The sequence below is a fragment of the Nelumbo lutea genome, chromosome 4, assembly GCF_056320005.1.
Source record: "Nelumbo lutea isolate HS-2025 chromosome 4, American lotus-T2T, whole genome shotgun sequence".
Taxonomy (NCBI): domain Eukaryota; kingdom Viridiplantae; phylum Streptophyta; class Magnoliopsida; order Proteales; family Nelumbonaceae; genus Nelumbo; species Nelumbo lutea.
In genome coordinates, this window is record NC_142687.1 from 85,959,068 (window position 1) to 86,031,156 (window position 72,089).

At 39.6% G+C, this 72,089-nt stretch overlaps 3 protein-coding genes and 1 non-coding gene across 12 annotated transcripts in view; 2 read left to right on the forward strand and 2 right to left on the reverse strand.

Moving 5' to 3' along the window:
- LOC148861500 (Transducin/WD40 repeat-like superfamily protein) overlaps positions 1 to 2,651 on the forward strand; it is a 13,858-nt gene extending 11,207 nt beyond the window's left edge. For all 4 annotated transcript variants that reach the window (XM_088983714.1, XM_088983715.1, XM_088983716.1 and 1 more), the window contains 3 exons: positions 1 to 22; positions 1,163 to 1,247; positions 1,996 to 2,651. The exon at positions 1 to 22 is cut by the window's left edge. In XM_088983714.1, the coding sequence (XP_088839840.1) occupies positions 1 to 22; positions 1,163 to 1,247; positions 1,996 to 2,358 (470 nt within the window). In that variant the 3' untranslated portion in view covers positions 2,359 to 2,651. The remainder of the gene's footprint in view (positions 23 to 1,162; positions 1,248 to 1,995) is intronic.
- Positions 2,652 to 8,721: 6,070 nt separating this feature from the next.
- On the reverse strand, positions 8,722 to 16,334 carry EMB1644 (Small nuclear ribonucleoprotein family protein). 3 transcript variants are annotated; one of them, XM_088983718.1, is made up of 8 exons: positions 15,909 to 16,334; positions 15,562 to 15,613; positions 15,420 to 15,461; positions 15,106 to 15,204; positions 14,938 to 15,015; positions 10,136 to 10,175; positions 9,425 to 9,586; positions 8,722 to 9,151 (listed from the first exon to the last, which is right to left on the reverse strand). In XM_088983718.1, the coding sequence occupies exons 2-8, from the start codon at positions 15,562 to 15,564 to the stop codon at positions 9,129 to 9,131; spliced, it is 447 nt and encodes a 148-aa protein (XP_088839844.1). In that variant the 5' UTR covers positions 15,565 to 15,613; positions 15,909 to 16,334; the 3' UTR covers positions 8,722 to 9,128. The 3 variants fall into 3 exon arrangements, with proteins under 3 accessions (XP_088839844.1, XP_088839846.1, XP_088839845.1); XM_088983720.1 differs by having other exon boundaries at positions 15,562 to 15,607; positions 15,909 to 16,134; XM_088983719.1 differs by having other exon boundaries at positions 15,562 to 15,669; positions 15,909 to 16,019.
- Positions 16,335 to 19,593: 3,259 nt separating this feature from the next.
- Positions 19,594 to 19,665, forward strand: TRNAE-UUC (transfer RNA glutamic acid (anticodon UUC)). The gene has a single exon. It is a non-coding gene; the product is annotated as a tRNA-Glu (tRNA).
- Positions 19,666 to 32,747: 13,082 nt separating this feature from the next.
- Positions 32,748 to 55,092, reverse strand: PMS1 (DNA mismatch repair protein). Of its 4 annotated transcripts, none has more exons than XR_016094946.1 (12): positions 54,469 to 55,092; positions 53,923 to 54,246; positions 51,989 to 53,227; positions 49,322 to 49,596; positions 48,685 to 48,811; positions 48,260 to 48,328; positions 48,029 to 48,102; positions 47,382 to 47,447; positions 34,023 to 34,126; positions 33,772 to 33,889; positions 33,401 to 33,582; positions 32,748 to 33,025 (listed from the first exon to the last, which is right to left on the reverse strand). XR_016094946.1 is itself a non-coding variant. In XM_088941413.1 (11 exons), exons 1-11 carry the CDS (start codon positions 54,700 to 54,702, stop codon positions 32,885 to 32,887), a joined length of 2,835 nt encoding a protein of 944 aa, XP_088797539.1. In that variant the 5' UTR covers positions 54,703 to 55,092; the 3' UTR covers positions 32,748 to 32,884. The 4 variants fall into 4 exon arrangements, 1 of the variants encoding a protein (XP_088797539.1); XR_016094947.1 differs by having other exon boundaries at positions 33,401 to 33,641; XM_088941413.1 differs by lacking the exon at positions 33,772 to 33,889.
- Between the last annotated feature and the right edge of the window lie 16,997 nt (positions 55,093 to 72,089).

Sequence of the window (72,089 nt, forward strand, 5' to 3'; positions counted from 1 at the left end):
TGACACATATTGAAACTCTAAGGTATCAAAGAAAATTTTAGTCTTGGATTAATTAATCATCTCTAATATTTTTCATACCTGCTTTCCTGTAGTGCATCCATAACTGATGGCATTTTTTCTACCCCGAATTTGACTGTAGAGTTCACTGTCTGGCTGATTATGTTGGCCTTTTCCATGTGGGAATGAAGCATATCATAGGCATATCTCTATGAATTAGGCATTTTTTATACTTTATTTTTTAATGTTATGTTTCTATTATATTATCTTTTCCCCTCTGTAGATGTGAAAGTTTTCCTTGGGGCATGACATCATACTTCCTGTGGATAGTCCTCCATCTTAGTGTACGAGGTTTTGGTGATGTAGGGATACTGGGATAGGTAGGGGTTCTATGGTTGTGGAACCTAAAAGATTAAACATTACAAATTAAAGAGCGAAATTTCATTATGCAATGTTGGGCTTAGGAAAAAAATTGGGGTTTAGTTACAAGAATTGGACATTGCCAGACTTGTTTAACAGAAGGAATCAATTATGGGGCTGCTTTAATCTTGATCTTGCCCTGCAAAAAAGAACAAGAACTAAAATGCATCTTGAACTTCATTAAAGGTCATCACTTATAATTAAGAGAACTCCATTAAAGGTTTTATTTTATTTTCTTTTTATACAAGAGATCACATTAAAGATCTTAAAGAATTCAAAGGAGTATGTCAATATTGTTCTAGCCAGCAGGGAAGAAAAAGAAACCTTAATTTTATTTATTAACTCTAAGACCGGTTCCTAACAAGATAATGCATGATGACTCGTAATGTGTTATTTGTGTTGTCTAGATGACTCGTATTTCAGCTATATTGAGATGATTCAGCCAGTCCAAACTGTCTTTAATATAGTGGACCAACTATTGGTGTCTGTTAACTTCCCTAGTCCACCTGGCAGTTGAAAACTTCATTTATTTGTTTTCATTAACAAATGCATAGAGAAAAAGGTTTTATTTCTCCATGTGGTGGGGTTGGTTGGACTAAAAAAATGTGGCTCACGAATAGAAGGTGGAGCATGGAACACAAAGACCCTTTTAGTTTTACCTAGTTACACATGGAAGGTCTCTCTCTCTCTCTGGTTAGATGATTTGATTAACAAATTCTATGCCTGTACATCTTGCTCTTTACAGTATTTGGGATTGGAGAAATGGAAGAAATGAGGCCAACTTTGAGGATGCTCGTTCATCAGCCTCTGATAATTGGACTCTAGATCATGTGAGTCGGTCTTGTTTCATGAAATAGAATGCTTGATCTTTTTCATTCACCAGATTGTTATGGGCATCTTCATATTACTTCTACCAGATAGTGTTCTCGGCATTATTTATTGGGACACATTCATTCAAATGTAAACTGGGGTTCCATCACCTTTCATTCTTAACTTGCCTTTGTGGAACCCCCGCCCCTGCCAACAACAACAAATTAAAAGATCAATAAAAAACAATGAACGTTGAACCGAACCAAATTACCTGTCTTGTTACCCTGCAATGAACCATAAAAATGTTGAGATTTTACTCAACTAACTGTTCTTCCCAAAAACTCATGTCCTTGCCATCTCAATTGTTTTGAGTGTTTTTAGACCATGGTCTTGAAGGGGAAAAATTTAGTGCCGGACTTGTGATTGATGATACATCCTACATATTTTGGGATCACATGCCTTTCAGATATACTACGAAAGAAAGATCCATGCTGCAAGATGCAGTTAAATGGACAACATTTGTCATGTATGATGTACCACCAGAAAGGCATTGCCGTCCTGGAACATGCGATTCTCAGTATCCAGGTCTAAAGTATTGATACATGTCGACCATTCAAAATGCACAATACACTTTTTTTTTTTTGTATCGTGCATGTCAATATTTTAAACCTTCCTTGGGATACAATGTAATTGTTATCCCTCATGGTGTATTTAATTCTCGTAGATGACCAATCTAGTTTTCTCATTATCAAAATTTCTACCTTCCAGGTTGATTATTTTGTTGATTGCCACTACTCAGCAGTCAATGATCGTTTGTGGGTGATTGGCGGCACAAATGCTGGCACTTTGGGATATTTTCCTGTAAATTACAAGGGAGTGGGAGCGATATGCTCTCCAGAAGCTACACTCGAGGGTGGACACACAGGTGTTGTGAGAACTGTGTTGCCTATTTCAAGCCTGCATGGTGGCCCTCTTCATACCCGAGGCATTTTTGGATGGACGGGTGGTGAGGATGGTCGCTTATGTTGCTGGTTGTCAGATGAATCTTCTGAAACAAAACATTCCTGGATTTCAAGCTCGTTGGTTATGAAGTCTCCAAGAACTCACAAGAATAGGCACCATCCTTACTAGTGAATCACCATTGCACTTGGATGAGTCATCCAGCTTTGTGCCTCATTTTTGTTTATTATCTGCCACAAAGTCCCACCAAAACCACTTTTGCGCCTCCAACCCAAAAATTGTTGTAATTGAAATGACCACAGACTTTGTTACAAATTTGGGGTCTGTAACCTATTTTTTTTAACATTTTGATTGCATGTAAAATGAAGGAAAACAGATGGTTTCAAAGAATTTACGATTTTATGGTGAGTGGTTGTACATAAAATGACCATGGAAAGTGAATGTTTTCCATTTGGTTGCATCAAGTGCAGGAACGTAGATTTGTCTAAAAATTGCCATTTTACAACATTTGGTTGCATGTAAAATGGTTGTGGAAAATGAAGAGTTTAAAAGAAAAAGATGCTTGCTTCATGGTTTTTAAAAACGAACTGGTCAGGGGTCTGGTTACTGGTTTCAATGGTCTGACCGTTTGACCTGAACGGCTGGCCTGTTCTGACAAAAAAATAAAAAATGGAAAGCAGTCAAAACCGTTTGAACAGTTTGAACAGTTAATTGGCTGATTTAGCGGTTTGGTGACCAAAATCAATGGTTTTGGGGGAAAAACGGAACCGGTCAGGTGACCATCCGATTTTGAAAACCATGGCTTGTTTGCATGAAAATGAAGAAAAAAAATGATTTCTTAGAATTTACTATTTTATAGTGTTGTACACCATACAATGACATTCGTTGTGGTAGACCAGTAGTCCTGTTTTGTGTTTTCCAAAGATTAATGACATGCTTTCTTAAATCATAATTTCAGTGAAATCATTCAAATTTCCTTTGTTTTTTATGCTACTAAAAGTCAGCTGGAGTACAAACGTTATGAACAATAAATTCTTGTAAATCCTCCGAGTCATTTTATCAACATACGTTGGTTGTTTCTGATTCATATCCTGCAATATTAATGTTTTTCTCAACTATTCAGATTTATTTTCCAAATAAAACAAGATAGCAGGAAAATTCGTTGTGCCCCATTTTATGCGCAACTAACCCGTCTTTGGACACCATTTTTTCATATTGGGGTTTTTATTTTTCAATATGAGCCTACTTAACCCTAGTTATTGGGAAATTTAGTTAAATTCCTTGATTGTAACACCAACTTTTGAAATCAGAAAGTATTCAACCGGTCTTTGGTTTCAATATGAGCCTACTTAACCCTAGTTATTGGGAAATTTAGTTAAATTCCTTGATTGTAACACCAACTTTTGAAAGCAGAAAGGTATTCAATATTCTCTGACGATTGAAATCTGTAGGGTTGTGGCTTTTATTAGGGAGAATGATGCTCAAAGTACATTTTGGATAGGTATCAAGTAGGAATTGATGTCAATTCACGGATGGATATGGATGCATAGAATATGGGTTTTTAACCTTTTGAATGTTTATAGTTTTACAGTAAAAATCAGAAATTTGCATTGGACCTGTCCGTACTTGTCCATTTTCTTTTTTTAATGAAAAAAAAGCTTAAATAGTAATTAGAAGCGTGGAATGAAAGTGTTTTACTGATTTAGTGATTTACTCATGCAGGGAAGGGCTAAGGACTACGAATGCGTTCGAAAAAGTGGGATGTTAATCGGGTTGTTTGGTCTCACCACAATAAGTATTACGTTGCTAAAACTTATTTGACAGACAAAATTACAGAGCTCTCATACCTTCTTTTATACAGAGTTCTCATTGCACATGCATTTGGGCCTATTCTATAATGAGCCAAAATCCATAGTGCAGGATAACTGTGTTAGAATACTACGGTTAGTTATAACTAACCGACTGCTGTAATTTGCCACGTGTCCATGTGGGCAAAGTCGGTGACTCATCACCTCTCTCTATATGTATCTCTGTACATGTAAACTATCAACACAAATGAAAAATTCTTGCTATGTCTCGATACCATTCTTACATGGTATCAGAGCGGCGATCTGTGTCCCCTTGTTTCCTCTGCATTCCTCGTTTCTTTTCTTCAAATCTTGATCTGGTTTGAGGTCGGTGGATCTTGATCAAGCTGTGCTTCCTCTGCTCAGCAATTGTTGATCCAGTCGTGCTTGCTCTGTTCAACGATTCTTGATCCGGTCATCTCCTTGCAACTCTTGACTCAATCGCAATTGGCACTTTCTTAATTGAGCTATTTCTCTGCAACTGTCTTGCTATTTTCATGGAGATTGAACACAACTCTCCTTATTGTCTTTCTTCTTTGGACAGTCCAAGAATGATGCTTGTGTCCTGTCCTCTCACCAGCGACAATTATCCCATGTGGCAAAGAGCAATGATCAATGCCCTGGAAGCAAAGAATAAATTCGTCTTTGTTGATGAATCTCTGCCAAAACCGGCAGCTTGTGCTGCAGAATTCAGTGCTTGGACCAAATGCAACGCAATGGTCATTGCGTGGATCTTCAACTCCTTAGCAAAGGAAGTCTACAACAATGTAGCATTCGTCGACACAACAGCAGAAATCTGGAAAGAACTCCATGATTGTTTTTCAAAAGGAAACATTCCTTGGATATACAAATTGAAGTGAGACTTGGCACTGTTGCGTCAAGACGATCTCACCGTCGGTGCATATTTTACAAAACTTAAGACACTTTGGGATGAACTAAATTCTCTCATGGTGTACCTTGAATACACTTGTGGAGCTGCCAAGATTTTCTCAATGGAGCGTGACAGAGACAGACTCCAATTTTTAATGGGTCTCAACAAATCGTTTAATACGATTCGATCAAACATTCTTGGATTTGAGCCTTTGCCTACCTTAAACAAGGCCTATGCCCTCATAATACAAGAGGAGCATCACCAACAAATGATGGTTCCCCGTTCTTTGCAACCTGAAGCTGCAATACTCACGACAAGGGATACAGGGATCGATGTTATGCTCTCTTTGGATATCCTCCAAACTAGAATCGGCATTGAAATGACAAAACGCCAACTGATGACTCTCACCCGATCTGTTGTTCTTACAGTTACAGATAATACAAACCAACCAAATACATCAATGATTCAGAACTTATCAGTGGTTGGCCTAACTATGAACCAATACACTCAATTGATCTCTCTCCTGAATAGAGAATCAACTGACTTTGTAGCCTCAGTCTCAGATAGTAAGAATACTGTTCCTATCATTGAATGGATTATTGATAGTGGTGCTTCAGACCACATGGCATCAAATGAAGTCCAATTTGATACCTCTGTTACTCACACCCACAAGCATCTGTCTTCCAGATGAATCACTGACCTGCACAAATTTGTGTGGATCCATCACCATTGGGTCACACATCCTTCAAGATGTTATGCATGTTCCCACATTTCATTGCAATCTTTTGTCTGAAAGCAAGATTATACAACAACTAAATTGCATTGCCATTTTCTTCCCACATTATTGCATCCTTCAGGACCCACTCTCCAAGACTGATTGGGATGGGTGAGCTCCGCAATGGGTTGTACCATTTCAGATTCCACCACTTCACCACCATTGGTCATTTGATTAGTGTTCATCAGTCCACCACCATCAGTTCTTCAATTTGGCATATGCGTTTGGGGCACGCATCTCGATCTCGTTTAGCTTTCATTCATGGGATCTCCATTTCTGATTTGAAGCTATGTTGTGATGCACGCCATCGGGCCAAACAAGCTCGTTTGCCATTTCCGATCAGCCACACTTGCAGTAAAGAACATTTTTTGTTTGGTACATTGTGATATATGGGGAGGCTACAAAACCCCCTCATTGTGATGCTAGATATTTTCTTACCTTGGTAGATGATAACACAAGATGTACTTAGGTATACCAATTAAAGCACAAGTCAGTGGTTGGTTGGTACTTCATTTCTTTTTGTACAATGGTCACTAAACAGTTGAATACTTCTGTTAAAACAAATTTGTGGTGATAATGGCTCTGAATTCTTGTCTAGGCCGGTTCAACATTATCTTACTTCACAAGGGATACTGCATCAAACCTCATGTGTGGACACACCCCAACAAAATGGGGTGGCAGAAAGAAAACACCGCCATCTATTGGAGGTGGCATTGGCATTGATGTTTCAAGCTTCTCTTCCCATTGCCTTTTGGGGAGAATGTCTACTCACTGCAGCCTATATCATAAACTTACTACCCACCCTATTACTATCCAATGTCTCTCTCCATATGAAGTCTTGTTTTACAAATCCCCATCCTACCATCACCTATGGGTTTTTGGCTGCCTTTGTTATGCCCAATTACGACCACGTCGTCATGACAAATTTATCCCTCAAGCCCATCCTTGTGTCTTTGTGAGTTACCCACATGGTCAACATGGCTATAGAGTTTACAACCTAGAAATTCATAAAATCTTCACAAGAGACATCATTTTTTTATGACGATTTTGATTACCCTAGCCCACCTACCACCATCGACACTACTCAACACCAAACCCACACAGGCCAATCTCCTATGATCGAACCCACTCAAGCCATCAATCCTACACCACCAACACCACTTCCACATAACCACGTTGACACACTTGAACCCACTACCAATCACCCTGCCCACACCGCAATACCACTGTCCCTATACATCTCCATGACTACATTTATGAACTTCCTCCTTCACTAACCCCATCCCATCTCGCTTCCCTTCAAAATGAACCCAAGACCTACACCCGAGCAGCCAAAGACCCACAATGGTGTCAAGCAATGGCCGATGAAATTGCAGTCCTATAACAAAAACAACACTTGGTCCATTGTACCACTACCTCCTGGCAAGAAACCCATTGGGTCAAAGTGGGTCTACTGCATAAAAAACAAGGCTGATGGTACTATAGAGTGCCTCAAAGCGCGGCTTGTTGCAAAATGTTACACTCAAATTGAAGTCCTTGATTATCATGACACCTTTGCTCTAGTGGCTAAAATCGCCACTATTTGATGTTTACTCGCAGTTGCAACCATCAAAGGTTGGGATCTCCATCAGCTAGACATGAACCATGCTCTCCATGAAGAAGCCTACATTACCATTCCACAAGGCTTTGGGCATACTTTTCCCAACCATGTTTGTAAATTGAACAATTCTCTCTATGGTCTCGAGCAAGTCTCCCAAATGTGGTTTGAGAAATTCACATTGTCACTGTCATCCTTGGGTTACAAGCAATCGCCATCTGATCATTCTTTCTTCACACTTAAGTCTAGATGCTCCTTTGTTGTTGTTTTGGTATATGTTGATGATGTCATCATTATAGGGAATGACACCGCTCGCATTTTGGGATCAAAGATTTGGGCCCACTTAATTTTTTTCTTAGACTAGAGGTATCTCTAGATCAAGTGTTGGCATCTTTCTCAGTCAACAGAAGTATGCTCTTGATACAAACATGATAGATTGCAAGTCTTGTTCTACACCCATGGAACCTCAAAGGCATTTCACCAACACCTCCAGTCCAACATATTCAGGTCCAACCCAGTATCATCGTTTGATAGGTTGCCTTATCTACTTAACAGCAACAAGACCAGACATATGTTTGTTGTCAACTATTTAAGTCAATTCATGCAAGACCCCAAACAAGAACATTTTGATGCAACTTTGCGAGTGGTACACTACATCATAGGCACTATGACTTTGTGGCATTTTCTTAACCTCCAATCCTCTCCAATTCCATAGGCCAATTGCCCCCTAACTCGTCACTCCACCACAGACTATTTGACTTGGAAATTCTCCTCTATCATGGAAATCCAAGAAACAACAGTCTCTCGCTCCTCTGCTGAAGTAGTATAGAGACATGGCCATTACTTCTTCAGAGTTAGTGTGGTTAAAGAGGACTCTTACTGAACTACAAGTCAATCTCCGGCAAAACCGTATTACACATTGTTGCCAACCCCGTCTTCCATGAGTGCACCAAACACATTAAAATTGATTCACTTTATCTGTGATCTCGTCCAACGGGGCGAATTGACAACCACTCGTATTTCTAGCACCTCACAACCAATAGATCTCTTCACCAAAGCTGTCTCCAGTCTCATTTGTCCAAGTTGGGCATCCAAGTTGCTCCAACTTGAGAGGGGGGCGTTAGAATATTACTGTTGGTTATAACCAATCAACAGCTGTAATCTACCACGTGGCCACGTGGGCAAAGTCGGTGACTCATCACCTCTCTCTCTCTCTCTCTCTCTCTCTCTCTCTATATATATATATATATATATATATATATATAAACTATCAACTCAAATGAGAAATTCTTGCTCTGTTTTTCTGTCTCGATACCATTCTTACAAACTGTTCCATCGTCAGATGTGGCGAACTACTTCACGACATAGGTTAAAGCATCATCTGAGGTAATTCATGGTCTTAGGACTTGGTTCCATTATATTTAAAGGGAATTGAAAGAACCACTTGCCGCAACCATTTCAAGCGATAGAAGTAGATAATAACTGTGTACTGTTTATACATTAAAAGTAAGAAAATAAATGATCTTGAGGACCATGCTAGCTGTGACCAGAAAATCAGGATAATCTGTTAAAAGAAACATAAAAATTGGCAAGCACTTTGTTTACGCTATAGTCTATATTATGATCTTAAAAACACAAGAAAAGTAGGCAACCAAGAAAAAACGCTTCTTTCTTCACCACTAATCTGGTCCTCTGAAGCAATCCTTTTGAACGAACTCCAACAATGCAGTAGAGAATATATAAAAGATTCATCTACCATTACTCCACCTGGAGATTTGTATGCAAGGAATAAAATCTCCTTAAAAAGTGGCAACTCTACTCCTTTCCATTGTTTGATCCTTAAAAGTCTTATTAGCCACGGCCACGTCCCCCACCTGTTACAGTATAAGGATCTATTTGATTAGGAAGAAGATTCCCTTACAGGGTTATAACTAAAAAAAACCTTATAACTGACAGGCTTGCAGCTGTCAAAGACAATTCCTAAGAGAGGATTGCCTTTCTAAACTGCGTCGGTCACATTCAGGGCACAGTCCCCTCACAAAAGTGGGTTTTCTTTAGGCAAATGTGTCATCTGTCATATAGACGACGGAGTGCACAATTCTTGGATCACATATTTTGTTGTATAAATCAGAACAAGAATATTATACCTCTATTTGCACCACTCCTGCCACCAGATCCGCCTCTACCCCGTCCACCTGCACCTTTACTGCTTCCATCATCTTGGCCACGCCCAATGCCTTTTGCTGGCCTCCCAGCACCATCCTCTCTCCCTCTTCCCCTCCCACGTCCTACTCCAGGAGGCTTCCTATCTGGACAATCAATTGACAAATGGATGCAACCAAAGTAAGATTCCTACAATGGTACAAAGAGGGGCATTCATCACAAAAAAGGGAAAAAACAGAAGAAAACCGAAGATTGGGAACAATGCTTAGTAGGTGGCAGGAAATGGGAAGGGCATCCTTTGTCGTGGATAGCAGATGTGCAGTTGAAACTGATAAAGGATAAACATCAAATAACTCTGGATCATTCCTTATAAACTGCAAGTCTTGTGCAAACGTACAGGATCTGCTGTGAATGAAAGTGTGCGAACATGGCTACATGACCAATCGTGAGTGAACACGCCAGTGTCCCGTATACATAGGACCCACATTAAGCATGGACCCCATTTGTATGGAATACTGCTGTATCCACTCGTGAATTGTGATTGGTTAGTGTTCACACTAGATCTGGACTTGTGTGCAAACACCCCCTGCCAGGAGAATGGATTATGATCCATACACAGCTACACTAAAACATCAGTCAGAAACAAATCAGCCCCCTTGACTAAAAAGAACCACAACAAAACAAGGCAAATATACCTGCACGGCTCTTGGTTTCTTCCTGAACTTTATCAATTACCTGAAAAACATATCCATTACAATAATTAATTAAACAAAAAACCAGGGAAAAAATTGAGTGAGATGGTTCACAGTTCACTACATTATAATGATTACAACAATAACAGCAACAGCAACAACAACAAACTAATAAAAAATATAAATTTTACTAGTCAGTATTTTGTAATATGAAAATGAAAATCATACCATGCAAAAAGACAGCTGATGCAAATTTTCTTATATTGTTGAAGAAAACAATATCCATAACACCTATTATATTTGCACATGAATAAAAGCATACACTAATTGTATTAACTGCCAAAGGCCACTAGCTCCATCATATTACTTGTGAACTATTCTCAGGCCTAAAGTGTTAGTCATAACATACTTTTTTTTTTTTTGATAATTAGTCGTAACATACTTATTGATCACATAAACTGAAGGGTTAAAGTAAAGAAGGAAGACTAGCAAGGCAAGTGCCCTGGAAACAAAAACAAGTTCAACAATGGCTAGACTTGGTGCAAGATTTGGTTCAATTGCTTGAACCCCTAGCAGACTAGAAAAAACAAGATTAAATACCATAAGAGGATATCAGATATCTTGCAACTCTGCATCATCATTGTCCTTTTTGATGCAAGCAACATCATTGTCTGTGTTAACTGCACACAATTGAACAAAGCCTTTATCCCAATTCAATGTGGCCAGCTACACAAATCCTTGCTTTGCCATTTCACTCTAGCTACACCATATCCTCCCTCTGGCAAAGTTTGAACCTTTCAAAATCATTTCTCTACCTCTACTCATGTCTTTCTTTTTTTGATAGGTAAGATGGAAGTTTTTATTTCAGAACCATATTACACAAGAATCTGGATAGGAGGAAGAAGATACAAGGCCAATGCCAATCAATTCTTAATTAAAAACTATTACAATTCTGATCCCAACCTTGGTTTTATTCATACGAAGCTTTCCCTAGTCACCCCTATTTTTGGTAGAGTGTCAGCCAATACATTTGTCAACCCATATCCATTTTGGCCTCCCTTGCCTCTTCTAGCACCATCAACTTGCATTAGATTGCTTCTTGGTGGTACATAGTAAGTGTCTAAAGCACATGTTATGGGCCCGGGAATAGGATCTCGTCACGGGTCGGTCCACGGGGAAAACCTCCTGTTTTCCCTTGTTCATCCCTTTTCTTGAAGAACCTGTCTTGCCGCCCTAAAGGTGATTTGTTCAAGAGATCACCCTAACTCTCCTTTACTCTTCTCTTTGACTGAAATTCTGGATGCCTTTATTCAATAATAATGGCTCCTTAAATAGGAGATTACAAGAGTCCTACTCTTAGGGAGACTCCTTGCTGAATAGGGAGACCTCCAACTCTATCTTGATAAGATAAGACTAATAAGATAAGACAAGTCTCTCTTAATCCTAATCTAATAAGATAAGATAATCTCTCTTAATCCTAATCTAATAAGATAAGACAATCTCTCTTAATCCTAATATAATAAGATAAGTCTCTCTTAATCCTAATCTAATAAGATAAGATAATCTAATCTACTAACTTAATAAGATAAGAATAACAAGATAATCTAATCTAATCTGCTGAATGGATAAGCCTGTTGCTGCTGAATTGGATAGGATGAGAACACCGGATCATTGCTGCTGCTGCTCCCAATACGCGTCCACATCAGCACATGCCCAAACCTTCTTAATCTACCTTCAACCCATTTTATACCTTCAGGGTTACCAAGGTTACTATTTATGCATTTAATTCTAATCCTATTCTTTCTATCATTGCCACTAATCTATAACATCCTCATCACTGCTATGCTCATCTTATAAACATGCCAAAACTATTTCAAAAAATGGTCACAAGTGAATAAAGTATACATACCATAAAGGAAATAAATAATAACATCCAGAAATAATTATACTTCCTAAATGAAACTAAATTAAACCTTCTTACATAGCAACAACATTACATCTGAATAGTATTTTTTTATCTTTTGGAAGTTTGCACATCCTCTTGAGTACTTCCTTTGTTTTGAATGAAATCACTCTTCCTCCAAAAAAAAATCCAGAATAAGAAGAATTAGGTTTTCCCTTTTCAGAATAAACAAGACTAGACCCTGCTTATACACAAACTATACAAATGCCACCTGGGTTGTCAGCCTGAATTGCCTAATATAGATTCACACAATTCTCCATTTCACCCTCTTTCATGTAGTGAGTTTCAACAAAATAACCTTTTGTCATATCTTTAACTGGAAAAATAACAATAAACTTAAGGGCTACTCCTCCTTCAAGTTCAAAGTGAATAAATGAAATACAAGACTGAGTATGGACCTGAGCTGAACAAATTACAATATGTGGTTAACCCAGAAGCATCCTTTTACCATGTCAGCCCCCATAGACATAATAGCAAACTTTCCTGCTAAACAAGAGAGTAAACCCATACAGATCAAAGTATCCTTTTACCATCTTCAACCATTACCAATATTGAGGTAAAGGTAATTTATGTGTCATATGTGGGCTCAGAATTGTCCTTTGGAACATGAGACAAAATATTTTAGTAAAGGGACAGAGAGAAAACAAAATGTTTCATGCAGAAAAATCAGCCACTGAAAAAAAAATCTAAATTTCAAGGCTCCTATGTAAGGCTTTTCATGCCAAGTCCACCTTGTGCATTCGTGCATATCAAGGTCAAGAAGGTCCACTAAAGAGCTAAATTTGGGCCTCTAATACAAGAGAATGCCATGAGAAGTTTGGATGAATCATAACCTATTATTGGACAAATAAGATGCTACCTTGACTAAAATACTACGCTTCTTGCATTCAAAATACTCCAAGAAACCACATATTCCAATGAAGGTTAATTATAAGAATTTACTGGACACCCAAAATTTTTGTAGAAAAAGAGACCTTTTTTCAACTTCTATCCTTCACTTACAAATCTAAACAAGAATAAAAAATTACAGTAATCAAGATCTAGGATGTGATAGCTCTATACAATAAGATCTTCAGATTCGTAATCAATCATAATGGTAGCCTTAAAATTCAGATATGGACCTTTGACCACTGATCACAGAAAAGGCTTGAAGACACATGATGGTTGCACTCATCCAAATATCTTGTTAGCCTGGGGGATGTAATTTAGCTGATAGATATTTGATAGAGCCCAACCATCAAGGATGGAAATATACAAGGATGATAGCACACATAAGAAGTGATCTGTTGCAAGTTGAAGGGGCCAGAAGGGCTAGGGTTAGACCAAAAAAGACTTGGGTCAAAGCAGTAAGAAATGATTTAAGCGCCCATAATTTTACATGGATATGGCATTAAACAGAACAGAATGGTAACACAGGATTCGTGTAGCCGACCCCATATAGTTCGGACAAGGCTTTGATGATGATGATGATGGCATTTTATGTCATACTATATTCCAAAAAGTGTATCCCTACTTAGTAGAATTTTAAAACCTTAGCAGAAGACAACTTCGAGATCCAATTTATGAAAAACAGATTAATTCAGCCACTACAGCAGAAAACCAGCAAGCTTCATCTAATATATCTGAAGCCAAGACAGAGTCAACTTGTTCTGTTGTTCAAACCACCTCCAATGCAAAATCCTTTATAATTAAACAGTTTAAGCCTTCTAACATGGAACACACACATAACTTGACAAAATGAAGCATTTATCATAGAAAAAAAAAACTAAAAATTGTAAAACCAGAGGGGGATTAAAATAACCAGTGATTTAGCAAAGAGTGACTAATCAGTAGCCAAGAGAAGGGAACTCTAATCAGGAAAAAACCAATCTCAATGTTATCAACAGAGAGATGCACAGTTCTACAAAAGGCTTCTCATGTAAAGTTACCAACAGAGAGATGCACAGTTAGCAGGATGCCTCTACCAAAGTAACTAGAATAAGCTAACAGACTGTGCCACAAGGAGGATGTAACATGCCAGTGTCTTGGTTTGACTAAAGCATGCCATTCCAGAACTGGGGAAAGAGAGATTAATACGAAAAAGAAAAGATGGGATGAAGTTCATTAAGGCAGGTAGCCTGTGCTATGCACCATGTGAAGGAGAGGAAATGAGCATTCCTAACCCATCAAAACAGGTGATAATTGTGTGTAGCAGAAGTCAAGGAAAGGAAGGTAGACTTAAGCTACCTTACAAGCCAACAAAGGGGTAACAAAAACTAACAGAATCAGTAACTCAACACCATAAATGCCAAGAACCTCTGGGTGGAATCTCTCCCCCTTCTTTTGTTGTCTTTTATAAAATTATTTTTCTTTCAAAAAATTCCTATTATACCAAAGTTCCTACCACATAATGTAAGGATCTACTGACCAAAAGAACAATGTCTTCATCCTGAAAGCTAAAGACTGTCATTTCAATTTGCCCCTAAGCATGCTTGATGATAGTTCTCTAGGTGCCCCAAAACAGAAGAGGAAGAAAGCCCTGAGATCAAAATGGGAACTCCCATAATAAATCATCCCTCGGTCCCCACTGCATTTGCTTATCAAGGAACCTAGTGGAATGAGGGACTCACTCTAAAATCTAAATGTTAATGATATTGCCTCTCTGGTTTGATAGCATAACCCCTAAAAGAAACCTCCATAACAAGTACAATAACAAGATGAACTACTTGTACTTAAAATCTTGAGGGTCCTGTAATCATGATCCAATATTTAAATAAGTAGGCATCCAAAGAATCCGAAAGAAAAAGGATAGAAAGGAAATAGGAGGTAAAACAATGCCGACATGTATAAATATTAAACATACCTCATCTGGAACTCGAAGATACTTAATTGTATTCCCACGGATATAGCATTCCGGCATTCGCCAAAACCTGTCTCCGTCCTATAAGTTAGACCAGATCTACGAATCAGAGAAGACAGAACTATTAATCAAACGGCAACTCAGATTCAAGTTAAGCAAAAAAGAGCATACTTTCGAAGTACAGATAACTTCACGTAGATGAATGTTCATCCAAGTGTCGCAATTCACCAAATGCCCGTTGTAAGTTTCTCCATTCTTCAGCTCCACCAGCTATCCCAACAAATAACAACCGTAGCATAAGGAATTGAAAGCGCTCAAATATAGAGCAGGAAAAAAAAAAAAAAAAAGAGATGAAAGTCACCTCTTAAAAAAACAACAACAAAAATGCAGTTTTGAACAGATACGACGCATTCTAATGGTCAATGGAACCCTCAAAACCCAAAACCCTAACCCTAAAATCATTTCAACAGAAACAAGGCTCTTACCATAGGATGACCCTGTGCTGTCTTCAGTAATGAAAGAGGGAGCTGCAATGATACCACCGAGTGAGTAAAAATACCAACAGGAATGCCCTACATACCTAAAAGCGGCAATCCTAACACAAAACCAGGTCAAGCAGTAGCATACCATCTTCACAGACTCGAAACCAAGACCAAGCTCCTATAACGCACACCTGCAACTAAATCGTCGTCGGAAAAGCAAACAAAAGTCAAATAGCTTCCAAGCCTGCTGAACCTTCAAAAATCAACCGCTTTAGCCCAATAGCTCTAATTTAAACCCTAAATTTCGATAAACCCCGGCTTCCCAAGAAGCTCCAAGAAGCGAGAAAGAAAACCAAACATGGAATTACAGATTGCAGAATAAGTAAAAAGAGAGAAAAAAACATGAAATTATAAAGCCAAAAACCGTAAATCGAGCAAGAAAAACAAGTAAAATACATATATTCTTTTTGAAAATGTAAATAAATAGTACACCTGTTTCGAGAAGCGAGCTCTTTGTAATGGGATCGAGCGGGATTTCTTGCCAGAAGTGTTTTGAGCGTTTTTCCTTTGAAGTCGAATGCTCTCTGCTTTATTAGGGAGCTGCTAATCGAATCTCACCGTATTAGAAAAAATATTAATGTTTAATATTTAATATCATTAATTAAGTATTATGCAATCCAAATTCCAACACTATCAGTATATTCCTTTGCCTTTGCCTAAAAAAAAGAAAGGAAAAATGGAAATTTCTATTGATCTCAAATCTCAATAATTGGACCGAAGTGGGTAGACGATGAGTAAGGTCTAGCAACCCGTCCGAGTTATCGGACTAACTCGGACACGGAATCGCCGATGGCACTATGACAGCCGACTGTCGTAACAGTGTAACTGTAACTCTTGATATGCATGAGTGACATGACCATCTCAAGTCTCACCTCTGCTGTCTCTAATAAACGGTTTAAAAATCTTCCACGTGACAATATATGATTTGAGGCCTAGGAGTGTTTCAAATTGTGGTTTTTTTTTTTCAAACCAAACCGGTCTTTTGGTTTTTTAGAATCTCGAACCAAAATTGAACTGAAATTAAATAAATAATATACAAATTATATATATATATATAAAATATATTTTCTAGTCGGTTTGATTGATCAATTTTTTTTTAATTTGATTTTATTTTTCAGATATCTACCATTTTAGTTACCCTGATATCCTCCCATGAGGAGTTAGGATCACGGACCTCATTCTCATGGTGAGATGTGCGGTGTTAGAGTTGGTAGAAGATTGGAACTTGGAATGTGTTTTATTGGTAGAAAAGATCACAATTCTCCCATAGAGTGCACCTAAAAATTAGCATCAACAATCCATAGAATGCACCTCACAGCCCATCCCAACCAGGCTTTCATGTATTGGAATATCTCCCAATGACAAATAGGAGATATTCCCAATGAATGTTGAGCTGTGAATGTGGGGTGAAGTATACTTACAGGTTATTTTTTTATAGATCAAATATATTAATGCAAATATAAACAGTCATCCACATCCAGTCAAGTCCAGATCTGTTGACTATAATACACTGCTGACCACATTCACTTTGTCACACATTTCCCAATGTGTGGGTAGATGAACATGACCAGTAATGTGTTGTGGTCAGCAAATTCAGACTCCATCCAACACGGTTTTCAAGTGTTTGGATCTCCTATCCATATATCACTATAGCCGCACATTGAGAACATCTCCATATTTATATGTTATTATTCATGGGGATATGTTATCAATGTACAATTATAGTGTCCAATGGGTGGGTGTGGGTAGGAGATCTAGATTGGTTCGGTAAAACCATCTTTTTATCATATTTTTGTTGTTTAGGGAAAATTCCACTTTAGTACCCTAAAGGCTTGTACTTTGGGGGTAGTGTCAAGTTAGTGGCTGAACTTTTAAACGTGTCACTACTGTACCTAAACTTTCAAAAAGTATTAAGTTGGTTTCTGTTGTTAATTGACCATCAGTTATTTGTTGAAAATGCCCAAACTACCCTTCAAAAGAAGACACTGTTCATTGTCTTCTATGTTTAGATTTGAAACACATTATTTTCTAGTAATTTCTTTGCTTTCAATTATTGTTTCCCTCTATCATATTTCATGGTTTTTCTCTCTTTTCTTTGAAGATAACCAGTTAAATCTCAATGTAGAAGACAATAAATAGTGTCTTCTTTTGAAGGGTAATTTTGGCATTTTCAACAGATAATTGACGGTTGATTAACATGGACCAATTTGACACTTTTTGAAAGTTTAGATATTGCAGTGACATGTTTGAAAGTTTTGTTACTAACTTGACACTACCTTCAAAGTTCAAGATACTAAAGTGGAATTTTCCTTACCATATTGGGCCAACTTATGGACAAAAATATTAAACTTTTTAGAGACATATAAAAAGTTAACAGACAATATCTTCCCAGTAATTTATTAATATTTATTAGCTTTTAAAGCCAAAATAACAAACGCTACATGGGAGAAAACTGTGATATGGTTCTATTCTTCCTTTTGCTTCTTTTAATGCTTCATAGACTGATAAGAGCTCTTATTGTTCCACCGACCCCCTGGGTTCTGGAGAAACACCCAAAAGTATATATTGGTTAGAGAAACAAATATACCTATATGAATCAATGTTAGCAGCAAATGTATCCCATCACAGAAAATGAAATGTTGAGTCGAGGGAACCTAATGCCAAGACATCATACGAGAAGACTCCATTGGATGTGTTTGTTTTTGGTGGAAAATTCATCGATGGAAAATTAAATCGATGAGTTTAAAATTGAAAAAATTCCTGATCAGTATCTTGTACTTTGGCTCAAGTGATAATGTGGTCCCCAAACTTTAAAATGCAACAATTTAGCATCCAAACTTTCAAAATGTAACAATCCAATACCTTAACTTTCAAAATGTGACAATCTAGTACTTGTTGTTATCCAGTCCATTAATCAGACATTAAGTGACATTTGAAAAATCAAAATGCCCTAAGAATGCCATCTAATTATCTTTATGTTGAATCCAAACATTGATAATAAAATGAACAATCCCAAATTCTATATTCTTCTAATCAGTCGCCAATTTTTTTGAATAGAAGAGACTAGGATTTGGGACAGTTTAGCTTTTTGTCAACGTTTGGATGGTTGATAAAGAAAATTAGATGGTACTCGAAGGGCATTTTTTACTTTTCAAATGTCACTTAACGACTGATTAACGGACTAATTAACGGTAGGTACTGGATTGTCACATTTTGAAAGTTCGGGTACTAGATTGTTGCATTTTAAAGTTCGGGAGACCAAATTGTCACTCGAGCCGAAGTACAGGGTATTGATCAGAAATTTTCCCTTTAAAATTTTAGTTGGGCCATTGGAGTGTTTTTTTATGTGATAATCGATGGGAACCTTACACTAAAAACAAACATGTGAAAATACAGACCAGGTGTGGAGTTTTAAAATGATATGCATTTAAACTAAAAACAAATGCGAACTAATGATAGAATTTTATGTCAATTCGCATTTACACCAAAAACAAACTCAGCCTTGAGAGATAGTCCAACATATTCAATGGAAAATTTATTATAGAACAATATATTTATGATCAAATATTTCAAAGACAAAGGTGGTGTTTGGCATCGATGCCATTTTTTAAGAAAACGGTGCCACATTACTACCACGTTAGAAAAAAGTGGTGCTTTAGAAAATGGTCTCTTATTTGACATCATTTTTTCAAGGAAAAAAAAAGGTTGCTCCAAACCACACCTCGGAAATCAGGAAAGTGTGGCCTGAAGAAATGCCAAATTCAATATTTTCTTAGAAAGCAACATGTTGCAGCCAATGGTGCAATGACATGGCATCATCTTGGGCATTGGATAAATACTGAAAAAACAGTTATACAACACTATTATCAAACAAAATCATTACTGTTTCCCTAGAAAACAGCCTATGCAGCATTGATGCCAAAAGATGAGCCATTTTCTAAGAAAACAATACAACAAACCCTCATACATACATTGTTTTCTCATAAAACATCTCTGAAGCAATACCTACAAAAGCATTTGATCCGTTTTAGGCCAAAACATGCATATCGGCATATCGCCCGATACGTTATAGTGTGGAAAATTTTATATAAATATTTTGTGCTTCTGAATCAAGAAATCCGTTGTCGTCCAGCGGTTAGGATATCTGGCTTTCACCCAGGAGACCCGGGTTCGATTCCCGGCAACGGAAGCTATTTTTATCCCTTTTGGTTTCAAGTTGTTTTGAGCAGCTGCACCAGGGCTCATGACTTGCCCACTTGGGCAATAAAGCAGATCACCTGGATGTTTAAGTTTAATACCTTTTTTTTTTTTTTTTTTTTTGAATAAATCAAGAAAGGATGTTTAATATTTTGGTATGGATAAACACTTCCCTAGAATCTAATTTGATGAGGACCCTTACCACTTTTCTAGGTAGACATATGAACTATAAAACGGAGGTGCCCCAAACAACTACACCACCCCCACCTGCACCGGGTGAAAAAGTTGAACTCAATTCCATGTCTCGCTACAATCAATTTGAGACGTTATTACCAAGATTCGAAGTATTGACCCAGAAACCGCTCCCGGAACCGGTTGCGGAAGAAAAAAGATAAAAAAAAGGCCTAAAAAACTGTATCGATTCGCCTGATACGTCCATATCGGCATATCGGATGTATCAGTATTCCTTGATTACTACTTACTAGCAAGTTAAAGACTCCTAACATGAAGGTGGTTTTTTTTTTTCTTATAATGAAGTTGGAAGTTAAATTCCATATTTTTCTCACTTTGTATTAATGTTTTAAAAACCAATTCGGAATCAGAACTATTCTAGCCACTAGTGTCCAGGTTGATGGATCAATCATCCGGTTCGAATAGACGGTCTATTCTGATAAAAATTAAAAATTTTAAAAAATAATTAAAATAAAAAATGGTCAAAAACCTTTGAACTGGTCAAATGGTTCCACCGTTTGAGTCAATTGATCATTGATCAATTTAACGTTTTTTAGCCAAGGGCCGGGTTTAGATAAAATGGAACCAGTTGCCTGGACAATTCCTGTGCTGAACGGTCCAACCCTTTGGTGCAACAGCTGTTCAAAAGCATTGCTTTGTATTTTATTATAGGGTTCAAGTATGATAAAAAAAATTGCAACCAATTAATAGTATAAAAGAAACGGTAACCAAACGAGATTAGCAAAATTACAAGCACTTTATTGGGAATCTGTAATCAGCAAATCCAATAACTCAACTTTCATTTCATGCGTGCATTTTTAAAATGAAAAATAAAAAAGGATGTCTTTTTTTTTTCTACAAGGAAGCTGACCTGCATTGCATGATTTTGTTTTTTAAAACAAAACCAGGTAAATATGCACAGTTTGAACCCTTTAGGGGGCATTCCACAAAATGAATGTCGTTATTTTCATTTGTTTTTGGAATCACCACATCAACAAAAAAATAAAAATAAAAATAAAAACAAAAATAATGAACTTTGTTTATGTTTTCAAAGGAAAAAACAAATTGGTTTTGTTTCAAATACTGGTTAAAAACTGACCATCCAGGTTAGTTTCCAATAAAATACTGGTTAGAAACAAAAATAATTCATGTTTTTGGAACCAATAAAATACTGGTTTTAAAAAACAGAAACAAAATTTTTAGCCATTTTTCTGGGTTTTTTAATTTTTTTATTTTTTTTTTGTCAGAGAAGGCCGTTCATTCACACCAGACAGTCAGACCGTTCAACCCAGGAACCAGACTCAGAACTGTTCCCTATTCGGTCCGATTTTAAAAATCTTGATAAAAACTAAATTGCCATGATAAAGAGGACAGACGAACTAATAGTCTAGGGTAAAATATAAAAGCCTCCCCTAAGTTTTTTAAGAAACATAAAATCTTCCCCTATGTTTTCACTTTAACAAAATCCTCCCTTGTAGTTTTGAAAAATCATGCACTTACCTCCCTTCCCCCATCGTCCCATGAAAGCGCTGATTTAATGTGTTTATTTTTTAAATACCAAATTTGCCCTTATATCTATTAATTAAGATATTAAAATACTCCTACAACACTATTAATTAAGAACCACAGGGCAACAAAGATAACCTAATCGTTCATCTCTCTCACTCTCTCTCTCTCTCTCTCTCTCTCTCTCTATCTATCTATCTATCTATCTATCTATCTATCTATATATATATATATATATATATATATATATATAACTCTATCCTACTCTTTGCCATTTCCATCATAGACCCATGGTATGATATAATATAATTCTTCCCGTTTTTGGTATGCTATAAATTTTCGTCACACCATGGAAATATATACAAATATTGGGCGCTATCTTTCTCTATGAAACATTTCCCTCAAATTTCTATAAAATCCCATTTTTTAAACTATTTCTCATCTTACAATGTTTGTGTCCTGGCTTAAATCCAAATTTCTTTGTTAGATATCAGAACAGAGCACGTCATGAATTTTTGCAAGAAAACAAAAATATAGAAGTTTGCCTCCTTAAATCCTCTAGTTGTAGCTTGCTATTTATTTGTTGCAAAAATCGAAGTTCTTGCACATTTTTTTCTTTGTTTGTTACTAGGTAACGACAATATGAGAGGTGAGAAATGTTACACAGCGTATGCCCTTAGTTCTAATCAGATTGATGTACTGATGCATTTATTATAAATGAATAAAAATACATAATTATTTTGTGTTATAATTGGTGTGTTTCTGTGTAACTACCCTTAAACTGGACACCTATGAGACTTGTGTTAGTTTAGAATGTTCTCGGTCGTTGGATAGACTTGGGGAAGTTTATCCTACCAAGGCTGACACTAATGTGCTGCCAAGCAGGTTGGGGCAGTTTGTCCAGTTTTCAGGGTTGGACCCAAAGCACATATAGTGTGTGTTTGTTTGAAACACAGAACCCAAACCAATTTTTAATTATGCCATGGACCTTGGAGATTAGTGAGCAAAACTGGAAAGTTACACATAACCCTAGACTCGATTATGGTACTGCACTGACTGTCAGATTGGACTGTCTTTGATATGCCAATCAATGAGATCCTTTAGGGGTCAAAACCTGGGTATGTTGGGGCAGCCTAAGAATTCACTCGAGTGGGTGATCATAATGACAGGATCAGCCCCATTGCAAAAGGTTTTAATGCTCGGGACCCATTCGAGCAAAGAGTGCAACACTGCACCTTGTAGCTAGGGGAGAGGTCCTTCCCTATCGGGCAGTGTTTGATCATTATGGGCTAAGAGGTTAAGTGTAAGAGACCATTTAGGGCTTTTTACTTGATGGGCTATATCCTACTTAAGTGCATTGTCCTTGGGCCTTCATAGGATGGTTGGACTCGACGATCATTTAATGTAAATGTTGGGTCCATTAATAGCACATACTGATGGACTCAGGGGTTCACTATGTTTGACAGTGAATTCGGCTAGGCCTTTTCACAGAGGCTAGGCCGAACCCATATGAACTTATGTAGGGTCATTGTTGGGGTCCCACGCCATACAAAGTGAACCAAATGGGCTAGCAACTACCTAGGGATGCAAGCCACTTACTTAATGAGTCTGAAGCCCAAGATTAATTGGATTAATTAAGTGGTCACATGACAACTTAAGCAGTCATGTGATTTGGGCGAATATGGGTTTGGATAAGGGTATAAATCAGCCATTAGATTTAGAGGATAAGTCTTATCCACTTAAAGAGTCCAAATCCAAATAATGATTTGGATTATGAGCCTCCTAATTCGATTAGGAGTGGTGATCCTTAAGGCTAATAAAAGAGGAGATCGAAATCTTCTTCAGATCACTCTACTCTCAGAACTCTCTCTGCTCTTGCCACCCCAGAAACCCTAGTTCGTTCTCCACCTTGTGTCCGATCTTGATCAATCTTGACTTCTGATTTTTGCAAGAAAATATTAGAACAAATTCATGCTCACCTCCCTTGTTCAATCCAAGGTGTTGGATCACAGTTTTGCTGAAAATTGTGTTGTTGAATGATGTGTTCAGAAGTGCATCGTTAAATATTTCGGAACACCAGTTTAAACATTTATAATTGTTATTGTTTCTCAAACAACTATTAACATAGTAAATGGGTGAGAACGGGTCGTATCCACAGGGAAGCAAGTGAAAGTTTAATATATACTTAGATCCGAACAAGAGAATGCAATCGGGAATGGCAGAAAATACGAAAATAAAATATAATATTGTTGAAATTAAATGTTTCGAGTTTAAACAAGACAATAAATAAAAATCAAAATTTAATAAAGTATGGGAATCAACAAAGGAAATAAAAGAAATAAAAAAAAAGATCCAAAATCTGGATCCAGTGGCAGCAGCTATAGATCGGCCAAACAGCTTGCAGAAACCCCTCCTGACAAGAATCAGGCACCTATCCTTTCTACAACCCTCAAACCCCTCGAAACACCTTAGCCTTGAATCGAACGAATTCAAATATGCAAAACAAAGAAATAAAAAAGAATTAAATCTAAAAGATTGTAGAAATAAAAATAGCAAAAAAAAATAAAGAAAAGAAAAGAATGGTTAATCAGATCCAGTGGCGGTAGTTGCAGAATGGTTAAACAACTTGCAGGAACCTCTCTTGACAAGATCTGGGCGTCCTCCCCTTCTACAACCCTTGAACTCCTCAAGAAACTTTAGCCTTGTTAATTGGGCGAATTGACCAATCCCTTCTACAGGACCCCTAGGGTCCTTTTTATAGAGAAGGGTGGGCACAACTAGGAATAAAGAGAAAGAGGGGGGGGTGGCAACTGAGTTTTAGCAAAAAATATGAGTGCCCTAGGGTTTAGAATGAAGAGTTAGGATAGCTCTAGGGTGATCCTAAGGCTGAGAAGAAAAGGATAAAGCATCCAATATTATGTAAGGTTGAGATTTAATGGCTAAATGTTGAATGGTGAAAATTAGAAGTTAGGTGGCTCCTATGGTTAAAATGCTAAAAAGAGAGTGCCCTAGAATGGATGGTGAGATTAGAAGGGATGGAAGGTGAGGATTTAGTAGTTAGGGGCGGCTAGGGTTTGTTAAGAGTGAAAAGAATGGGTTAAAAGGCGCCCTAGGGTTTGCTAATACAGTAAGAGGGGTGCCAAACTGGGTTTAGCAGCTAGGAGGTGTCCTCTTGCTTTTAGTTTTTCACAAAAACACCCCCTCTCTCAACTGGACTTCACACTAGCTTCCCAAAATCTGCATTTTAGCCATGAAAACTTCTCAGTTTTCCCCAGAATTTGCACAGAGACCCTTAGAGGCCACAACTAGGGGTGGATTCGAGCCGAGTTGAGTCAAACAGTACCAAGCTCAAGCTTGGCTTGAGACTATTCTACAAGGCTCGAGCTCTAGCTCGAACTCGGTTCGAGCCAAAACCTTGAGCTCGAGCTCGGCTCGAGTCAAGAGTTTATAAGCTCGAGCTCGGCTCGGCTCGACTCGACTCATTTTATATTTTATCAAAATATTTAGAAAAAAAATTATAATAATTAATAATATAATATTTTATTATATATTATATATATTAAATATATATATATTCGAGCTGGCTCGCGAGCCGAGCTCTAGTAGGCTTGAGCCCGACTCGTTTAATAATCGAGCCATTGAATTGGGCTCGAGATCAAGCTCGAGCTTGGCTGAAAATGAGCCAAGAAGAGCTTTTCATGACCTGAGCTCGAGCAGCTCGTGAAAAGCTCAGTTCGTTGCCACAACTTTGCATTTAACTGGGAAGAGGGCACATCTTGACTATTCTAAGGCCGAAAATACCCCTGAATTGATGCCCTTAAGGCATAAAAATGCAGAGTTATCACTGAACTGGCTTCAATTCAAGCTACACCAAATCTGTATTAGGTATATTTCTCCCTTTCTTTTGGTTTCAAATTTGGTCTGGTTTCGATGCAAGAACAATCCTAGAAAAAACATTTTTTTCTAAAACTGAGAATACGATTCCCAAAAGGGTGAAAGAAATTTTCTGAAACTTCACCCAACCATCTAGCATGGTTCGGCCATTCATATGATGGATTTCCCCTTCAAGAAAGAGATCACCTACTTAGATACCTACTTGTTATAATCATTGCAATTCCAGATTTTGTTGGATTTTTTTTCCTTTTGCCTTTATCCTGCTCCTAAAGTGTAAAATGTTATCTCAAGAAGGAAGAGCTTTTCATGACCTGAGCTCGAGCAGCTCGTGAAAAGCTCAGTTTGTTGCCACAACTTTGCATTTAACTGGGAAGAGGGCACATCTTGACTATTCTAAGGCCGAAAATACCCCTGAATTGATGCCCTTAAGGCATAAAAATGCAGAGTTATCACTGAACTGGCTTCAATTCAAGCTGCACCAAATTTGTATTAGGTATATTTCTCCCTTTCTTTTGGTTTCAAATTTGGTATGGTTTCGATGCAAGAACGATCCTAGAAAAAACATTTTTTTCTAAAATTGGGAATACGATTCCCAAAAGGGTGAAAGAAAATTTCTGAAACTTCACCCAACCATCTAGCATGGTTCGGCCATTCATATGATGGATTTTCCCTTCAAGAAAGAGATCACCTACTTAGATACCTACTTGTTATAATCATTGCAATTCCAGATTTTGTTGGATTTTTTTTCCTTTTGCCTTTATCCTGCTCCTAAAGTGTAAAATGTTATCTCAAGAAGGAAGAGTGCGATGAGATAGGAAAATGATGTCGAATGGGAGAATAAAATGTTGTGTAATTTATTATTTCGACACACACACACACACACACACACACACATATATATATATATACATGCTCTAAATGACTTGGATCAAGTAGACTAGTCGGCCTAACAAGTTGGCCACGTTTTTGTTATAGTTGTGTGTTTGTTACAATTGCATGTCTTGGCTAACACCCCCCCCCCTTAAGGGATGTGTGATGGAACAACACCCAACTTGGAGTATCCTTGAGGTATTGTACCACCTGAATAGCAGCATCAAGGTGTTCTTGATGTGGTTCATGCATGAATGTGTGGATAATAAAACTCAACTCAAAACTAGTGACGGTAAGATAAACAAGGTTGCTTACCAATCTGTGATAGCGGGCTAGATCAGATAAAAGTGGGCTGGAGTCATCAATTAAGTGCTTATGTTGTTCCATTGGGGTCGAGCACATCTTGCAACATTGCATTTTGGTTTCAGTCAATATATCCATAATGTACTTGTGTTGACATAGAAATATGTCTTCATCAGATTTAGAGATCTCAATGACAAGAAAGAACCTCAAGGGCCCAAGGTCCTTGGTCTTGAAACAATTATTTATGTAGTTTTTGAGGGATGTGATGTGGCCTGGATCATCTCCAGTAATGATTAAGTCATCAACATAGAATAGGACTGCAATATAAGAGTTATGTTGTTGAGAGGTGAATAATGAATAGTCAACAATGGATTGTTTAAATCCAATGGCAATGAGGGCTTGAGTGAATTTTGCAAACCATTGCCAAGAAACCTACTTGAGACCATATAAAGATGTGTTTAGACGACAAACACGATGGTCCCCATGTGAGAGTAGGCCAGGAGGTGGGAATCCTGCATGGCCTGATGACCGGTGGGTCCACAAGTGTCCAAGTCCCATTATGATCTAAGGCATCCAACTTTTCTCTCTCGGCTTACTACCAATGGGAATCCTGCATGGCCTGATGATAGGAAGAGGGTTCAGTTGGTGTTGTGGTGGAGGTGGTTAAGGCTTGAGGAGAAGAAATTGATGGAGGAATGTTACAAACAAGGTCATGAAGGTGAGATGGTATTTTGCGAGTATGAGTGGGTCTATCAAGAATGGAAAGTTCATTGGGTCTGGTTGAGGGGTTAGGGGGAGAATTATGAGTACTAGGCACAACATTGTGCCCATTGTCCAGCTATGGTGAGAATGAATACCTATGTTATTGGGGTCATGTTGGGCGGCAACTAGCTTGGGATGAGAGTCAAAAGAAAGCAGGTCATCAACATATTTAGTGGGAGTTACCACATGATCCTTAGTCGGTTGCTGGATTGAGAATGGAAACTCTTCTTCGTGGAATGTGAAATCACAAGTGAATATAAGTTGCTTTTCTATGTCAAACACTTGGTATCCTTTTTGGCCATAGGGATGGCCAACAAGATGCATCGAACAACATGAGCAACAAATTTATCATGAGGTTGTGGCCGAACTTGAGCGTAACATAAGGAACCGAAAACTCGGAGATGACTGTAAGTAGGTGGCTTGTAATGTAGCATCTCATATGATGACTTGCCAAATGAGTAGGAGTAATGTTGACCAAGCATGTAGCTGTGAGATGACATTCTCCCCAAAAGGTGACTGGGAGGGAGGCTTGAAAGCACAAAGCATGAGCTACCTCCAACAGATGTCGATGTTTCCGTTCAGCTACACCATTTTGTTGTGGCGTATCAACACAAGGTCACTGATGTACAATGCCATGTTGAGAAAAGAAATCTACCATGGGCCCAAAGGTGTATTAACACACATTATCAGTCTGGACTTAGCGTATAGTTGATATTGTGTCTCAACCATTGAATAGAACAAGGTAAAAAACTGGTAAAATTCATATTTGTTTTTCATCAGAAAAGTCCAAGTACATTTTGAAAAATCATCTACTATGGTAAGAAAAAAAATTGAGCATTTGTGTAGGAAAGGGTCTTATAGCCTCCCCAAATATCACAATGCACTAGCTGAAATGGGGTTGTGCTCCGAATGTGGCTGACTGGAAAAGGACTCCATGGTAGCTTTGCATGATGACAGGGATCACAACAATCATTAGAACTAAGAAGAGAGACTCCAAGGATGAGAGACATACAAGACTTAGAGGCATGGCCAAGGCATCAATATCATAGGCTGTAACTGGTTGTAGAACTAGCAACATGGACAGATGTGGAAGTGTTGAAGCGAAGGTGATAAAGACCTTCTTGAAATTCACCCGTTCCAATTGTGGTCCTCGAGACAAGGTCCTGTATGATATAGCGATTAGAGAAAAATAAAGTAGCGCATCGCAACTGTTGTTCAGTTTACTGATAGACAATAAGTTGTAAGTAAAGCCAGGAACGTACAAGACACCATCAAGAAAATTTTCAGATGTAAGAGATATTGTTCGATGGTGTGATACATTGACTTTGGTCCCATTTGGTAAGTTTACGGATTTATGGATGGGGAGGGGATTGTGGTGAAGAAGCAAGGACTTAGTGGAGACAATGTGGTCAAATGCACCACTATCAAGTATCCATTCTACTGAAGAAGCAGAATTAGTCTTACAAGATAGATTGGCAGAGACATTTTCTTATGAATCCTTACTGAGAAGGGAGATCAGTTGGTTCGCATTCAAGATTAATTGGCGTAAGTCTACCACAGGGGAAGTCTGAGTTGAGGATGACGACACAATCACTATGAATGAAGTTGCCTTCTTAGATTTATTAGACTTTGATTGTGCTTGCCTCTTCCATCCAGGTGGGTAACCATGGAGTTTGAAACATTTATCTTTGGTGTGTCCAAGCCGCTTACAGTGGTCTTAGAATGGATGTTTACGACTGGAGGGACGTGTCATAGTGTTGGATCGAGAAGAAACATTAAGAGATGCAGCTTCAAGACTGAGTGGAGTTCCAAGAGAAATCGCAAGTTGATGATGCTCTTCTTGGACAATTAGCACATAAATCTTGTTGAGATTTGGAAGAGGATCCGATCCAAGAATGCTGGAGTGAATCATGTTGATTGAGTCTCCCAATCCCATGAGAAATTGATGAATCTTTTCTTTCTCACGCTCAACCAAGAAGTATTTCAGAGCACCTCCACAGTTGCAATCTTGCCATAGTAGAGCAAGATCACACTTCAACTGATGTATGCATGGGATGTCACCTTGTCTGAATCTTTCTTCAAGTTCACACCAGATTTCACAAGCCGATTCATTGAAGGCAATGCTGTGATGAAGTTCTTTTGCCAATGAATTAAAGATCCACACAACTACCATTGAGTTGCATTTGATCCAAACATTTTCTTCTAGTGAGGAACTCAATGGTTTTGGCAATCATCTACCTACAAAACTAAATTTATTCTTGGCTTGTAAAGCATTTTTCATTGCTCACTACTAGATGCAGAAATTGTCACTGGTGAGCGGAAAGCGATGAGGGTCAGTCTTGGGTTGTTTGATGGATGAAGGTAGAAAGGACTGTCAAACGGAGAGATTATATGCTCTGATCTAATCTCTTGGCTGGAATTCATGCGCAACGAATTGGAGTTCTGTTCTGCTGCCATTGACATAAAACGAAGCAGTTCCGGTTGAAGCTACAAGGGAAGAGGAACCAAGGACGACGATCGGATCAAAGTCAGTGGCTCTGATACCATGTAAAATGTTATCGCAAAAAGAAAGAGTGCGATGAGATATGAAAACAATGTCAAATGGGAGAATAAAATGATGTGTGTAATTTATTATTTTGACACACACACACACACACACACATATATATATATATATATATATATATATATATATATATATATATATATATACATGCTCTAGTTGACTTGGATCAAGTAGACAAGCGGGCCTAACAAGTTGGTCACATGCTTGTTACAGCTGTGTGTTTGTTACAATTGCCTGTCTTAGCTGTCACGTGCCTGTCTTGGCTAACATAAAGCAACAAGTGTTCAAGGACGAGAACTCCAAAACTTTGAAATTTGAGAGTTTTATGCTTTCCCTTTGGGGTAGAGTCTCAAGCTCCTCACTGCTTTTACATGAAGTTTCAAATCTTGGGTTTTGGAAATGGCAACCATAGAGAAGCCACGCTCCCATGTTGATTTAGAAGGAGGAGGTCATCGTTGTTTTGTTGTTGCAAGCAACACAAGGAGTGAGGGAAGCATATGCTTCTCCATTGCTAAGATTGTGGCATTCCTAGTTTGGTTCCACTACCAGTGGGTCGTATGAAGAGCATAAGTTCTCCAATGTGTTTGATCTCAAGATTAGGGGACTTCGGGCCACCGCTAGAATTCTTCAATGTTAGATTGTTCGGTCAAGGTAGTTTTGTAAAGTGGTGTACCAGTAATTAGGTGCATTCAGTTAAAAGTGGACAAGGATTGCAGGGTTTGTCATTTGAGATCGAAGAGTACTAATGAGGAATCTGAAATTCCTATTGAATCGGGGTTGTTCTTGCAAGGATGCTTTGGCCAATGCTCATAAGAAATGCATCGATGCTTGGTTCAAGATAAGGTTACGTTTAAACCATGGTTCTAGATATTTATTTTGTTATATTTAAACTCTATTTTTTAGAATATAGTTACAATTACATTTAAACCATGGTTCTATATAGATTATGTTTTTATAGGAACTAGTAAACATGTACGTGCATTTGCAGGTGGCAATATAAAAAATTACAGGCCAAACGGAACTATACATGAATACATGGTGATGAAAATATTAAATACAATTAATTGACTTAATTCACCTCAAGCATTTTAATAGAGAAATCCAAGATTGTTGGCAAAGCTTTGCTTCCCACATAAGTTTCTACATCAACATTTAAATGCTCAAACTGGACTTCAATTTTGGGAATATCAAGTCCAACTTTGAGCACAACCCAGATGTAGAGAAAGTAACTGGTAAGTATATTCAAGGGGAAAATTTTCAATTCAACAAAAAAAGGGAAAGGAAATGAATAAAAAAGAAGAGTCTCTAGTACATATTAATCCAATTTTTGAGCTTCAACAATTTCTCATTATCCTCCTCTTCAATTCTCAATAACCTCTCAGTTTCTGAACAATAGTTATAAGTGAGCAATTTTTGAATGATTATTAAGTGGGCAATTTAAGATATGAGAGTAAAGGACATATGCCCTCTTTATTTCTAGTGTACGCTTAGACAAAGAGGGTAGAAAACATCTAGTGAAAATTCTAGAAGGAAGGGGGCATTTGTTCTTTTATAAGTAGTATAGGTTACAAAATTCATTTCAAGTTTCAGATTTCTCAACAACAATTCCATACCCCATGGATTTTTTATATTTTGATTGTATGGTGTATAATCGATATGCCCACAAAATAGATGGCTATTCTATTTTCATCATAAAATGATTATTCGATTCTTTTTTCCTTTTTTGGATCATAATCCAATTAAACTTCTTGAGTTATCATAATCTATAAAAAAATTCCTTGATTCTTCAACTTCGATGAAATCAAGGTTCTAAATATCGACATGGGTCGATAAGTCAGTACATTTTTTTCAAGGTTCTAAATATCGACACGGCATATTGACCTGTGTCGGTACATTTTTTTCAAGTCTTATTTATTATTTTTTCAAAACCGGTTCCAAAAGGTCAATTTAAGGCCCGACTACCCTTCGAACCGATGGTTGACCCGATACAACCCCTGGAGGGGTGTATTGATAAGCCATCAACACAATACATATCAACCGATACATATCAATACTTTGAACCTTGGATGAAATAATATATATATGATATATGTATTATTTTATGTTTAATTTATGTTTTTTATTTAATTTTGTTTTTTTATTTATATAATATTAAAAATTGCAATTTAAGGCCAAAAAGGATTTTTTTTTTTGCAAAAATAATGAGACAAGCACCTTGCAATGCATAAATCACAAAAAATTACCCAAAATCAAAAGAAAAAATCACATCAATCGATCAGAGTGCAAAGTTATGGGCCTTATGGGCTCCCAAAATTTGCATACACAATTAGTATACAATTTGCAACTCGTGTCAACCAAGTCAATGGTCTAACCATTTGGAATGGACATTTTTTACAAAGTCAACGATTTTTTACATTTACTCAAACCGGACCTAAAATTTTGACTAGGTGACCATTTGAACGGTTCAATGGGTTGGGTCAACAACAGGTTGAAAATACTGGATAATTCAAATACCGCTTAGCAAGTTTTTTTAAAAGATCTAACAATGACGGCCAAAAAACACATCAAGTTTTTGGGGTCTTGTCTTTAAGACAAATACCATTTGAGAAGTGACTTGGACTACCAATCTTTTTAAAACACATTCAGAGAAAGACAAAAGCTCATTTGAGGTTTCAGTCTTTTTGCACACGTCTTTTTCATCTTTCCAGCTTTTGGTTACCAAAAGACTCGAATTTGCCGAAGCCCAAAAGACTGAAAAGACTTGCCAAACACCACCTCAGGCTAATCATGCCCATCCTTTATGTTAAAGACAATATCAAAAGCTTCTAAAAAACATGGGAACCCAGATCTTCAGATCTCACACTCCCATGTATACGGAACACTGGCGTGTTAACTCGTGATTGGTTACGTAACTGCCTATACACAGCGGTGCAAACAGTAGATCCCGAGTGGAAAGATGGAGACTTGAATTTACAATGTTCAAAGATTCATGCTAAAACAAGCAAGGGAATAAGGCATGTTAAGAGAATAAGACCAAAAAAAAAAAAAATCAATACATACATGCATGGGCATTCAATAGTCACAAATAGGCCCATGGTAAATCTGTTCCATTTAAATCTAACCTCTTATAGATGGTGGCCAAATCGATCAAGTGGCGCATGGTCGGCCTGCCATGTGGGCAATTCCAAGGGGATTTGAGATCCGCCAAATGCTCAAGTATCTGAACAGAGAATTGTAAGAATATGTAAGCGCTAATATTTCTACCTCCTATCATCTGGAGAAGAGGGGTAAGGTAGATCAAATGAAAAGAATAAGAAAAAAAAGAAAAGAAATCCTGTACTTCTAACAGCTCGCCAATTGACATATCATACGCCAAATGAATAAATAAGCAATTGTGGGAAAAATCATTATAAACAGTCGATTTGCTAATATCTACAAGCATAGATACTTCACTATAACAAAAAGAAATGATCTTGCTGTTAACAACTTACCTAATGGGGGAAGATTATGTTCACAGAAACATCAGGAACAACAAACATAAGTGCACAAGACTAGCAGTATTACAATGGGGTCAAAGGAGTAGAAGAATTGGTACCTTTTGCATCTCATTTTTCCCAAGAGGATCTCCAATCATGACAGATGATCGGCAAGCACGTGATGCCAACATTGCACGGACTCTTGATGGGCAAACAGAATCTGGGGTATCCAGTCTGTAACTACTGACCATTGAGCACTCCCCTTCACTATCGGCAAGGGTAGAGATGAGCTCCTTAACATCTATATGATAGAAAAATGTTATTTTATGTTGTTCCATACTTCCATATGCATACATTTATCTGTACAAGAACCATAAAATAAACCTGGTGAAAGTATTATTCAATAATTGCCAGAATTTCTATGTAACAGTAACAGGCTATTTTAAGTTCCACTGTTCAATTGATAGAATACACATTGGATTGCACATACCATATGGTTTTGAACCTTGAACCACCTATCCTAGTGATAGCAAAAAAACAGTGGCTTTCAGAACATCAGCCGAAAAGAACGTTCTAACCATCCTGAGGATATTATTTTTGATGCAGCTCTAGTCAAGAAACACCCATCAAATGGATGATCAAGATAAGTGTGGGCACGCAAATGTATGTAGGATGCTAAAAAAACGCATGTAGGACAATATCACCATAAGATGAGAAACATGCCAAATAAGCAGTAATTACCTTCAGCACCAAAAGTAACGTTTTTACTGAAGGGGACAGCTTTTAGTTTAAAATGGCAACCAGGAGGAGCATGAATATCCTCTTCCAAAGTAAACCCATTTTTCCTAGAAATGCATAGTTTGAAATGGACCTCATCAGTTAAAGAGCTAAAATTAAGCTGACAATTTATGTTGAAAAAGAGAGAGGGATGGAGGGAAAAGGTAAAGAAGCATAAAATGCAATGTTATTAACACTATAAGAAAATTAAATGCATGCCAAGCTGAAGAGTTCCAATCTAGAGTAGACCAAAGTGCAAATGTAAACATCTTTGCTTCAAATGAATGTCTCCTGATGTATAAATTCCCTATCAAAGATTCTAACAGGTAGCATCTGGGTGGTATAGGCTCCTTAAAGGAACACTCTGGGTCATCAACCTTTAATCCTTTTCAACATAAGATTTGCTCAATTGCATAGTCAAGAGAGCAATAATAGTAGATCAAATACAGCTACAGACATCAGGGGAGAAAAGATTTTTGGAACTCCCAAGGCAAGTATTTCTCAACAGAAGTAAATATATACCTGTAGCATGTAACTAATTGTATTTCAGAAGTAATGGGTATCAAAAAAGCCCATCACCTAATGTTATCCCAACTATCCAAGGTCTTGGGAAAGGTGGACTAAATATGAACCTAACCTTTTGGAATTCTTCCTCACAAAGTGGCCTCTTGCAGACTCGAACCCGCATATTTAAGCTTGTCAGCCTAAAATCTTACCATTACAACAAGCAATGCTCCTTCCTCCAATTAAAAAATACATACAGAAGTACAATCACATGCAATGCATGTATGGAAAGTATTAGTATGAAACTGCTAGAAAATGCATTATAAATTATTGGGTGTACAAGAACAACATTTCTGTTGGTTCATACCACATTATCTTTTTTTTTTCTGTACAAATACCAGTTTAGTTAACAGATAAATAAATACAATGCATAAAGATAAGGTCCACCTAACCAACTTGACAAGATAAAAGTATTAGTTAATGGCAGGCAAAAGTAGAACTACTTGAAGAATCCCACTATTTCAAACATAAAAATAAGTGGAGTGGGCATCAAAGTGGCCCTAAAGTTGAGTCTTGGAATTTCCTGCTTTACTTTTTCCTGATTTTTGAAATTTTAAAGTATAGGTTTAATTGACCATTTTACATTTTGATGCGGGTTCCAATCAGTATAAGTTAGGTCGGTGTTAGGGTTTGTTTAAACTTTGTCATTGGATCAGTAGGTTGGAAACTGTGGTGTTTTTTCTCCTACTTCAGAACTAAATGTCCTATATATGAATACCTACATGGACAAAGATATGGGGAACAGGGATTCCAACCTCCATTTTTCTAAATCCTATAAATGGATACTATACAGGTATGGTGTATCCCGTATAAGATGTTTATATCATGCTTTTATATCAAGTTTGTGAAGCCAAATATCATTTCTCAATACTTTTATTTTGTAAATTTTAATTGAATCTAACATATACAGATTTTTTACAGTATGATTTGTTAAAGTATACCATTTTACATATTGTAAAAGTGTTAATACACTAAAATATACTCTAGAAGTATTGACACTGAATTCAGTGTCGTATCACGTAAATAATTAAATATCATAATCAGCACTGATATGCCAGGCATGTACAAGTATTATAATTATGGCCAGTGTTTTTTATCATAATTCACAAAAAAAAAAAAAAAGAACTTGAGTAGAACTAGGGTTTCCCTATTCAGGGTGTATAAGTATGCACTATGTCTACTAAAACCCCTTAATTATATTCCTTAGAGGAAATACCATTTGATTTTTATTTTATGTGAAAGAGCTACTTTGTAAGGATTAAACCCAATAACAAGTATAAGCAGGCCCCACAATTGGTAGATAGGTCATGAGACCCATACACCATTGGGTACTTGTGTATTTTAAACTTACACATTTTAACAGTGAGTCCTGTTAATCGGTAAAAAATGGGATCCACTATACTGATTTGGTAGTGGGTGTGACCCACTTTAATGTTTTAACAATGGGTCTCACAAATAAATGGGGCCCACTATATTAATCTTATAGTGGATGTGGCCCAATTTGATATTTTAAATTTAATTATTTTAGCGGCGAGCCCCACTGGTGGGACCCACTATGATGCCTTGATAGTGGGTGTGGCTCACTTTGACATTTTATACTTGAATATTTTAACAGTGGGCCCCGTTGTGGGACCCACTAGGTTGATTTGATAGTGGGTGTGGCCCACTTTGACATTTTATACTTGAATATTTTAACAGTGGGCCAGCTGACAGATGGGACCCACTAAGTTGATTTGATAGTGGGTGTGGCTCACTTTAATGTTTTATACTGAATATTTTAACAATGGGCCCCATTGACAGGTGGGACCCAATAGGTTGATTTGGTAATGAGCGTGTGGCCCACTTTAATGTGTTTAAACTTAAATATTTTAACAATGGGCCCCACTAAAAGTGGGACCCACTATGCTGATTGTGCACTTGGATATTTAAACAGTGGGCCCTAGAGGTGTAAATCGGGTCGTGCCGCCCGCAGCTCGGAACAACCTAGCACAACGGCATGTGGGTTGTGCCAAGCCCAGCATGATCGTGTGGGTCGTGTTGGGCCTGGGGTTTTAAGTCTACGAGCCGGGCTGGCATGGCACGCCCGATCGAGGCGTTCCACCTGCGAATTGCGTGCCAACACGACCCATATATATTATTTATATATTATATATATAATCTTTATATAAATTATAATTATGTAATAATATATAGTATAAAATATATTAATAAAATAAACAATTGTTTTCAATTATATTATATTAATTTATTTAACTATTGTATATATAAGCAATTATATACATCAAATTTCATTTAAAATTAAAATTTTAAGTTTTTTTCAATTTTTTTAAATAAATAGCTTTGTTCCAGTCCACAGCCCAGCCTGGCCCAAGGCTTGGCCCACGAACCAGCCCGGCCCGTAGAACGACAAGGCACGAGACCCCACAAGCTTGGGGAGGGCGGCACAGCTTGGGACGGCAAGCCCAGCTCGGCCCGATTTACACCTCTAATGGGCCCCACTAATATATGTTGTTTAAAAAATGAGCATGGCCCACTTTAAACTTTAATGTTCTAGTTGTGGGACCCACTAAATCAGCATTACTGTTATAACAGTAGATCTACTTGAATTTGGTAGACAGGATCCACTAATTGCAACATTGTAATTTGCTGTTGCAAGATAAGATGGGCACCTACCAACTCATGGCAGTTCACAACTGTCAATGGTGGAGTCAAATTATATATTTCTTTATGACCGAGGTGGATAGGATCCACCGAATGAGTTTTAACCTATATTGTGATTTGGTGTTGCAAGGTAAGATGGGGATCCACCAACTCATGACAGTTCACAACTGTCAATGGTAAAGTCAAAATATATATTTCTTTATGACTGAGGTGGATAGGATCCATCGAATGAATTTTTTAACTTATATTGTGATTTGGTGTTGCAAAGTAAGATGGGGACCCACCAACTCGTGACAGTTCACAGCTGTCAATGGTGGAATCAAATTACATATTTCTTTATTACTAAGGTGGATAGGATCCACCGAATGAATTTTTAACTTATATTGCAATAGTCAAATTATATATTTCTTTATCACTAAGGTGGATAGGATCCACCGAATGAATTTTTAACTTATATTGCGATTTGGTGTTGCAAAGTATGATGGGGACCCACCAACTCATGACAGTCCACAAGTGTCAATGTGGAGTCAAATTATATATTTCTTTATGACTGAGGTGGATATGATCCACCAAATGAATTTTTAACTTATATTGTGATTTGTTTACAGGTGGCAAGCCAACATCTCTCCCATTTTCAGGTGTATTGTCAGTGCACTGGGTTAGCCTATTGAAAGTTCCTTGGGGTGGATAGAATCCACCGATCATATCAGAGGCTCCCCGGTATTAATTAATTTTTTTGTGTGTGGTGGATAGATCCACTGAATGTATAAGAAAACAGTGTATACAAGACTTAGAGTTAAACAAGACTCTAGGGAGAGAGAGAGAGAGATAAGATAAGATAAAGATTAAAACTAGAAAGTATTGGAAGGGAGAGGAAGAGATCAGAAGGAAGAAAGTATTACCTGTCTTTATCCTCCTCTTCTTCAATCAAAATTGTAGCTCCTATTTTATCTCCGTTCTCTTCTCTTATTTCTTTCTTCTCTCCTTGTCCTCTTCTCTTCTTGCCCTTTTTTTGCCACCCATTTTTCTTCTCCTCTCTCCCTTATATAAAGGAGACAATTCTCTTATTTCTTTCTTCTCTCCTTGTCCTCTTCTCTTCTTGCCCTTTTTTTGCCACCCATTTTTCTTCTCCTCTCTCCCTTATATAAAGGAGACAATTATGGGTAGGGAGGTTAGAGCAACCTCCCCACTCTTCATACGTGGGATGGTTGCTTAACTTCCCCCATAACCAGAATAAATTAAATTTTAATTTATGTGAAGCGGGCCAGCCGTCAGATTTGGCCCCTCAAGCTTTTTTTTTTTTTTTACATCATATATATTATAATTTGCAATCCTAAACAGATTGCCCCCTCAAGCCTTATCTTCTTATCTAGGAGATAAGGTTAAAGGAGACAAAGCTTGACCTTAGTCCCTATCACATAAATCATGTAATTCAAATTTGAATCATCCTCTTGGGATTATAAATTCCTGTTCCTGCTGTATTTTTTTCTATTTTTTTGCCAAACAAGACAATTTTGGAGCGTCACTTTTCTTTGAACCTGTCTCAACTCTCAAATAAATTGCTTTCCTTTTGTTCTTTCTCCTCTCTCTCTCTCTCACCAAGAAAGCTACTACTTTGATCACCAGTTGGTCTTCCTTAGAATTAATAGTTCCACTTTGGGAAGGCTCAACTTTCCTTGGGCCTTATGATTCCATTTGGGAAGCTACCATTTTGATAGCCTTAGCTAGTTTTTCCTTGGACTCAACAGTTCTGCTATGGGAGGACTAAGCTTTCCTTGGACCTTATGGTTCCATTTGGGAGAATTATCTTTCCCTTTGTTTGAAACTATTGGTTCCAATCCCTATGAAAACCAATGTAGAGTTTAAAGCTCTTTGCTATATATCAGTCTAAATCAAGACTGATTATAGACTTCATATCCATTCATTGTATGATTTCTTTGCAAATCTACCCATATATGGCACTAAAAATCTATCCTTTTAAGGTGGATAAGATCCACATCCTGTGCTGTAATAGTGGATAAGACCCACATCTTAATAATGGATAACAATGCTGTAACCAAATGGCAATATGTGCTCCTACTGGTGGTAAACCAGCTCCTAATAGTGGACAACAGTGTTGTAACCAAGTGGCAAACTAGCACATCTTAACTAGTATAAAATCCATTTGGCTCTACCCTGGAATTTGAAACTGAATCTCTAAAACTTGAAAATCTCATGCAAGAAATTTTTGGACTAGATATGCTCTAGTCCAAAATCTGTTAATGGAGAACGTTGGGTTGAATGTTAGCCCAACCAAACAAATTGTCAATTAAAATGCAATGAACCGACTATAATATCACAAAATGCTAGCTTAAATTACTTTCTTTAAGCACCAGAAAACTTCAATTGTGGATAGCTCTTTAAATAGAGCATAAATTTTGAGAAAATAACAAAACTATCACTTTGAATATTTATGAACTCATCAGTAATATGAAGTTCAATATTTTAGACCTTGAACCCATCAGTTTTTAGAAGATTACCCTATGGTGGGTATTAAAAAAATTGTATCAAGATTAGTGCTCCCTTTTGTCATTTCCTTTTGTTTTAACTCTCTTTTTATTTTATGTAGATGGTTCATGCAAGTTCTTCAGTTTGGAATGTTTCAGGACACGTCAAATATGAACATGCTCCTAATGACAATGGTCAAGAAGTTAATTTTGGGACAGAGTATTATAGGTCCATCCCAACTTCAAAGTTAGGTATAAATGCCCCAAATGAATGTTTTATCAATTGGAAGTACAAATAATGAAAGTATAATCTGGTGACTTTGAGACTGATCATAATAGACTCATGGGACAAGTAGAGTGTTGTTCCATAGCTGGAGCAAGATTTAAAGCTCTTACTCTTGAGAAGGTTGACAACTCACCAAATGCCCTAGTCAATGTGAAGATGAATGAGAGCTCGTATCCAGCATTGATGCATATGCTAGCACGGAAATAGAGGTGGGGAGATAAATTCAGATTTAGATGTTTAGCTATTTTTGCTCGGGTTCGTTAGAATGGACTGAAGTCATTTTGAGAGATTATGAAAATGAGCTTCAACAATCTAGAATTTATGGGTCGGTTGCAGTTTCCAGATATCCATATCATCGTATCCCAAATGTTTGGCGAGCCTTTTGTGAGATGTGGAGTGCTCGCACCAACTCTCTTCATTGTGGTGGTGGTGGTGAACTTGGGATTTCTTTGCTTGACATCAACCATATATGTGGATTACCCATTCTGGGTATTCCTTATGAAGAGTTTATACCCACCAATCAAGATTTATTTGCCCTTATGGAGAGTGGTGAGCACATGTATTCTCCTGTTGTTGCCGAATTATTATTAATCCATGCACAATTATGTCATCATTTCAATACCAATGAAGTTGATTGGGTCCATTGGCTTGAGCATTTCTATAGGGGAAAATCATTTATGAAGGACATGGAGAATACCTTATGGAGAAGACCCCCTTCAGAAAAAACATTAAGGGTAGAAATAGCAAGAGGACCGACTCTGGCTCTAGGAAAGTGATTGACTCTTCTCCTTCTAAAGAGAAGCTTCCTTTAATTGTTTCAAAAACGGGTTAACTAGCAGTATATTTAGCATTTTGGCTGAATCGCTTTGTTCTTCCGTATAATAGAGATGTGGTAAGGACAGAGACATTTTATATGGCCTCATTGATGGGTTAAGGTACTTGCATTTCCCTAGCCCCAGTAGTTTTGGGTTTGATTTATCATGGTATGGGTGTTTGTACTACACATCCTCAAGGGCCTAGGCATGCAAATGCCAAATTTCCTATTCATTTATGTAGTGGGATGGCTTGTTGAGCACTTCCGTCATTTATACCGATGTCGATTAGATCATAAATTCCTAGAGAGTTATCCTCATTTGGCTAGATATGCAAGTTTACAACCTGAATTCCAAAATGTTTTCTAGGCACGGATGACTTTTCGTAACAACAAATATTTTACTTGTTAGCCTTTTTCTTATGTTCAAACTGAAGATGTGGAAAAACTTGACACAAATGATCTCTCAGAATCAGAATTTGAATTCCTAATTAGTATCCAATCACGACTTCTTCCTGTGCGGATAGGCTCCGATCTTTGGTTAGAACCCTATTATCCAAGCCGCTTTACTCGGCAATTTGGCTTTGATCAAGGCATCCCAAGAAATACCCCCAAATTCAGCTTTAAGGTACGTGAGAAGCGCACCTTAGAAGAAGTAGCACTAGCTTGGCAGATGTTATTTCATACTAATACTCATTCTCGTTTCATCATTCCGAGGATGAGTAGATATAGTGTATGTACATATTCATATGTGAGATGGTGGTCCCGATATACAAGTCCTTTTTTTATGAGACCACTACGAGATGTGATTTATGTTGTAATTGGTCCTAAGGACACACCGACTCCTGAGGCATATGTGTGCATCATAAATTTGGGCAAGTCTCTACAAGCATAAGGGGTGCCATTAAAATTGGAGAACGACAGCGTGATCTACAAGCTGTTAAGAAACCCAAGCAGTCTTCACCTATTGTTGATTCCTCAAATTCAAAAGGATGTGATATTCGACGTCCCTTGTGTCTCTCAGATGAAGAAGATCGTGACATAAATTTCAAGAGGGCAAGATATCCAAGACTCAATGAGTTTCAAGAGACAAGTGATATGGCAAGGGTTGTTGACTCCCCCATAATAATTTCTGATGAAGAACCGTTAGATAATGGAGCATATGAGGATGCCACCCTCCCACTTGATGACCTTGGTCCTATTCTTATGCCAAGTAGCAATGACCTTGGTCCTATTCAACTTCAGCATTAAAGCGGGAAACAACACTTTGTTTCTTACTCCTCCAAGAGACAAGGTTACCTCCCACAAGGACACAATATCCAGAGGTAGACCTCCTGTCATCAGCACTCCTAGCCCAATCAGCATTTGTATAGACCTCCACCTTCATGTGATTATTGTTCTTGAACAGTATACATCTACCTGGGCATCTCTTCAAGTATGTTGGTATTCTCTCTGCTGCAAGAAGATGAGTAGTTCTAGGGGAATGCATGTACTGGCTGACAACAATGACTACATAACTGATATCTGGCCGAGTGAGGCAGAGATATAGAAGTTTTCCAACCAACCGTTGGAACATAACTTTGTCTTCAAGAGGCTCCCCACCCTCTGCACTGATCTTGTGATTCAGTTCAATGGGTGTATCGGCAGGCTTGACACCTAACTTTCTAGTTTCCGCCAACAGATCTAGAACATATTTCCTCTGAGAGATAAAGATCCCCTGTTTAGATCTAGCAACCTCAATACCCAAAAAATATCGCAGTGCACTAAGATCTTTCACCTCAAACTCTTGATGAATGAGTTGTTTGAGGGACTCAATCTCACTACTATTATTCCCTGTCACTATCATCAACATATACAGCAAGCAGGGTCAAAGAAGAGTTGTTTGAGGGACTCAATCTCACTACTATTATTCCCTGTCACTATCATCAACATATACAGCAAGCAGGGTCAAAGAAGAGTCCACCCTTTTAATGAACAGTGTATGATCTGACTGGGCCTGTACATAACCGGATTTTCCAAGGGCTAGTTTGAATCTATCAAACCAAGCTCTAGGGGACTGCTTTAATCCATACAATGCCTTATTCAGTCGGCAAACCTTCTTACCTGTCTCTGTATCATAGAATCCAGAGGGCAATTGCATGTAGACCTCTTCCTGTAAGTCTCCATTCAGAAAAGCATTTTTAACGTCCATCTGGAACAAGGGCCAAGAATAACTTGCTGCAAGGGCTAATAGAACTCGAATAGTGGTCATCTTGGCTACTGGGACAAAGGTCTCCAAGTAGTCTATACCATAAGTCTGAGTGAACCCTTTTGCAACCAACCGGGCTTTGTACCTTTCAATGGAACCATCGGCATTATATTTCACAGTGAATACCCATTTACATCCAACTGGTTTCTTTCCTTTGGGTAGGTCAACTAGCTCCCAAGTATTATTTTTCAAAAGGGCATCCATTTCAACTTTCATTGCATCTTTCCACTATGGAACTGATAAGGCTTCTTGTACTGTTCTGGGGATAGGGATATCAGCAATGGAAGTGAGATAGGACCTGTAAGAGGGAGACAGGCGATCACAGGATAGAAACTGGGGAATGCAATGAGCTGTGGATGTGGTGCAGTGCCGTTTCCCTTTACGGACCGCAATAGGGAGGTCAAGGTCAAGGTCATCCAAAAATGGAGAAGTAGCAACAGTGGAAGGTATCTCAGTAGGCCCTGGGACTGTAGTACCTGGATCTAGATCCACAAAAGGAATTGGGGCTGGCCTGGACTACTGATGACCAAGATCAACCTGCCTGCATCGCCTGTGATAGACTTTCAACTCCTAATCCCTTTGACAACCCTCACCAGTACAGCCTTCATCGCTCCATGGAATGGGTAAAGGAACAACCTCTGATGAGTTAACCCCACTCTCACTGCACTGCCCCTGAGGAAAAAGGCCCAAATTCGCATTCTCACTACTCTCCCCCTGAGGAGAAACCCTAGGATAATAGGGTGCCTCCTCAAAGAATGTGACATCCATCGAGACAAATCTCCTCCCTGAAACAGGATCATAGCAGCAATAACCCTTTTGAGTTTGTGCATAACCGAGAAAAATGCATTTGGAGGCCCTAGGGTCAAATTTGGAATGATGAGGTCCAAGAAGCTGAACAAAACAAGTGCACCCAAAGGTTTTAAGAGGAACAGTAAACAACTCATCGTCTGGGTATAGAAGGGTAAACAGAGGCTTCATATCAAGAACCTATGAAGGTTAATGAGATACACTGCCGTGAGGAAAACATCACCCCAGAAGCGGATAGGCACATTGGAGGTAAACACAATGCTTCTAGCCACCTCCAAAATGTGCTTATTTTTCCTCTCGGCAACCCCATTTTGTTGTGGTGTATAAGGGCAAGTGCTCTGGTGAATAACCCCATGATCAAGTAGATAAGAGGCCAGTGGCTTAGCAAAGTATTCTTTTGCATTATCATATCTGAGGACTTTGATTTTGACCCCAAACTGGGTTAAAATCATCTTATGAAAGTTTTGGGTCAGAACGGGAACCTCATCTCGAGAACGCATAAGTTAGACCCAAGAAAAATGGGTATGGTCATCAACAAACAACAGAAAATAACTGTACCCACCCATAGAAGGGAGATGATATGGCCCCCAAACATCGGTATGCACAATATCAAAAGAATTATTACTTCTTTTATTACTCAAGGAATAAGATGTTCTACAATGTTTGGCAAGCTCACAACTCTCACATCTCAAATTTGACATCTCAACAGACTCAAATAAAGTAGGAAACGGACTATTCAAAGACCGAAAAGATAAATGACCTAATCGATTATGCCAAAGCATAACCAGACTCACACACTGAGAAACAAAAGACTTCTTATCCACTGGCTCTGATACCAAGTAGTCAATCAAGACTACAATCAGTCTTGAATCCCAACTGATTTCGGATTGAGAAAAATACAAGGAAGAGGAAGAAGAAAGGAGAAGCAGAAGTGCACAAGGGTTTTGAAAGGAGGGACAAATTGAATGAGTCTGTCGCCGCCACTCTCTTAATATTTATAGGTTATGTTCACTAAATGTAAGAAAGGACAGAACCGCCCTTAACAAACTGAAATAACAAGTTGTCTAAGATAACTACCAACTAACACTGACATGACTAACAAAGGTTACACATGTTGTCATACGAACACAGTGGGGACCACAGCCGTGAGGCCCACATCAGTGTTCTCTACATTCCAAAATCTTCTAAATATACAAAATCACAAAATCAAAATATACACCTTAATTTTACAAATTCAGAACAGGTAGAGCCTCTCGAAGAAGATCCTCACTCAACCGATTTTCTTGAAGAGGATCAGAAATCAGAGACATTCAGCCAACTCCACCAAAGCTTGAAGATGGGGGGCCAAGCCCATCTTTGTTAGTAATTTGCTTACTGAAGGAGAATATAAGGCCTATGAAGCATTACTTCGTGAATACCGAGATGTGTTTGCTTGGGAGTATCAGGATGTGCCAGGACTTGATCCTAAAATAGTTGTACATAGGGAAACCCTATTCAGGGTGGTTGCTTAACTCCCCCCCATAACCAGAATAGATTAAATTTTAATTTATGTGAAGTGGGCCAGCCGTCAAATCTGGCCCCTCAAGCCTTATATTTTTTTTTACATCATAGATATTATAATTTTTAATCCTAAACAGCCTGCAATGAAAATTTCATAAGTGATGAATCATTACTTGAGCCCCCTAGTTATCTATAATTCTACATTTATCTGCTATGTTTTCCCTTTTAAGGTAAAGTGGAATGAGAAGTTGGATATTTTTGCTTTTTGAGCTTACCTTGTTGTTCCCCCTAAACCTTAACTCTCTTCTACCACTCTGTTTTACTACTTTCTCTTCTTCTCTAGTTCCTCTTCTTTTACAAGATTGACATGCATATTGTTTTGAGCTCATAATTCTATCTATTAGAAGATATCAACTTCATTGGTTCAACCTGTCTTCAACTTCAAGTAATCTACTTCCACTTTTCCCTTTTTCAAATTTCATTGAGTTTCTACTGCTTTTCTCCATTTCAAGCTCTAGTTTTGTTTAATTGATATTTTATTTATGCAAATTTTTCCAATAACTCATTGCTTAGTGACTGGTTTAGTACATGGTTTCAAATGTCACTAATGTCACCCAACATATGTCGACGTCGAGGCTCACCGACATGAAAGTTGATGGTCATATAAAAATTGCATCGGTTGACATTTTCTATATTTCGGAAATGTCGACCCAATCGGTCCAAATAACCAAAAAAAAAGACAATTTTTCCTATTATGTCAACAAGATGTCGATAATGTCGATAGGATGTCGACTAATGTACATTAAATAATATAATATATTATTATATTATATTATTATAATACAGTATATTAATATAAACTATTCCATTAATAATTTCTATTTAATATTTCAAATAAAATATTTATAAAAAAGAATTAACAAAATATAAAAACAAAAGAATAAATTAATTACTTTATAATATAAAACATAAAATATTTTTCAAGTAATAAAATATTAACTAGTTAGTATTTTTTTAAATATTTATTAAAATCAGAAAATGTTTATTAAATTTTATAATAAAAAATATTCTACATTTAATATAAAAAATCAGAATAAATTTATTAAATTCTATACTAAATCATAATTTATTATAAGTTTAGTATTAAAAATATAATAAATTCATTAATTTTTATAAGGAATCACAATTTATCATAATCTTAATACTACAAAAAGGAGAATCAGTTTATTAAATTTATAATAAAAATATATTAGAATTTATAATAAATCACAATTAAAAATAAGAAAAGAAAATATAAGATAACCTTGTAAAAACATCAAAATCTTTCAAAATAACTAGAAAAGGAACATATATTTTTTCTTGGTTCTGTACTCCAAAAATAAAGGATTGTCCACTATAACCCTTATAATAATACTAAGAACCTCTACAGACACTGTGTTAAGGAGGAAGTGCAGAATCTTATAAAGCAGCATGGAGCTAAATTCCAGTCTTTAGGGCAATGGTCAGCTCAGCTGAACCAGAGTCTCAAGACTAGATATTTCCTTTAATACCCTCCTTCACCATGGCCTTGGCTTCTTGGCTTCATGGGAGCCAGCTCTCAAGATGAAAAGACCATTTTCAAGAAAGAAGACCCCTATTTCTTATGTAAGTTCACATCACATTTATTGTCCCGCATGAGAAATATAGAGTGCAATAAAAGAATTCAACCAAGAAAATACTTTTGCTAGTTCTCATACAAAATCAAACATCAATATCTCATGGAGCAATTCTCATTTATCAAAAAAAAAAAACTCCTGGAACAATCCTGCAACATGGACAATTCAGTAAAGGACATACAAAACCTTTGTTGAAGGAAACTGAAAAAGAAAATCAAAGATAAAGATGCATTGGAAACTTCACGACGTACAGCATGTGCAAATTGTTCCTAACACAGAATGAGAAAGGTAAAAAAAATCCACACCTGATTATATCCATATGCATTGAGGCAACTACTTCCTCTTCAGGAGATAGCTCCAACCTAATTGGCCTAAAAATCATCAGAAGAAAGGGAATAAACTATTATATATGAGTTTGCAGAAACAAAGAAAAGTAAAAGAAGTAGGAGGCACATGAATGATAGAAGTATTTCATGAAGAAAAGAAGTGAAAGAATTTTCACATTAATGGATTTTGTAGGCCTTCACGCTCTTTATCAAATTACTTATTGAATATGTATTTATGCCTTTTGGTTTTGTGCATCAGGAAGTGTGGTCTGAAGTGGTAAGAAGAAATGAGCACTTACTGTTTGATAGAAAACGTGGCTCTTGATAGAGCCATATTCTAGTGGTTTCCATTTATAGAATACCCCAAAAGGCAAGCTTTACTAGCCATCATAAAGAGATTCCAAACTAGATCATAAGTCCAACCTAGCAAATCACTCCACCTTCCCTCAAGGATCTTTCAAACCTTGCTTTCTCCCTTCCATTTCCGTTTTGGAAACCATGTCATGGAATTGTTAAAAATTATTTTCTTTTTATACGAAAGTATCCGTTACACCCAATATCATATATTCTGTGAAAAACAAGAAGTTAATGCAATTTAAATTTGATCAGGGGAACTATCTACTTACTGAAGCAAAGGTTGTTGGTTCAAGACAGTTGTTTGAGACAGCCTCTCAAAATTGAATTTCTCATCTGCAGCATGCTGAAATAGAAACATATTTACCAAATGCCCTTCTAAATTAAGCTTCCATCGTCTTCATCCCAAACAATCCAAGTCATTTACCTACTACTTAAAGAAACATACATATTCAATAAGTAATTTGCTACAGCTAGCATTGCAACCTGAAGAGGAAAGTTACCTGATCTACAATGAAGAGGTCTTCATCTATTTTTCCAATGATAAAACCGAGATTGAATTGCCCAATAACCTATAAATGGAAAGCACAGTCACTTATCACCAAACCACGGAATAGAACATATAGAAAGATTAGTAAACCAATGGATACAGAAACAACTGAAATGTCTTAATATATTAATGAAGAGCTGAAAATCAGGTCGCTAGATATTCTTAATATACTAATGAAAACAGCTTATCATACCAAATCCTAAGGCCACATATCCATCTGATCTGGCAGAGTAAAAATAAATTTATTTACTTTTGCAAGGGTGTTAGGAAAATAATCAGATGCTAAAGAGAAAGAAAACCATTGCTCAGTTGTACATCATGTGTGTGTGAGAGAGAGGGAGAGAGAGAGACTATTGAACAAAAAGTTTATACAACAACCTTCATTCTGCCAAAATCACTTTTATTGAAGAGCCTTTCCAACTCGGAGGTTGCTGCAGCTAGGGCCTTCACTTTTCTATCATCGTTTTCTGGCTGAGAAAGCTCCAGTGTTGCAGCAGTATAGCACCTATAAATGACCATTTTAACCGAGTAAATTAATCAAGAGAAGGGGTCATTATATTGGTAAGGGATGACCCAATGTGGAAAAGTGATATCTAAACTGAAAGGAATGCACCTATATTGGAGAACCACATATCATCTCATGTTCTTCACTGTTGGTATGCAAGGGGTTCAGGGGATACTCTTTCTTTTTATTTTAATTCCTTGTATGAATAATGTATAAGTGGTATGTCATATGGACGATGTTAGCACTTTTGGTTTTTGCTACCCTGTGCACAACAGCTGGTTGTACAGAGCTATAGATTTGACCAGACCCATATATTTTTGCTAATACATGACTTTACTCCAAAAAATAAAAAAGACAAAGGTAATTTAGCTATTGACTATTGTATAGAAGCCTATGAGAAAGACAAATATTTGCAATATATAGAAGTCTCTTTTCTACTTCTGCAGAAGAAATTTAAAAAAAAAAAAGCATACCAATTTTCTATTTTTACACAAAAATCAACTTACTGACCTTTTATTTGTCATTTTTCCATTTGTAAAACTGCTACCTTGCAAACTTGAGAGCCTCTTTTTCCTCCTTGTTTTTAGATCTTCGATACTAAAATGCAAGGTGGAAAATATCTCTAAACCAGAAGAAGGCATTGGTGAATCTGAAGTCACCTTCGAGGATTTTAATACTGGATCTGGCTCTTGAGGCTCTTCTGATACATGTTCAATTTGCATACCCGGCAAAGCATTTGAATCAACATTAGCATGTTGTAATGCCTTCTCTCGACTTTTTAAATCCTTCAGAAAATAAAATAAAATAGTTAGTCCCCAAAAGAGTGTCAAAAAATTCCAGTGGTCATCATAAACTATACCAGACATGTACCTAAAAATTTTTACATATTTTCCATCCCCATAATTAGCTTTTCAACCCTCTAGACTTTTACCTTACCATAGAATCTACGGTTCTCAGAAATTTGGCCCAAAACCCATCCAATCCCAGAAAATCCCTAATAGTAGTCCAAAGATCATCTCTAAACCCTTCTAAAACCATCATTACCCTCCTAGTATCATGGCTTGGGTCATTCTTGTCCTATATCAATTTGATGCTAGAGCAGCCAGTCCTATACTAGTATATTTTGCCAAGTAGAAATAGCATTATCATCCTTTTTCTGGCAAGATGTCAAGTAATTATTGTATTAGTATAGTTTAAAATGATCATACTGAAAATTGAAATGTAATTTTAACCGAGAGTAGTGTGTCTGAGACTCTTGAAAGTTACCATGGTACACCAGTAGCAAGGGTGATTTTATAAGAGATCCTTCTTACGGTCTTTTTCAAAGCTTGAAAAAAAAATGAATCAGGAACTCTTAGCTACACAGTACACACAACACAAAATAGTAAGCACTTTAGAGAAGGGTGGTGATGGTGGCTTTCTCAGCACAAATTTCCTCCGTAGGTTAGACCTGTTTGCTTTTGAATTTTAACTCTGATATTAATAGATCGTTTTGAAGCTCCACTGCAGGGATTGTAGTCCATATAAACTGAATAAAAGATTCCATTAACAATAGTGTTTACATGTTTATATAATCCCAAGTGTAAATGCAACTCATTCTATCAGTCCCTAATTTAAAAGTTCCAGTCAGACAGGTTTAGCCTTAGGAGAACTTCATGCGCTCTCTTAATGAGGCTAAATTCATGACCCTTCAACAAATTAAAAAGGGCAGCTCAGTGCACAAGGCTCCCGCCAATGCAGGGTCTGAGGTTGTGGGAGTCTCGTGCACAGTGCTACAGTGCTTAATACAGGATAAAGAAAGTGGTCAAGGACCAATGCACTAAAAAACAGAAGAGTACTTGTTAGTTGTTACTTCACTGAAACTAAGTATGTATGTAAGAAATAACAAGTGAGAGTTATATCATAAGCTTTGCATAACTACCCACTATGGTACAATATGAAACGGTCTATTTTTGGCATTGACCTATTATACAACCTTCAAACAGTTAATCATCCTTACAAACAACTGAGAATTATATCATATGTTTTGCATAACTACCTACTCTGGTGCAATATGTAACTGTCTATTTTTGGCATTGACCTATTATGCAACCTTCAAACAGTTTACCATTCTTACAAACCAAGACAATTCTAAATAAAGGCCATTACCCTATTTTTGATCATTAAGACCATTACCCAATGTTTGTCCCAACTATCAAGGGTCTTGGGAGGGGTGAACCAGAGATGGACCTAACCTTTGGCTTGTTCAGTTCATGGTAAGAAACTGGGTGAAAATTTTAGCAGGAAAATACAAAAAGTGGCTGTTATTTCCTTGGAAGAAAGTGAAATGCAAAGAAGCTTGGAGAACAGCAGGGACTGGGAGAGATTTTGAGCTTTAGGTAGTAGATCTGCAATTAGATCCATCGGAAAAAATCATTCCAACACCAATGTGAATTATTAAATATAATACCAGAAAAGGGAATGGCAGCATTTATGTTTACTTATTAACAATAACAAGATGATATTTTGGTGATGGCATACTTTGCGATTATTGTATTCACAACAAATCAACAATCTTGTTTCTCTACTGTTTTCCTATAATACATAGTGATATTTTATCATTTCCAGCCTTAAGTCTACAATCTTTTAGATCATATTAACCACTAGAACAATTGTTTTTGCCACATTTCACCAAGGTTGAAAATATTGCAACATATTAATGCTTATCATACAATATGCATTGATCACCAAAAAGCACTCCTCCTAACATGCTTAACCCTAAAACATCAGACTGAAATAATAGAAAAAAAAAGGTATTGCATTTCCCTCTAAAAATGTGGAAAACACAATTTTTGTGTTTCATGCGTATCAATACTTTGAACCATGCATTTCACTTCTGAACATAGAAAAAAATCTTCCAAAATTTACCTTTTACAAGTAAGCATATCATGCAATAAAACTTATCTATCAATAGCGTGTATTTCACTGTGATTACAGCATCCCTATGAACAACAAAATAATCAGCACAATATATAGCAAACCTGTAGTAAGGATGTTTAGAACAACTATAATATGAAAAGTAAATTGATTGTTCTTCATTTTCCCTCTTTTTTCTTTTAGTAAAGGAAAAAACAAAAAGCTATTCCAAAAAGGGGGAGGGGGGAGGAAGAGGCAAATCAAATACAGAATTTCAAATACCTTTCCAAATCCAACATTGTTAACATCTTCTCCAGAATAAAGTGAGGCTCCCATTGCATTTGGCACACAAGATGCTCTACAAGTTATAGAAGATTCATTCTCATTACCTTCATCAGAATCGTCAATCTGATGAAGATTAAAAAGTGACTCTGATGGTGACTCTGATGATGCAGTATGCATAACAGAGTTGGTTTTCCTCATTTGACAGCGAGCTACTTCATTTCTTAGAACAGGCACTTCAGACAGTACCGTACAGCTATTTTCATGCTTCCTCTTATTTACAGTTACAAAATTGGTTATTGAAGACTGAACAAAACTCAAATGACTTGACGAATTTACATTTCCAATGGTATCTTTTCCCACTGCCTTTGAAGGACAAGGAGAATGATGACCAACCATGGCACTAGGCATGGGAGTTCTCAGCTCTTTATTGTGATACCCAGGAGAACCAACACCTTTATCTCCAAAATGAGCTCTAAGAGAAAAGTCCTTTTGTTTGGGACTTTTGCACTTAATATGAGCCAATTGTTCTCCCATACATGAATCTTCAATGCCCTTTTCTACCACTTTTAGTGGGCTGACATCCTGTGTGGTTTCTTCTTCCACAGGCTTTTCCTCGTGGTATGCTGTTTCCTTATGTTCATCATCATCTGGGGATATTCGTTGAGATGATATATGAAACTCCTCTTGAGTAAATAACTCAGTGTTGCATGCTTCCTTCTTAGACTCCTCTAATCTGTTAACAGAGTAAATACAGCAATTTGGGGAATAGATCCTTTCTAGAGCTTCCCTTAAAGAATTTATAAGTGAACATTCATCAGAAAAGAAAATTTTCCTTTTATCAGGAGTTACATTGACATCATATGCTTTAGTTGGTATGATAAAATTCAACACTGCAATGGGGTATTGCCGAGAGTTCGAGCTCTTATATAATTCATTCATAAGCTTGCTGACTTTAGGGATATCTACTGGTCGGCCATTGACAAAAAAGAACTGTCTATCCCCTAAATTACGTCCACTGCCATGGCCAGGCTTAGAAAGGTAGCCCTCAACTTTGTAGCCATCTGATATAGATATACTCAAAGGCTCTAGACATTTGAAGGTATTCATGCCAAATACTGTTATGATGTTGTCTTTAAGAGAACTGCTTCCTTGCGTTTTAAGCACCGTAGCCTTTATGTTCTTTCCAGTTGTGTTGGTGCAAACTAATCGAACTCCTTTCGCAATAAGAGCATATGCCTGAAAATCAGGAAAACAATGTTAACTAAATCATCAGAACAAGTTAATATAGTCAATAGTTTAGTGTTTGTTCAGCTAATTCCAACGAGAGTGAAGAGTGTGTGCAATGGAAATGATCTCTTACCTAAGTCTAAGTGAATACCATACTCAATCTTGAATTGGTTCAATGCACATAGTTTTTCTCAAAATACGAAAACATATAAAAGATCGAGTATATACTCACCAATTAAGAAAAACCTCATGTGGAAAAACAAAATAATCTACTATAACACCCAAGTGCAACATGGAGATGGTAGCAGTGACAAAACATGACCAAATAATCTAGTCGTCACGTGTAGTAACAATAGATAGCTAGAAAATCCAAGGGAAAAATATCTTATCATATATTGAAGAAATATCATGCTTTGAAAGGGGAATAAGTAACTGTTATGATAAAAAGATACAAGTCTGAACTCAAAAATTTGCAGCAAGGGAAACTTCAATTAGACCTATTGTTGACCAGAATGGAATACACGACACATAGACACATTATGATAAAAGGGCAGCCCGGTGCACAAGGTTCCCACCAATGCAGGGTCTGATTAAAGTTTCGTTGTGATAAATAACGAAAAACAAAGGTTTGGTTACTTGCTTAAATCTCAGAGAGTACTGTAGGATACTTCATAAACAGCTATGAGAGGAGGAATATATCTCACGTTCAGTAAAGAAATAAGTTTCCCATATTCTCTTCGGATATTGCGACTAAACTCCTTGCCTCGCACTGGTAAGGTAGAGAACAACTTATCAACAGTGACAGTGGTACCAATTTGACGCGCTATTTTCTTTTCAGATATCAGTAAGCCTGAATGGTCAAAAGTCAAGTGTGTGGCGGCTGGTTCACTTTTAGTTCTTGTTTCGACGGTCAATTTCCCAAGCGCACAAAGAGAACTAAGTGCCTCCCCTCTGAAGCCAAAAGTTGCCAAAGATTGGAGATCAGGAAAATCTGCTATTTTCGAAGTATGGTGCTTGAGTGCAAGAACCTGCCACAAGTACAGGTTAAAAATTACCAAAATTATTATAAGAAAAGCACTATTACACGATGAGCCGACCTCGACAATCAAAGATAAATTCATAAATCGAAACTTACAACTATAACGCATAGATACAGTAACAATTATTCACGGACATATAACATGACAGAGATCTTTTCCTTCTAAAGCGTGCAGAAATCAAACTAGAACTACGAATTTGGTAATAAATACCTTGAAATTATTAGGTGAAATGCCACACCCATTATCAATAACCTTGAAGGATTCTTCACCATATTCTTTCAAAGCAATTTCGATGCTGCTCGCACCTGCATCCAAGCTGTTCTCAACTAACTCCTTCACCGCAGACGAAAGATCTAAAATCACTTGTCCTGAGCAAATCCTGTGAACTACAGACTTATTTATAGGCTTAATAGTTGGAGAATCAACCGAAGCTACACCCTCCATTGAAGCCAAGCAAATGGAATCACATTACCGCCTATATGCATCAAATACTAATAAGATCTTGTCAATTCGACCAAGTAGAATCCGCCATCGGACACTCGCTCAGATTACCCGAATGAGTCCTCGGACTTTTGATTCAGAATTAAAAAAGGAACTGCATTTCTTCTCGCATGCGTAAACCCTAACTAGTAAAAACTATGACTTCAACAATGTTACAGAAATCCAAAAGACGCGAAGAAAAAAAAAAAAAAAGAAAAACAGATGAACTTATTAGGCTGAGATTAGCGAACTATTATAAACCTTTTGCCGCCAAAACTGTCGCCTGCTTCTTAAATAATTTACCAGTGCGCGAAGGACGAAAAATTACTCGAAAGCTCGATGCAGGCATGAAGCAACGGGCCAACGGCAATAACAGCTGACGAGATTGGGCTGTCAATGGGTCGTGTCTACCCGATAGACCCGAACCGTATTTATCAGTTCTATGATTCATTCCGGGTCGGTTCTGGTTTTATTTTATGTATCCCGAACCGATTACATATACATGTTTTAGAGTTATAAGTATATCTAAAATTGTAATTTTACTTTTAACACCTAAAACACTTGAGGCCTTTTACCCTTTTGTTTTGCTTTTGCCGCTTGAGGCTTTAGCTTCTAAAGTTCTATTCGTCATTTCTCTTTCTTAAGAAAGTTTCTCATCATCGTCTAACTCAGTCATCACCGTCTCCTATACACTAACCTCTACCATGGACAAAGAAAAAGAGAATATGGGATAGAAGAAAAAAAAGTTTATTACTGATGAAGGTAAATTTGGCCTGACCCCTTGCTTGTGTGACACGTGGAAGAAATCGGGTGTGACTTGGTAGGAGCACCAGTTCGACACAGCAACATAGCAACAGCCACATTCCAAGAAGAGGCTCGAGCTCCCCAAGAAGAGGCCCGAGCTTCCCGAGCTCCCCAAAAGGAACCCACACTTCCTAAGAGGTGAAACCCGAGCTCTCCATAGAAATCCCGAGGCTAACAAGGAAACCCATGAGGGGCAAAGCCCGAACTAGCCCACCTCAGGTCAGTCCGGGCCACACCCTGCCACCTCGGGACAGTCTAGGCCGTACTCTCATCCGAATTCAAGACTTTACTTCGTGCACCACTCCAGCAACTCGGCTCCAGGTTGCACGATTGAATAATCGTACTTGACAGAGGTCCGTACTCTGAGGCAGCGCGCCTGACTGGTAGGCCTATTCATGGGCTGGGTCGGGCTTTCACTTGTCACTAATGAAAATATACTAGGCCCGAGCCCGAGCCCGAGCCCGAGCCCGGCTCGACCAACGGGCCTATAACTTGGGCCTGAGCCCGGCCCTGGTAAAAAGCCCGAAACCCGAGCCCGAGCCCGAATCCCGACCTAATTGAAAAAAAAAAACAATTTTCCCTATTCAAATTAGAATTAAAAATTTAGTTAGTATTTTTTTTCTATTTAAATGAACAATGGGCCTACAAGATTGTATTTTTCCCTTTCTTTTATATTTTAAAACACAATTTTACATTCTTAAATCAAAAAAATTATTCAAATGGACATAATCACATAACTAATTTTAAGTTTAATATTAGGTCGGGTCGGGCTATTTTGACAAAACTCGAGCCTGGCTTGAATTTATTGCGGGCGGGGCTTTTTGGCCCGAATTTAAGCCCGCGGGCCTATAAGCATGTCGTCGGACCACGCGACCCATGAACATGTCTACTGACTGGTCAGAGTCTGACAGATGATAGTCACACTCCAATGGCCACCTGCTACCGCCATCTCAGTTGTTGCAGAGACGGCCCTGACAGAGAGGATAGTGGTGGTAATGTCTGCCCCCCACAGAGGCGGTTACACCTGATCCGGCAGAAGCTTGGGAGTGAGTGCACCAGGTGGTTATAAAAGGCCTTCTTCCTCTAGAGAAAAAGTAAGTAATTTTTGTGCCTTCTGGTCTCAAAATCTCTCATTCTCCCTTGCCTTCTCAAGAGTACTAACTTGAGCATCGGAGCATTCCCACCGGGTCCCTCCCCGAGAATCTCTTATTTCCTCCTTGTTTCAAGCATCTTCAACTCCGTCAAAGGCAAGGTCACCGACAGCCAAGACCGACCGGATCGTGCATCATCATTTGGCGTCGTCTGTGGGAAACGCTTCAAAAAGCCTCCCACAACCTTTAACTCTCTTCCAAAGACAGCATTCATGGCTTCCTCCGACAGTGATAAACGTAGCACAATACTGTAGGGGAACACCCTCAGTTCGCCACTATATGCATCAGGCAGTTCACCGTCCCCCTCTCGGTGAAAGGGATCCCTAGCCTAAATGCGCCACGAACAATGGCACCTGTGAATGTTCCCCTTCCCCCCTATATTGAGACAACCTTCGTCGAACCGACCGTTGTACCTCTGGCGACCAGCCAGAACCAGCTTGATGACTTGATGCAATGCATGCGGGCCATGCAAGCCCAAATGCAACAGTTTCAGCAACAAGTATTACACCACACCTCTCAGTACCACTACCAACAGCAGTTCCCCCAACTACCTCAGAGCCACCCACAGCTCCCACCTTGGCACCCTGCTGTCAAGCAAGTTAAGCCCTCTCCTCAGGGCGGGTGCCTTCACCGAGGGGAAGCTTCTCAGGCTCAGAACCCCTCCAGAAGCTAGACCTCATCCCCTGGCAAGAGGGAAAGACTAACTACCCCCGCTTCGCAGCTCATCGGCGGATCGAAAACCTCCCAACCAATCAAGTCAGCACCACCTCGACACTCCAAGTTCGGGCTCCCACTCGCGGAAAACCTATTCGACATCTTGGCCACAGACTACCACCAGCAGTCCGGACCCATTGAGCTCGGCAACACCGAAGCAAGCAACGCCAATACCGGACCTTCCAAGTAGTAGCGGAGGCACCGGCGAAGTCACCAAACTACCACTCGCGTCCTACTCGAGCTCCGAGGTAAAGAAGAAGCAAGCTCGGACGAGGTAAAAGTTGCTCCTATTCTTTTAGTCCCTTCACCCTTGTTATCAGAACTCATCGTTGTTTCCATGCCCAAAGATTTCAAGCTCCCCCCGCTAAACAAATATGATGGTTCCTTTGACCCAAGTGATCATGTTGATGCTTTCCAGTCCTAGATGCACTTGGCGAGGGCCAACGAGTCCTGCATGTGTGTGGCCTTCACTACCACCTTCAGGGGAGTGGCCCGCACCTGATATAGGAACCTGGCCCCCGAGTCGATAAGGAGCTGGACCTAGTTTGTGCAAGTCTTCACCGCGCACTTTGTCACCAGCAAGTGGTGCCCCTGAACTGAGGAGAGCCTCCTAGGGATAGTCCAGAATGAAGGGGAGTCCATCTGAGGCTATATCAAGCAGTTCAACGACGTGTGCTTACAGATACTGCACCTAGACCCCGCAGTACAGCTCACGGCGGTCAAGAGGGGTGTGGCACACAAGGAATTCAAATGGCACATGGTGGTCAACCAGCCCACGACCATAGCTGAATTCCTAAAGCTCGCGGACAGGTTCATAAGAATGGAGGAAGAGATCAACCAAAGAACTGAGGGCAGGTTTGAGAAAAGGAAGAGGGAGGGCGAACCTCCCAACCAAGATGACTGGAGGAAGAAAGACTCAACTCGGGGGACGAAGCCAAGTCAGTCGTTCCGAGCTCCCATGGTAGATTGGGCGGACTACACGCCCTTGAACGCAATGCGGGCTGAGATCCTGATGACAATCAAGGACGCCCCGTACATGAAGTGGCCACCTCATCTGAAAGGGAACCCGAATGAAAGGAATAAAAATTTGTATTGTAACTTTCATAGAGACCATGGTCATAGCACCAAACATTGTAAGAATCTCCGCGACGAGGTAGAGGAATTTATCCATCGCGGATACCTACGAAATTTTGTACAGAATAATGGTAATAATAATAATAAGGCAGGTCGGTAGGGGGAGCACAGCAGGGATACCTCGGAGCCCAACAACCGAATAGCATAACAGTCATAGAAGCAGCCCCTGGAGGAAAGGCTAGTTCACATAACGATCCATGTGATCGTTGGAGGATCGATTGTAGCAAGTTGCACCTCGGCAGCAGCTCGGGCATCAACCCGTGAGGCCGCCAAAGAAGAACAGAATCCCCCAAAGCGGCCGAGGATGGAAGACCCCATATTCTTCACTGAGGACGACGTGCGCGGGGTTCACTACCCCCACGACGACGCACTCATCATAAAGGCAAACATCAATGACTTTGAAGTTCGGTGCGTACTCGTCGACTCTGGCAGTTCAACAGACATCCTTTTTAAGGTGGCCTTCGACAAATTCCAGTTTCGAAAGAGTGACTTGAAGCCCGCGAACACCCCGCTGGTCGGCTTCAGTGGAGAGGAGGTCAGACCCCTGGGAAAGGTTACAATACCTATGGAAGTCGGCACGTGGCCTAGCACGGTAAGACTCAAGCACGACCTCTTGGTGGTTGCGCCCCCCTCCCCATACAATGCCATAGTAGGTCGGCTGATCACCCACGCTTTAAAATCTGTGGTGTCCACTTACTATTTAGCCATGAAATTCCCCATGGACTTCGGCATTGGGGTAGTGCAAGGTGACCAGCTCGAGTCCCGCAGGTGCTACGTTGCCGCCCTCAAGGGAAAGGCCAAGGTGACCAGTGACCTGTGGAACAGAACGAGGAGCGAGCTGCGCCCACGGAGGAGACTGTTCCCATCCCTGTCTCGGCAGAGGACCCAGCCAGATCGCTTCAGGTTGGCGCATCCCTGGAGGAGCCCTTGCGATCCGAACTGGTACGCTTCTTACTCAATAACTTAGATGTTTTCACTTGGTCTGCGGCAGAAATGCCCGGCATAGACCCTAACCTTATAACTCACAAACTCAATACTGACCCTGTAGTTAGGCCCATTAGACAGAAGAAACGCAACGTAGCCCCATAATGATGGAGGGTGGTCGATGAGGAGGTCGAGAAGCTCCTCGCAGCAGACTTCATAAGGGAAGTTCATTACCCGAGTTGGGTAGCCAACCCCGTTCTGGTAAAAAAGGCAAATGGCAAGTGACGCTTGTGTGTCGACTACACTGACCTGAACCGAGCTTGCCCGGAAGATTGCTTCCCCCTCCCCAGGATCAACCACCTAGTAGACGTGTCCTGAACGCCTACTCGGGCTACAACCAAATCAGGATGGACACAGCCAACGAGGAAAAGACCGCCTTCATAACTGAGTTCGGCCTATACTGCTACAAGGTTATGCCCTTCGGACTAAAAAACGCTAGGACAACTTTCCAAAGGCTTGTGAATAAGCTGTTTCAACCTTTAATTGGCACTAAAATAGAATGTTATGTAGACGATATAGTCGTCAAGACGCAATTTTTGCATGAATTAATACAAGATTTGCATTATGTCTTTCAAATTCTGCACCAATTTAGCATGAAACTAAACCCAAACAAGTGTGTCTTCGATGTCACATCGGGTAAATTCCTAGGATACATCGTCAACCGGCGCGGTATTGAGGCCAACCCAAACAAAATAAAGGCCATCTTAGATAATGAGACCACCCCAAAAAGTAAAAGAGATTCAGAGGTTGAATGGCGGGATATCTGCTCTGAGTCATTTTATGTCCAAATCGGCAGACCGCTACCTGCCTTTCTTTAAGGCAATGAAAAGAAAAGGGTTCGAATGGAACCCATGTTGCCAGCTTGCGTTTGATGAGCTCAAAAGGTACCTCGCCAGTATCCCAGTTTTGACCCGGCCCGAAAAAGGCGATGTCCTAGAGCTGTATCTCTCAGCAAGCGACGAAGTGGTCAACTCAATACTAATAAAGGTAGTAGATCAGGTCCAACAACTCATCTACTATGTTAGTAAAGTATTGCAGGGAGCAGAGATGAGATACCCGGAGATAGAAAAACTAGCATACTCATTGGTCATTGCAACCTGCAAGCTCCGCCCATACTTCCAAGCCCATACCATTATTGTCCTCACCGACAAACCCCTGAGGCAAGTATTACTCAGACCTGAGGTCTCTGGTCGATTGACAAAGTGGGCCATTGAGCTCAGTGAGTACGACCTCCAGTTCAAGCCGCAAACCACTATCAAGGCCCAAGCCTTGGCAGATTTTGTTGCAGAATGCACATTCAGCTCCGAAGTCCCTAGCCCAGTTGAGCACGAAGCCCCCAGTCCGGGTGAGATCGATGCTCCCAGCTCGGTTGAGTTCGAGTACCGTGAGGTCACACCTAGTTCGGTATCTCTCCTGGTTAGGCCAAGCGCGAACTGGGATGAAGAGCCTTGGATCCTTCATGTAGATGGCTCCTCAAATCAGCAGGGCAACGGAGCCAGAGTAGTTCTTCACGGACCAAGTGGCACAAAACTAGAGTATGCACTACGCTTCGAGTTCGCGACATCAAACAATGAGGCGGAATACGAGATATTGATAGCCGGGCTAGCCTTGACCCAAGAGGTAAGAGCAAAACACATCGTCATCTGCAGCATTTCCCAACTCATGGTCAATCAGGTAATAGGCGAATACGAAGCCCGTGAACCGACTATAATCGCCTATTTGGCCAAAATAAAGGAGGTTCTACTTAACTTCCAGTCACACATCATCAGGCAAATCATGAGGTCAGAGAATGCTGAGGTTGATGCCCTGTCCCGGTTAGCCAGCACCAGTGACAACACTATGAGGACCGTGTACATAGAGGACTTACCTCGGCCTATCATTCTCGAGGGGGCAGAGGAGGTTGCTCCTGTTGCCCAAGCAGAGCTGAGCTAGATCGATTCGCTTGCGAGCTTACATGGAGCCCTCCCCATAGACCACAACGCCGCCAGGAGGGTAGAGCGCCAAGCAGCCAAATACGTCATGATAGACGGACGGTTGTACCGAAGATCTTACACGATCCCCTACCCGCGCTGCTTGTGACCTCTCGAAGCTGAGCTTGTACTCCATGACATTCATGAAGGCATGTGTGGCAAACACCTGGGGGTAGGGCCCTCGCTCAAAAAGCACTACGACAAGGGTACTATTGGCCAACAATGAAAGCAGACGTCGTTGAGTTAGTAAGAAAATGCGATAAGTGCCAAAAGCACGCCAATATCCACCATGAACCCGCCGCTGAACTCAAGTATCTCACCAGTCCATGGCCCTTTGCGCAATGGGGCATCGACCTACTCGGGCCATTCCCGCAGCAACAGGTGGGGGGAAGTTTCTAGTAGTGGCGGTAGATTATTTCACGAAGTGAGTAGAAGCAGAACCTCTCGTGACAATCACAACTCGAAATGTCCATAACTTCTTCTAGAAGAACATAGTGTGCCGCTTTGGGCAACCTCAGATACTGATTTCCGATAATGGCAAGCAGTTCGAGGATATCAAATTCCAGGAATGGTGCCAAGACATGGGGATCCGACAAAAATTCACGTCGGGCGTGCACCCGCAAGCAAATGGTCAGCAGAAGTCACGAACAGAGCTATTCTCCGCGGACTAAAGGCTAGGCTAGACCGAGCTAGGATTATGGGTGGACGAGCTGCCCAGTGTCCTATGGGCATACCAAACTATAGAGATGAACGCCACCGGAGAAACTCCCTTCAACCTCACCTATGGCCCGAAGGCAGTCATCCCAGCCGAAATCAAAATCCCCTCACTTCGATTGGAAGAATACGATGACAAGACCAATGACAATGAGCTATGTACGAACCTTTTCCTGCTCGACGAAGTGAGGGACCTCGCATACATCAGGACCGCAGCGTACCAGCAAAGGGTAGCTCGATACTACAATGCCAGAGTCAAGAAGCGAAACTTTCGCGTCGACGACTTGGTTCTTTGCAAGGTCACGGTACCTGAACCCAGCGTTGGCAAATTCGGGCCAAACTGGGAGGGACCCTAACGAGTAAAGAGAGCACTCGGAGGAGCGTACGAGCTCGAAACCCTGGAGGGTAGACAAATACCCCGAGCATGGAACATCGTCAACCTAAGGTGATATTACCTGTAAGTTACCGAACTGAGCGGACTTAGAGCCACTCCTAGAGCCCAAGGGCCAAAATGCCGAGGTAACAAGGACCTCGGCACTACAAGACCCAGTCGCCTCTCCGGCATGGGCAAAACCTAGGAAAGTATCCTAAGGGCTAAAGCGTCGAGCTGATGATGACCTCGGAACCTCATCAGCGCAAACCAAGTGTTAGTGCCAAGAGAGCAGGCAACACGGGTATGAAACCCGAGGTGTATAGCCCGCTCTGAGTCAGGCCTACTGAAGACTGATGTTTCCTTTACCCAGGCAGAGAACAGATCGGGCATATAGCCTTACTATGTTAACCCGCCTGAAGGAACCCCCTCGTTTTGGGGACCTAATTCTAAGCAGCTCGGAAATGTATCCACTTCGGCAAAAATAAAGAATGATTGCACAACACAAAAACAAGAAAGGTACTTTATTACTGATGTTTCCTTTACAGTATTCAATGCAAAAAAGAAAAAGTGAGCTCGCATGTTCGATACATATCACTTCGGGCTCGTAGGCCCGGTACACATCACTTCGGGCTCATAGGCCCGATACACATCACTTCGGAGTTACATCCCCCTTGCCCTCAGAAGGGACTTCGACAACACTTGCGGGGTCATCCTCATCTTCAAAATCTAGATCCTCATCAGCTGCAAGAGCCATCTCCGAAGTAATGCACAAGGTGGTGATGGCACGAGTATCGAGTTCGGGGCATGCGTGCCTTATCATCCACCGACTCAGTTTAAAACCTCTCCGATACGAGCCCACCATTAGATCGTCGAAGTGCTCCGATGCAATGTACTCGTCGACGGCCTTCACTTTGGTGTCCTCAAGAGCCTGGAAGAAGATCTCGGACTTCTCATTGATATCGGCCTTGAGGTATTCCACCTTGTTATCCAAGACTCCTTTCGAGGTTGCGAGCTGCTTCCCAACAAGCCTCAAGGTGTCATTCTCTCTCTGGAGTCTCTCCAACTCGCTCCTCTGAGCCGAAGTCTCACCCTCAAGATGTTGGATCCGCTCCCGAGATGATCCCAAAGCTTCTTTGGCAATTTGTGCCCGTTTCAGGTTCTTCTCCCATTGAATGGTCAGGCCGTGGATGGAGGAGTTTACCTGCCAAGCAAAAACAAGTCAGTCCGTCAAGAGAATAAAAACGAATGGAAAAAACACAAAGGTAAATCACTTTGACTTACCACCATGGCATGAGACGCGGCGCGTGCGCCGATGTGACCCGGAGGAAGTTCAACCCATACCGCGACCTCCTCGGGATAGACGACCTTCTTGCTCTTTCGAAGAGCACAGCTCGGGGTCAACACGCTACCAACCTCCTCTTAGCTCCCCAAACTAGAGAACATATTTTGTGTGTGGGAAGCCTCTGTAGTTTCAGCATCCCGAGCCTCTGCGACCCTGGGCTCCGTCGCCATTTCCAGGATTGGCCTGGCCGCCTCCGATTCCCTGGGAGAATCCAGGTTAATAATCGGGGGATGGTTTGGGACTTCGGGCTCCATGGCCCGAGGAGACTCAACACGAGCTCGCTTTGTGACCCGCTTCCTTCTCTTCATTCCATCAAGAAAGTTGACACGGTGGGTCTTCTCTGCCTCCACGATACCTGCGAAATGAGATCGGCATCAGTAAAAGAAAAAAAAAAACTGAGTAAAGAAACCTACCCGGACTCAGACCAGCCTGAATAAGCTTAGCCTCAGAGAGGTAATCTCCGCACTCGAGTCCGACATGGGCCCAAGACTGAAAGGTCTCTGCCATGTCTTTATCTAACATGACACCGGGATCAGGGACAGCCGCCCTCCAATGAGTAGGAAACGGCCACCCCGTAGCATTTCGGACCACAAAGTAGTCTCCCTTCCACACCGGGACCTTATTCGGAAGCTTATGTAGAAGTTTAAATCCCGAGCGGGGAGACAAGTAATAGGCCCGCCCGTGCTCGGGAAGGAAGCTCGCTTGCTTCTAAAGCATGAGGAGAGTGGAGAAAATTTCTAAGTCCAAGGGAAGAACGTACTCACAGCAGAGGGATATAGTCCCGACAACGTTACGAATGGAGTTCGGGTGAAGCTGACCGACGGAGACGCCGAAGTGGTTCAAGACTTTGACGATTAGGGGATGGAGAGGAAGGCGCAGCCTAGCGATGAGTTGTTCCCGGAAGATCACGATCTCATATGGAGTGTGCTCCCAAGGGAAGTCGCCCATAGGTAAGCTATAAGCGTACTCCCCGGGCAGGTTGAACTGATGAACAAGGGGCCGAAGTCTCTCAGATGTCATAGTGGAGGGTCCGAACTTGTCCGGCATCCGAACCTGACAAGAAGTGGATTCCAGGCTGCCAGGGGTAACCCGGACTGAAGGCCCTACCTCGGGCTCATCCAAAAGGTTGTCGAAAGAGGTAGCTCGACCCAAGGTCTCCGCCTTATGCCCTCCTAAAAGGTTATCTAAACTACTCGAGCTACTCGAACTAGCATTGCGAAGGAAAGGAAAGGAAATTGAAAAAAAGCTAAGGGGACTCACCAAGGGAAAGCTATCGAACTAGGGAAGGTGACATGAGCTGAAGACCTTGGAGGCGAGCTCAAGAAACAATGGTTGAATATTGGCAAAGGAAAAATGACCAGGGCCCCCACTATTTATAGCCGCTATACCCGCGCATCAACAGTCAAAATCAAAGCCATCCAACGACACTTAGGAAAACCGGCTACACGACCCCCGAGGTGAAATCCATTTAGCGTGAATTTTTTATGTCCGAAAGCTGATAATAGTTTGACGTCCGCGCGTGAGATGTCTATGACCCGGGTTGACTTTGGTCGAGCTGCACTAACCTTGGTTGAGCCAAGAACATAGGTGGGTCAGACCGGAGGATCTCCGAACTGGACGAAGCACACCACGGAGCAAATCCACCCGTCAGTCCGTGAACTCCCGACACCGGGTTAAGACCCCGGGCACGGGTGGGGGGCAATTGATGGAGGTAGATTTGGCCCGACCCCTTGGTTGTGCGACATGTGAAAGAAACCGGGTGTGACCTGGTAGGAGCGCCAGCTCGACACAGCGACATAGCAACAACCACATCCCAAGAAGGGGCCCGAGCTTCCCAAGCTCCTCAAGAAGAGGCCCAAGCTTCCCGAGCTCCCCAAAAGGAACCCACACTTCCTGGGAGGTGAAACCCGAGCTCTCCCTAGAAATCCCAAGGCTAGCAAGGAAACCCGCGAGAGGCAAAGCCCGGACTAGGCCACCTCGGGTTAGTCCGGGCCACACCCCGCCACCTCGGGACAGTCTGGGTCGTACTCTCATCCGAACTCAAGACGTCACCTCGTGTACCACTCCGACACCTCGGCTCCAGGTCGCACGACTAAATAATCGTACATGACAGAGGTCCGTACTCTGAGGTAGCACGCCTGACTGGTCAGAGTCTGACAGATGAAAGTTACACTCCAACGGTCATCTGCTACCGCCATCTCAGTTGTTGTAGAGACAGCCCTGACAGAGAGGACAATGGCGGTTATGTCTGCCCCCCACAGAGGCGATTACACCTGATCTGGCAGAAGCTTGGGAGTGAGTGCACCAGGTGGTTATAAAAGGCCTTCTTCCTCCAAAGAAAAAGTAAGTAATTTTTGTGCCTTCTGGTCTCAGAATCTCTCATTCTCCCTTGCCTTCTCAAGAGTACTAACTTGAGCATCGGAGCATTTCCACAGAGGCAAGGTTACCGACAGAGGCAAGGTTACCAACAGTTAAGACCGACCGAATCGTGCATCATCAATCACAATTTAAATGGATGGCTAGTAAGTGGGCTCTGGTTTAATTGCTGGATATTTCAATTCTTGAATAAGAAGACAATCTGATTTCAATATCACTCGAAGGTTTGCTTAGTTTTTTCCCATTAGCTTCAATTTAATTGCTACTATTTTGTTTTTAGCAAGGTTAAACTGAAATTATATAGGATTGTAGGCTGTTTACAAATTGATTTTTAGCAAGATTATATAAGTATAATAGGGTTTTTTTTACAAATATCCTATTGATATTCTGATAACAAGTTATTGAACAAAATGTTCTTTTTCTTATCAAATTAGCATCAAATAAGTCCTTTTTTGCTGTTGTATTCATTAATAATATTAATTAATTAATATGGAATATTTTATCAAAAGCTACAGGTCTTACCATCTTAAGTATGGGGTTTTATTCAATTGGATCCAATTGGATTAGACTCTATTGTTCCGATTGGCCCATCAGTTTAATACCAGTTATGAAATAATAGAACCGGTCGGGTCTGATTTTACTATCAATTTTATCAGTCGATTCAGAATGATTCTACCCTGTCTCGAACCAGACCCGAACCATTGACAGCCATGGACAATAATACTCTTACGGTGTTACCAACCTACAACTCATGGGCTTTACGGATCGAATACCAAAAGAAAAAAAAAAAAAGTTACTGGGACTGGCCCATCCTTAACCCCAATCTTGATAATATGTGTTCACTGTTCAGACATGTGCCAGATTAGGCCGAGCAGGACTTGCCCCTATAAAAAGAAAATTATGTTTTTAATTAAAACTTCAGTTAAGTTTACAATCAATTTCAGTTTTACCCCAATCCCTTCCATCTCCTTTGCTTTCTCTTGCTTCATGGCCGGTTAGTACTAGTGGGTGTTTGGCATGAATGACACATCAGCAATTAAATGAAATCTAGACATCTCAACCCATACCCTCCCCAAAATCCATAGCAAGTTGTGTGTGACTCGATGACACAATTGGAGTGGAGAGAAAAGGGTTGTATTGAACTTGGTGGGGCCCAATGTCATGAGAGAGATGTGTGGATTTTATTTAAAAATAATAATATTTTATTATAACGAAGACATTTCTTTTCTTTTTCTTTCTAACAAAATCTATTAAATAAATAACTCAAGTAGCCCCTAGCCCAAATAAAATTTAGACTTTTTATTTTCTCATTAACCCCTAAAGTGCAAGGCCCCTTTTTAGTGTTGTATACCTCTACATTAACTTCAGAGCTTAGGATCACTCGTCACATAGGTTGGGTTAATCATAAGATATAACTGAAACAAAAGTTGAATATATGACTTTTTAGATGTTAATCGAGGAAGTTAAATAAAACTAAATAGGACCATCCATACTCTTGCTCATAATGCTAAACGTATTGGTCATGACGGTATTTGGAGGGGACAATCCTACTAGTATATACAGCAATTTGTTTTATCCTTTTATAATTTCATATAAAAAATATAAACTTGAGGTACAGGTACCTCAACTTCAGTGCTTGTTAATATACTTACATGGGCAAATGATTTTTAGGCAAGAGTTAGTCGAGTAAATTGCAGTGCCAATGTTTGGTCGCACCGATGCTTACACAAGTAAATACTTTAGCGAGATATTTTAACATTTTTAAAAAATTCAATATTTTTATTTTAATGAATACAATTTATCTGTTTCTTTTTTGGGATTCTAACCGATATTGGCAACTTTTGGGCCTTAATATCAATAAAAGTGATCTTTTTGACATAATTTATAGAATATGCTAACTTTTTTTCTGATAGGGGTAGAGATACTGTTCATCTCATTATTCCTCCAAACCACCCAATAAATCTCCCCATCTCTCTCTCTCTCTCTCTCTCTCTCTCTCTTCTTCTTCTTCTTTTTATCTACATATGAGTTGTTCCAAACTCAAGCAGAACTACTATGAGTTATTCTTCTGAAGTAGTTTGAAGAATATGATGTAACCATTTATGGTCGTGTACCAATTTTTTTCGTGATGTATCAATTTTTGGCTAAGTATTTCGTCATTTGACCTGCTCCCAGGTGGCCTGTGACTCAGAGGATGACGGAGCTCCCTGGTGGCGAACTGCCTGGTGGTGAGCTACTTGGTGGCGAACTCCCTGGTGGTGAGTTACTTGGTGGCGAACTCCCTGGTGGTGAGCTACCTGGTGACGAGTTCCCTAGTGGTGAGCTACTTGGTGGCGAGCTCCCTGGTGGTGAGCCACCTGGTAACGAGCTCTATGGTGGTGAGTTCCCTGGAGGTGAGCTCCCTAGTGGTGAGCTACCTGGTGACGAGTTCCCTGGAGGTGAGCTACCTGGTGATGAATTTCTTGGTGGTGAGCTACTTGGATGAGTTGTTGGGAGTGTTGCCTTATTGGCGAGCTTCCTAGTGTAGTGCAACCTGACTGTCGTCTGCCTGAGATGATTTGCTCCTCCTTGTAGTCGGTGGGAGCCAATGAACCTACGAGAACTGAATCAGAGGACCCGGGGGTGTCTACCTGGCGGGGCCACTCCGCTGGCTAAGTTAGCACTATGATACTAGAGAGCTTGAAGACAATATTAGAGAAATGAGAGAGCTAGAGAGTAGGGGTTACCTCCATTTTTCATCCCCTTTCCCCTCTGGGGGGTCGGAGCTCTTATATAGCGGTGTCCTAACAGATCTGGCGTAACCGCCTCTGACTCTTTGCCGCAGCCGTTACTTGCCAGGGCTGAGCTTGTGGGCGCATGTAATCGTTGTAGGGTACGACCCTGTTAGACATAAGGCGTTGTCAGGATTGACAGGCACGCCGCCGCCTGGCCAGAGACGTGGGTGTAGTCTCCAGATATGGCAGGTATAGTTTTCAGGTAGGAAATCTTCTTGCGATACACCGAGCTGCCCCTAAGTGGCGATCTATCTATGCCGAGCTGCCCCTAAGTGGAGAGCTCTTCGTAAGACGCCAGACTGTCTATGGAGTGGCGAGCTGCCTGTAGGTGTCGAGCTGGCCCTAAGTGGCGAGCTACCTATGCTGAGCTGCCCCTAAGTGGTGAGCTACCTATGTCGAGCTGCCTGTAAGTGCCAAGCTGCCCCTAAGTGGCGAGCTCTTCGTAAGACGCCAGGCTGCCTGTGGAGTGGCCAGTTGCCTAGGCCGAGTTGCCTGTAAGTGGTGAGCTGCTTGTAAGTGGTGAGCTATCTGTAAGTGGCGAGCTGCCTGTAGGTGCCGAGTTGCCCCTAAGTAGCGAGCTACCTATGTCGAGCTGCCCTTAAGTGGTGAGCTCTTTGTAAGACGCCAAACTGCCTGTAAGTGTTGAGCTGCCCCTAAGTGGAGAGCTACCTAGTTGTCAAGAGGCTGCACTTAGTTGGCACGAGGTGCTAGGTGTCATAATTTCACTAGAGGGCCAAATCTGCCCTCGTCAAAATACATGAAACACCGTACTAGGTACACGAATCGGCGGTTTGGTTCCAGCTACTAAGCTTGTTAGAGGTATCTAAAGAAGTTTTGAAAGCCATTAAAGCCTGGAAATTGGGATTTGAAGATGTTTATGAGTATGCTAAGTGGAGAAGTAAGATACACATTACAAAATGCAAAAACGCAAGTGTGGGATTTGCCATTTTTGCTTACAACAAGCAATAAACTACAAGGGTGAACAAAAAAGTAGAGATTTTTTATCAATATTAATTAATCTTGGGGAGATTTGTTTGGTGGTTTGAAGGTGGAAGGATATGAATAATGTTTCTCCCCCTATTTGATATTTTTTTTATAAAAAAGCCTATTTTAATAATTACATTAAAAATATTGTTTTTATTGATATTAGGGCCCAAAAGTTGCCCATATTAGTTACAATCCCTTCTTTTTTTTTTCCTACCAAAATCTATTAAATAAACAACTTAAGGAGCCAATATTATCATTATTGCTTCCCAAGCCATATAAAATTGTTCATTTAGACTCAAATTTGAAGGAATATAAATATAAATACGTACAATATAAATACATACAATTTTGCACTCTACATATTTGTATTTGTACTCATTCCAAACTGAACCTTAAATATTTATTTGTCTTCTCATTGCAGGGCACATGCTAGTGTTGTATAACTATAAATTTAGAGCTTAGTATCTCTAGTCACATAGATTGGGTTAATCATTAGCTATGAGTGAAACAAAGGTTGAATGTGTAACTTTTTACATATGTATGTCTTAAGAAAGTAAAATAAAATTAAATAGGACCGACCGTACTTTTGCTCATAATGCTAAAGTCTTGGTCATGATTGTATTTGTTTTCTCTCATGGACAACTTCAACATAAACAATACTAAGATATATAACAATTTGATAAAAATTGATGGTAAATAAATGACTAATCGTACACATTGGCATATAGGGATGGAGCATCATTATGTATTTTAAATCTCCATTTGCCTAAAAACCTCACTCAAGAGTTTATTTTTGTAGTAGCTTGCCTAACACGAACATTGATTACAAAGTAATTGATAATTGTGAATTAATATAAAAACAAGCACAATTGAAAATAGTGTATCGGCCGATACACACCGATACGATAGTGTATCGATCATAGATTCACAATAATATGACGTAGCAACTCAATATAAAAAGGAAAGTGGCATGATTCGAACCATGGACATTCAATGCTTATACGCCTATGCCTCTTTAACCACCAAGATACTTCTTATTTCATGTCAGGTAATAAATTTACTTTTATTAAAATTAATGTCTACATGCAACAAAAAAAAAATAACATACATTAATTTTTAGCAACTCCAGTTACAAATTAAAAGGAATAATATTAAAAATTTATATTTTATAAATCAATGGAATAAATAATTTAAAAATTCACACACCCACACACAATATATATATATATATATATATATATATATATATATATATATGTATATATTAAAAAATTAATTTTGATTTGAAAGTTTTATATAAATAAAAATATTAGTAATAGAATAATTATTTTAATACTTACTGATGATGCGCAATCCGGTCGGTCCTAGCTGTCGGTTACCTTGTCTTTGACAGAGCTGGAGATGCCTGAGAAAAGGAAGAAACAGGAGATTTCCGGGGAGGAACCCGGTAGGAACACTCCGAAGCTCAAATTAATACTCTTGAGAAGGCAAGGGAAAATAAGAGACTTTAAGACCAGAAAGCACAAATATCACATACCTCTTTCTCTGGGGGAGGAAGGCCTTTTATAACCACCTGGTACACTTACTCCCAAATCTCTGCCAAGTCAGGTATAACCGCCTCTGTGGGGGGCAGGCATAACCGCCACTATCCTTTCTGCCAGGGCCATCTCTGTCACAACCGAGATGGCGGTGGCAGCCGTTACGGCGTGATTGTCGTCTGTCAGACCAAGACCAGTCAGGCGTGCTGCCCCAAAGTACGGATCTGTCAGATATGGTTTCACAGTCGCGCGACTTGGAACCGAGGTGCCGGAGTGGTGCGCGAGGTGAAGTCTTGAGTTCGGATGAGTAGGTCCTACCATCCCGTAGTGCTGGCATATGGTCCGACCTGGCTCGAGGTGGGCTAGTTTCGGCCTTGCCCTTTGCGGGGTTCGCTATTAGCCTCAGGATCCTTTAGGGAGAGTTCAGACCACGCCTCCCAGGAAGTGTGGATTCCTTTTGGGAAACTTGGGCCTCTTCTTGGGGAGCTCG

What these genes read in the sequence shown, in the direction of transcription:
- EMB1644 (XM_088983718.1), bottom strand. An exon ending in AGAAACCAAGAGCCGTGCAG is followed by an intron (nt 9,587 to 10,135) that starts GTATATTTGCCT and finishes TTGATTGTCCAG; the next exon opens with ATAGGAAGCCTCCTGGAGTA. An exon ending in CAGGAGTGGTGCAAATAGAG is followed by an intron (nt 9,152 to 9,424) that starts GTATAATATTCT and finishes ATACTGTAACAG; the next exon opens with GTGGGGGACGTGGCCGTGGC.
- PMS1 (XM_088941413.1), bottom strand. Translation starts at nt 54,702, where the DNA reads ATGGAGGGTGTAGCTTCGGTTGATTCTCCAACTATTAAGCCTATAAAT. An exon ending in GTGATTTTGGCAGAATGAAG is followed by an intron (nt 48,329 to 48,684) that starts GTTGTTGTATAA and finishes TTCCATTTATAG; the next exon opens with GTTATTGGGCAATTCAATCT. An exon ending in CGTTACTTTTGGTGCTGAAG is followed by an intron (nt 33,583 to 34,022) that starts GTAATTACTGCT and finishes TCTATCATATAG; the next exon opens with ATGTTAAGGAGCTCATCTCT.